Source organism: Hemiscyllium ocellatum, chromosome 15 (assembly GCF_020745735.1).
Source record: "Hemiscyllium ocellatum isolate sHemOce1 chromosome 15, sHemOce1.pat.X.cur, whole genome shotgun sequence".
In the NCBI taxonomy this organism is placed as follows: domain Eukaryota; kingdom Metazoa; phylum Chordata; class Chondrichthyes; order Orectolobiformes; family Hemiscylliidae; genus Hemiscyllium; species Hemiscyllium ocellatum.
Window position 1 is genome coordinate 62,890,369 of NC_083415.1, and position 72,089 is coordinate 62,962,457.

Below are 72,089 nucleotides of genomic sequence, written 5' to 3' on the forward strand. Positions count from 1 at the left end.
GACACATCGACCTGGACCCCACATACAAACTACTACAGCTGAAACTGACACCCGGAAGCGGCAAGAACAAACCACTATAAATACCGGAAGAAACATCAAAGCAGCGCTTCACAGGAGGCTCCAATAGCACTGATGATGTTCCCTAGCCAGGGAACGAAACGTTTGCAGCAAAAACTTCCAGCTCGGCGAACAGAACCACAACGGACACCCGAGATACAAATCTTCAACCAGACTTTTGGACAAAAGTTCCAGAGTTCCACAATAGTATACCTCTGTCTGAAAACTGCTTCCTGATTTCATTCTTAAATTATTTGTTTGCAGATATAGTTTAGCGTTGCCTTGTTGCTGATTCCTGCAACAGAGTAAAGAGTTTCTCCCCACTTACATGGCGAGGTTTGAATTTGAATTTTGCTGAGAAGGGATGAGATGTTGAAAGTTTCTGTCTTGCCAAAGTACAAATTGTGATTATCTAAAATTTGACACTTTTGAATGTCTCTGGACACGTATAAGACAAAAAAAAAATTGACAGCATGTGTCTCTTATTAACATTATTCGGATAACTGAGTTATTTTAAATATTTTTATCAGATCATTACTCAATCTTCGAAACTCAAGTGAAGACATGCCCAGTCTATGCAACCTGACTCTGGAATTTAACCTTTTAAACTCTGATAAGAGACCAATAGGAAATGAGTTTGGCAAGTCTCCTGATGTCACTAATCCAGCCTGGATAGCAATCAGAATTAAAGAGGTAGAAGGGTGATTGTGGTGCTGGCAAAATTTGGAGCAGTGAGGCATACGGTTCGGAGGAATCTAATCTCCCTATCAGCACAAGTTGGCAAATTTATCTACATCTCAAGTTGGTGCCAGAAATGCAAATACAAACCTTCCCACTTCCAGGAAGAAAATCATCTCACTTCGATCAGTGCAAATAAAAAAAATCAATGTAAAGTAAATAAATAACCATGTGAGTACAACAGGAAAGGGGAAACATTGGGCAAGCTGAGTGCTGTATTTACTGAAACCGTACAATGATTCTCATAGACACCGCTGGCAGGTAGGGCCAGTTACAAGCAATAGTTGAACATCATCAAGAGCTCAGGGTGAACGAGAACTGAGGCAACTCCTGTAAATTGAAAAGTCATTATATTTAGTACATTTTACTTTGCATCTAATAGAGTGAAAGCAGCATTTTGTAACTGTGCAGCTGATGGAAATGTAAAAAAACACAGTTTAATACTTTGCCTTTGAGTAATGTTAACACCAACATGGAGATTTTAAGTGCCATGGAGATACTCCCAGAAGTATCTGAAACATCTTATTTCTCAGCCATGCAATGCAGTGCAAGGTTCCAGCGCTCAAACTGGCTCAACTGTGTGGGTTATTTGTATAGTTTCCTATATCTGTGTATTGATGAGTTATTAACAGTAGTGCAAACAACTGTGAGGGAAAGGGATACAACTTTAGGTCACTCTGTGAAGGAATGTGGGAGAGATAGAGGTCTATGTTGGGTGGGGGTGGAGGCAGATGAGGGTTGAGTGAGTGCAGTTGGAATAGTGAGGGTGTAGAGTAAGTTGGGGTGAGGGAGTGGGGTGTAGATTGGTGGGGGCATAACTGAGGGTGGCAAGGGGATGGTGGTGTAGATGCGAGGAAGTGGGGGTGAGGGGGTAGGGGTGAGGTGGTAGAGGGGGTGGGGATGGAGTGAGTGAAAGGATGGGGTAATAGAGTTAGGGTGAAAAGATGAGAGGTGGGGGAGGAGTATGTGGGGGTGCTGAGGTGGGGGTGATGGTATTGGATGGGGGTGAGGTGGTGGGGGGTGGGGAATGGGGTGAGGGACTCACAAGGTGGGGAAGTGATGGTGTGAGGAGATGATGGGCTGGGGATGGGGATGGTGAGGTGACTAATGGGATATGGAGATGATGGGTTGGGGGTGAGGAGATGATTGGTGATGGGGTGGGGGAGAGTGGGTGATTGGGTGGATGTTGATGAGGTGATTGGTGATGGGGTGGGAGAGTGATTGGGTGGATGTTGACGAGGTATGATGGGTGATGGGGTGGGGAGGTGAGGGGTGTGAGGGAGGAAGAGGGTGAGTTGATGGGATTATGGTGGTGGCTGTGTGTGGGGGGAGGCCCAGGGGCAGTGAGCTGGGGCTAGGATGGAGGCTGGTTTGGGGAAGCTGCATTGGTGTTGAATCGTCGCAGGGACTGCAGAGCAAGGACACAGCAGCTGCGCAGCAACACCCCGATATTGTAGACAGGCTGCGAGCTGCCTCGCTGGGTACTGACAATCCAGGCGACAGTGGGGACTGCGGGCACTGTCACCGCCAGCAGATCCACAATATAATACCGGCTCCAGTGTGCTACTCGACTGGGAGCCTCATCCAGAGCCGGCTGGATGGGCACCTGTGGCACTCCTGCTCTGGGGGTCTCAAGCACTGCCCCCAAAGGAACCAAACGGGAGTCGACTGGCCGCAGATCCGGACTCCCACCGAGAGTCTGCAGTGTCTGATCGTCAGGGAGTGGTCTCGAGTTCTCTGCCCCAGCGGTGAGCCCGCCAGGGTCAAAGGTGCTTGACCTCAGGACCTTCTCCGCTATCACTTCCAGGTCAGGATGACAGGGGGAGAAGTCGGTTTGGATGGCCTGCTCTCGGACAGTGCTCAGCTGGATCCTGGCTGATGGCCTATACCCCTCCCGCAGTAAGGACCGGGCTGTGAGGGCAGCAGCCTCCGCAGCGCGATCGATCCCAGAGGCGAGGGAACCACGATGAGGAAGATCAGAGCCATCAAGGACCAGGAGCTCAGGCCCCTGCTCACTCAGCTTGGTATAGGTGGAGCTGCGGGTCAGAGACCGGGCTGGAGAGCCAGCAGCAGACTGAGACGCACCATCCTGCGCCAACTCCATGCTGTGTAACAGAGTCTCCAACTTCTTGTTTTGAATGTTGATGTCAATGAAATACTTCTGAATGCCTTTATCCTTCTCCACCAGGTTATTCTTCACTGTGTCGATCACCTGTTTTAGCTGTTTGATCTCCTTCCTGGCCTCCTTCAGGGAGAGCTGAGCTTCAACACGGTGACACTCCTCCTCAATCCAATCTTCCTGCATCCGGGACAGCTGCAATTTCAAATCCTCCACCTCCCCACCCCTGTGAAAACCACAAGGACACAATGTTAGACCCTCATTGTCAATCATTACTTTTGAGACAGGGAGGAGTACATCCAATCCCCATGCCTGATCCACATTATTGAGTCACGTCATGGCTAATGTATTTTTTATTAATTCATTCAAGGCTGTTGCTAATTGGACCAGCACTTATTGTTAGTTGCCTTTGTAAAGGCAGTGCTGAGCTTCTGGGATTAATCCAGCTTTATTCCATACCCCTCAAATCCCCTCACTGACAAAGCTCCATCATAATCCTGAAGCTGCCCCCCAGCATTCATAATTTTATTCAGCAGAATTCCCACTACCCATTGTGTTAATTCAAAACACACTGAACGACTTCGGTCTGCTTTAGTTCCCCTTTGTTTTGGATTCATACCCAGTGGAAACTGTTTCTCTGTATCTGTTCAATTGAACCTTTTCATCGTTTCAAACACCCCCAACCCCAACCCTCCCTCACAAAAGAGTAGTCCTTTGATCTATTTTATCTTTATATCTGCAGATAGTCACTTCCTGTTATTTTAAACTTGTTGGAAATATAATTTATGCTTATCTCCCAACACAGTTCCCTGGGGCATAAGAGAGAGAGTGAGATAGAGAAAGGGGAAAGAAGTGGGAGGGAGGAGGTGAAGACAGAGAGAGAGAGAGTAAGTGGCCATCCTGAACTGACCAGTGATGGTCATCTTGTACTGACCAGTTAAAGACCACCCTGTCTGACCATTGATGTTCATGCTGTACTGACCAGTAGTGACTATCCTGCACTGATCAGTAGTGGCCATTGTGTACTGACCAGTAGTGGCTAGTTTATACTGACCAGTGATGGACATGATGTACTGACCAGTGATGGCCATGCTTTTCTGCTGTCCCCCTTCCCCTCCCAGTGCTAGTTCACATCTCTAAAGCCTGAGCTCTATGATATTCCTGTCTTCTCACACAATCCTGAATCAGCAATACCTCTCATCCAGCTTCTCCTCCGTCTCCTTTAGCTTTGCCCTCAGATGCCGGATGCAGACTTCTTTTTGCTGCAGTGGGGTCAGATATTGCTCTGGTGTTGGTGGCTTGATCCCATGGTTTTCACTGCACGACGAATATTTACTCGAACGTCTGCACAGCAAATTGACAAACAATTAGTGACAAAGGATCAAATCATACCTGTTGAAATACAAACACGAGAAAGCTATTTATTCAAGAATAATTTGCATTTGTAGGCACCTTTCACGAGTTTGAAATGTTCTAAAGAGCTTTACAGCTAAGTGCTTTCAAACTGTTGTTATGGTTGACAGCTGTGAGTCAAATTGCACACAACATGTGACAGTGACCTGATAATCTGTCTTCAGTAACTTTAGTTGAGAGTTAAGTATTGACCAAGAAACTACTGTTCTATGTATTAGATCCTTGAGGGTCTCTTCCATCCACTTGAGAGGGGAGACATGGCCTCAGGCTTTTACCATCTCATGTCAAAGACACAAGACATGGTGCAGCACTTGCTCAGTCCTGGCTCTGGATTTCTCAGAACTCAGGGCAGGGGAATGAACATACCACATTCTGAATTTACAGAAAAGGGAATTAGCCACAGAGACATGGCTAACATGAGTGTAAACTACACTTGTTTTTTTTTCCAATCCCTCTGATTTACAAAGCTACAGGAACCAGTTATGAAGCCAGTGAAAGCAGCAACAACCCAGCCGTCGTATAAGTGGCCTGACCTTTCTTACATTCACAGGAATAGAATACTCAGTCCCTTGAATACGATCTGCTGTTCAATAAGATCATGGCAAATCAAATTGAAATCTCAATTCCACATTCAGGGGGTGTGGGCGTCGCTGGCTTGGCCAGCATTAATTGCCCACCTTGGTAACTTTTCACTTCCTTGCTTACCAAAACTGCATTTACCTCACCTTAAAAATACTCAAAACTCTGCTTCCCCCAGTAGGTAGAGGAATTTCCCTTTTAAATATGTTACAAAGTTGAATGAGTGTAACTTCACTTTAATTTTCTGAATTTTAGAATGAATGTGACGTGCATGTGACTCAGCTACCCAAACAGAATGGCCGGAGACAGGTTCTTCCAAAATAGATACATGTCACAGTTGGCTGTTAAATGTGTAACTGAATTTTGGTTGCTGTTTTGACAACAATTCAAACTTAACCAATTAATTTTAATTCAAATTAATTAACTTGCAGCGTATGAGATAGAAACGTTGGTTGAATGCATGCCCCAGGTGTGGGGACACCTCCCACCATGTATGTGGCAGGTACTCATGTGATTCGGCAAATGTTGTCTATCTCATACACTGCCCTGAAGCATGGTATACTGGCATGACCAAGCAAAGGCTATGGCAACAGATGAATGGACACCACACAACGATCACCAGTTCCCTCCCAGTCGGAGAGCACTTCAGCAGTCCGGGACATTCGACCGCGGACCTCCGGGATGACCGTCCTCCATGGCGGTCTTCGGGACAGGCCACAACAAAACGTGGCTGAGCAGAGGCTGATAGCCAAGTTCAGTGCCCATGAGGAACGGCCTCAACTGGGACCTTGGGTTCATGTCACATTACAGGTGACCCTTTACACACACACACACACACACACACAGACACACGCAGACCCTCTCTCAAATGCTCACACATACATTCCCACGCTCACACATACATTCCCACGCTCACCCTCTCACAGACTTCTACCCCTTTACATTCACACTCAACACATACACACACTCCCGCACAGACAGTCATAAGCCCCGCCACCCCCCACTAATACACATGTACATGTATAACTTTGTGGGGTGAACTTATACTTGCAGAATTGCATTTTATTTTGCTCACAAACTGCATGAATCCATTCTGTAAATCCGTTTTTTAGATTAGATTCAGTCTGACCATTGGGGCACAGACAGTCTCACACAGGACAGCTCACCCCTTAAATGCATTATCTGGGCCGACATGACATCAGTTGTTCAAGTTCACTTGAGAATGTAACTTTTAAAAAAAATTTGCGATTTACATATGAAACAACTGAGGCAAACATGGTCGTTCTAAAAGATAAGAGACATAACGAACAACCCAGGTCTTTTTCAATACATAATTTCAGTTACATCACACTGTAAACTTTTGTTATAAATTTTGTGTCTTATGATCTTATACTCCACAACCACCTGAAGGAGCAGCACTCCGAAAGCTAGTGGTTCCAAATAAACCTGTTGGACTATAACCTGGTGGTGTATGATTTTTAACTTTGTAAACCCCATTCCAACACCAGCATCTCCAAATGATCATGACTACCTTTGGTGATAGCTTTGCCTGGGACAGAAACACATGCACAAGAAGTAACTGAATTCTGTTAATTAGATTGTTGTATCAAACTACTGTAACTATACAGGAGGAATGTGCATGTCAGTTATCATGCCCACTTAATAAATGATAGTAAGCCACTGTACTTTAGAGATGACCCGATGAACTGTATTTAAAGGGGGCCTCTCAAATTAGAGGGGCTGACATTCTCAAGACAATATTAGCACAAGAAGCAGGAACATTAGGAGCGAGAGGAACCTCAGTTCCCCAGCTGTAACCAGGATAGTATAAACTTCTTTACCAGCTTCAGCTTCCAAAGCAGATCTTAAACCCATGTCAGAACACAATAATATAGGAACAGTAATGTTACTCAGAAAATTAGACAGAAAGACAGTTTTCATAGAATTACATGCATATGCGTTGTGTTTCAATGATAATAAACCAGGTGTCATGGTAAACCACATCTCAATATCACTGTAAAGTGAGTCCCAGGAAGTAAGCAAGCACATCAGACAAACTCGAAAATGACACTTATAACTTCTTTTTGAGGAAAAGAATTCCAAAGACCCATTACCCTCTGAATGAAAAGCTTTTCCTCACTTCTGCCTTAGGTAGAAACTCCTAATTCTTAAATCCTTGTTCTAGATTCTCACACAAAAGGAAACATCCTTTTCACATCCACTCTATCAAGATTCCTCAGGATCTTTTATGTTCCAATCAAGTCACCCTCTACTCTACTGAACTCCAGCAAATGCAAGCCTAACCTGTCCAACCTTGTCTCCAAACACAACAGAGGGTGGTACATGTATGGAATGAAGTGGTGGAGGCTGGTACAATTGCAACATTTAAGAGGCATTTGGATGGGTATATGAATAGGAAAAGTTCAGAGGGATATGGGCTGGGTGCTGGCAGGAGGGACTAGATTGGGTTGGGATATCTGGTCGGTATGGACGGGTTGGACCGAAGGGTCTGTTTCCATGCTGTACATCTCTATGACTATATAACCTTGACTGACCTGCCGCTAGGCATTTACATCCCTCCTTAAATAAGGTCAAGGACTGGAGCTACAGTGAAAAATAAAGAAGGTTACCTAAGAGTACAATGGGATCCTGATCAACTGGGCCGATGGGCTGAGGAATGAAAGATATGGTTTAACTTAGATAATTGTGAGGTGTTGCATTTTGTTAAGACAAATCGGGGCAGGACTTGCACAGTTAATGATAGGTCCTGAGGTGTGTTGTTGAACAGAGAGACATAGGGTTACAGGTACATAATTTCTTGCAAGTGACAAAAAAGATAGACATGGCGACAAAGAAGGCATTTGTATGCTTGCCTTTATCACTAAAAACAATGAGACAGTAGATGGGGGGGGGGGTCACGTTACAGCTGTACAAGACATTGGTGAGGCTTGGAGTACTGTGTATAATTCTGATTGGCCTGCTAAAGGAAGAATGTTATTAAACTGGAAAGGATGAAAAAAACGGTTGGCAAGGATGATACTGAGACTGGAGAGTTTGCGTTGTAAGGAGAGGCTGAACAGGCAGGGGTGCTTTTTTCCCTGGAGTATTGGAGATGAAGGGGTGGTCTTACCGAAGTTTATAAAACCATGAGGGGCATAGTTAGGGTAAGTAGCCAAGGTCTTTTCCCCAGGGTAGAAGAGTCCAAAACTAGAAGGCATAGCTTTAAGGTAAGAGGGGAAAGATTTTAAAGGGACCTGAGGGGAAATCTTTTCACACTGAAAATGGTGCATATATGGAATGAGCTGCCAGAGGATAATGGATTAAGTATTAAATTTTATAGATTATATATTATTATATATTAAATACCCTGCCAGACTCCCAGATCCATCTGCATCTCAAAGATCGGCAGATTTAGTCAACATGCTTCTTTTTAAACTTTTTTACCAAATGAACAATTTCACATTTTCCAACACCATACTCCAATTGCCACATCTTTGCCCATTCAACTAACCCACATATATCTTCCCATGCTTTCCTCACAACTTACTTTTCTATTTGAACAGAAAGTGTTGAATTACATGCAGCAGGTATGGCAGCATCTGGGAAAAATGTTTCAAGTCCAAAGACTCTTCTTTGAAACTGGAACAGATGCTGCCAGATCTGCTGAGATTCTCCAGCATTTTCTGTTTTTATTTCAGATTGCCAGCATCAGCAGTGTTTTGCACTTACTCCTCTAATTATCTTTGTGTCATTAGCAAATTTAGCAACTGTACCTTTGGCACCTTCATTGAAATCATTTATACGAATGACAAAATAGTCCCAACATCAATCCCTGCAACACACCACTTGGAACAACTTACCAATTACAAAATGACCCATTTCTGTCTTCTCTCTATTTTCTGTTCACCAGCCAATCTTCTATCCATGTCAATATGTTACTCTCTAGACCATGATTATTTTTCAGAATGATCTTTGATGTGATACTTTATCAATTTTTTTTCTGGAAATCTAAGTGGGCCAGCCAGTGACACCTATACCCAACAGAAAATTTTAAAAAAACTCACAGCCACAAGTTCCACATTATCCAAAGCACATTTAATTCTGCAAAGGAATTCAGTAAATAGTTAAAACATTATTTCTCTTTCACAAAACCATGCTTATTTGCCTGTTTACCTTTAAGTTTTGCAAATACCCTGCAAAATCTCTTTAATAATAGCTTTTAACATATTACAAAGGCAGATGTTTAGGTAACTGGCCTTTGTCCCCTCTGCCTCCCTTCCTTTGCGAATAAAAATGTTACATTACCTGGGGGTGGGGCTGCTGTCGCTGCCTTTGTAGGATCCCGAGTTGCTGCTGCTGCTAAGGGAGGAAGTTGCACAGCTATCCCGTAACCTAACCGGCGGAGAGGTGCGTCTGGACGGCTGGAGGAGGGGCTGTGTCTCCTGCTGTGCCGAGGCCGAGGATGAGGACGGGGTCAGTGTCGATTTAAACAGGGAGGAGAAGCCACTTCTCCCGTGGACACCACGACTAGAGACAGGGGTAAGTTGACAATCAAAAACCCATCGCCTGTTAACAGCAAGAATACAGACTGCAACAAGTTCGACCCAGACCACTTTGTGCCAAGGACACGTTTCCCACTGCAAAATTTGCAGCGTGTGATTACTTTGCAAAGTGCAAAGTATCTCATCATGAAACAAGGTGATAAGTAATTCTCCAGCCAAACCAGCCACCCCATTCTCTCCTGAGATTATTCCATTGGCATTCTCCATAGCTTCTCATTAAACACGACAGGAATCTCTGGGAATACACTAAATAATTAAAAATGATCTAAATGGAAATTAGACAATATTAGTGGTGAAATAAAAAGGGTAAAGAAATAAGATATTTTAGAAAGATTCATAAAGGTGTTTAAACAGGCAGCCAAATGCAACCCACATACAAGAAGCTGGGCTCTGCACAGGATGACATTTCTTTAAAAAACTGTATTAATTCATTTTACGGGGAACCATGCTGATTGTGTAAAGGGAAACAGACTATTGATCAAGCCTTTTGTCAGTGGGAAATCAGGAGACAGAAAAGGCAGGTAAGAAAGGCACTATTACACTCATCATGGGGGACTTCATTATGCAGGTGGACCAGGAAAACCAGGTTGGTAGCGGATCCCAAGAAAAGGATCCAGAGTTGTTTGGAAGGGGAGCCGAGCAGTGAAGGCAGTACAGCAGCAATGACAGGACTTCCTGGGGTTAATTTAGGAGGCACAGCAGAAATTAATTCCAAAGAAGGACAAACATATTAAGGGGTCCGGGGGAATGAGACTAATAGCAGACAGACAAGCATACTATGTGGCTTTCCTCCAGCGATCCAAAGATGTGCAGCTTTGTTGGATTGGCCGTGCTAAATTGCCCCATAGTATCCAGAGATATGCAGGCTATGTGAATTAGGCATGGAAAATGTAAGGTTACAGGGATGGGGTGGGGGAGGGTGTTGGATGATGTTTGGTGATTCAATGAGCCAAATGCCCACTCCCACATTGTAGGGATTCTATGATTCATACAACGTGGTGAAGGTCAATGAGCACCAGAGGATTGGGAAGCCTTTAAAACACGCAGGGGACAACATGAAGTATGAGGGTAAGCTTGCTAGTATTACGAAAGAAGATTACAATTTTCTAAGGTATGTAAAAGATAAGGGAGATGCAACATTGGTCATTGGACCACTGGAAAACGAGGCTGCAGAAGCAGTCAATAGGAAACCACGAAATGGCAGAGGAACCAAACAGGTACTTTACATCAGCCTTCGCAGCAGATGACACTAGCAACATACCAGAACTTCAACAGAGTCACAGGGTAGAGGTGAATGTGACTGCCATCACCAAGGAGGAGGTGCTGAGGAAGCTGAAAGGTCTGAAGGTGGGTAGATCAGCCAGACCAGATGGACTACACTCCAGAGTTCTGAAGGAAATAGCTGAAGAGATAGTAGTGGCATTGGTGGTGATCTTTTAGAAATCACTGGAGTCAGGGAGGATCCCAGAGGACTTGAAAATGGCTAATGTAACACCTCTGATTAGGAAAGGAGGGAGGCAGAAGACCAAAAACTACAGGCCAGTTACACTGACCTTGGTCATTGATAAGATTTTAGATTTCGTTATTAAGGATGAGATTGTGGAGTTCTTGGAAGTGCATGGAAAGTAGGACTAAGTAAGCACAGGCATGTCAAGGGAGGTCATGCCTGACAAATCTGTTAGAATTCTTTCAGGATGTCATGAGCAAGTTAGATAAAGGAGAGCAGTGGACTTTCAAAAAGCCTTTAGCCAGTTGCCACAGTGAAAACTGCAAAATAAAATAAAAGTCCATGATGTTAGGGGCAAGGTACTGGGCATGGATAGAGGATAGGCTGACTGTTCGAAGGCAGAGCGTAGGATTAAAGGGATCTTTTTCAGGATGGTAGCCAGTGACTAGTGGAGTTCCACATTATCCGTGTGGGATCCACAATGATTCACATTATACATTAATGATCTGGATGAAGGAACCGAGGACATTGCCAAATTTACAGATGACAAAAATAAAAGGTGGAGGGACAGGTAGTGTTAAGAAGGTTTCTTCACCTTGGTAGGAAGGAGAGGCATAGACTACGTTCGAGCTGGGGAAAGGTTTCTGAAATCTGAAGCATAAAGGGACTTAGGAGTCGTAGTTTAAGATTCTTTTAAGGTTTATAGACAGATTCAGTTGGCAGTTAGAAAGACAAATTCAATGTTAGCATTCATTTCAAGAGGGCTAAAATACAATAGCAGAGATGTACTGCTGAGGCTGCACAAGGCTCTGGTCAGACTGCATTTGGAATATTATGAGCAGTTTTGACCCTATATCTAAGGAAGGATGGACTGGCCTGAGAGAGAGTCTGGAGGAGATTTACGATAATGCTCCGAGAATGAAGGGCTTGTCATATGAGGAGAGATTGAGGATTCTGGGTTTGTATTTGACGGAGTTTAGAAGGATGGGAGTGGGCCTGATTGAACCTTACAGAAGACTGAGAGGTCTGGACAGAGTGCACTTGAAGAAGATGTTTCCAGGAGTAAGAGACACTAGGAGTGAAGGACACAGCCTCAGAGTGAAGGGATAACCCTTTAGAACAAGATGAGGAAGAGGATGGTGAACCTGTGGCACTCATTGTCACAGAGGGCTTTCAAGGCCAAGCATTTTGAAGAAGATGGATAGGTTCTTGATAAGTAAAAGGATCAAAGGTTATGGGGAGAAGGCTGGAAAGTCGGATTGAGAAATATATCAGCCATGATCAAATGTCAAAGCAGACTCAATGGGCTGAACATCCTAATTCTGGTGCTATTTCTTATGGTATTACAGTTTCACAGACAAAGCAGTTTTGCTGGTTTGTCACAAATACAGTATTTATCTTCCAGTCATTGCTTGAGGCAAGGAAAATGCTTGCCACAAAGTGAAGCCTATGGCACGAACCTGTGTGTGGAGTCTTTTAACATGTGTGTAGTAGCCTCATCATGAATACACCTCACTTGGCCATCAAATCCCAGGGGGGGGGGGGGGGGGGGGGGGGGTGTCAAACCCAAAGATTCTGGTTCAAAGACAGGGGCATGAACCACTGTGCCACAAGGCCTCTATTAAACAATTATACTGCCACAACATCAAAAACTATGTCTTTCTATAGAAGAATTACAAATACATTAAGGACAAAAGGGTAACTAGGGAGAGAATAGGGCCCCTCAAAGATCCTGAAGAAGGGCTCATGCCCGAAACGTCGATTCTCCTGCTCCTTGAATGCTGCCTGACCTGCTGCACTTTTCCAGCAACACATTTTCACCCCTCAAAGATCAGCAAGGCAGCCTTTGTGTGGAGCTGCAGGAAACGGGGGAGATACTAAATGAGTACTTTGCATCAGTGTTCACTGTGGAAAAGGACATGGAAGATATAGAATGTAGGGACATAGATGGTGACATCTTGAAAAATGTCCATATTACAGAGGAGGAAGTGCTGGATGTCTTGAAATGCATAAAAGTGAATAAATCCCCAGGACCTGATCAGGTGTACCCGAGAACTCTGGGAAGCTAGGGAAGTGATTGCTGGGCCTCTTACTGAGATATTTGTATCATCGATAGTCACAGGTGAGGTGCCAGAAGACTGGAGGTTGGCAAACATGGTAACACTGTTTAAGAAAGCTGGTAAGGACAAGCCAGGGAACTATAGACCTATGAGCCTGACATCAGTGGTGGGCAAGTTGTTAGAGGGAATCCTGAGAGACAGGATCTACATGTATTTGGAAAGGCAAGGACTGATTAGGGATAGTCAACATGGCTTTGTATGTGGGAATTCATGTCTCACAAACTTGTTTGATTTTTATGAAGAAGTAATGAAGAGGATGGATGAAGGTAGAGTGGCAGATCTATATGGACTTAAGTAAGGCGTTTGACAAAGTTCCCCATGGGAGACTGGTTAGCAAGGTTAGATCTCATGGAATACAGGGAGAACTAGCCATTTGAATCCAGAACCGCCTCAAAGGTAGAAAAGAGAAGGTGGTGGTGGACGGTTGTTTTTCAGACTGGAGGCCTGTGACCAGTGGAGTGCCACAAGGATCAGTGCTGGGTCCACTACTTTTCATCATTTATTTGGATGTGAGCATAAGAGGTGTAGTAAGTTTGCAGATGACACCAAAACTGGAGGTGCAGAGGGCAGCGAAGAAGGTTACCTCAGATTACAATGGGATCTTGATTAGATGGGCCAATGGGCTGAGAAGTGGCAGATGGAGTTTAATTTAGATTAATGTGAGATGCTGAAGTTCGGGAAAGCAAATCTTAGCAGGACTTATACACTTAATGATAAGGTGCTAGGGAGTGTTGCTGAACAAGGAGACCTTGGAGTGCAGGTTCATAGCTCCTTGAAAGTGGAGTCGCAGGTAGATAGGATAGTGAAGAAGGCGTTTGGTATGCTTTCCTTTATTGGTCAGAGTATTGAGTATAGGAGTTGGGTGGTCATTTTGTGGTTGTACAGGACATTGGTTAAGCCACTGTTGGAATACTGTGTGTAATTCTGGTCTCCTTCCTATCAGAAAGATGTTGTGAAACTTGAAAGGGTTCAGAAAAGCTATACAAGGATGTTGCCAGGGTTGGAGGATTTGAGCTATAGGGTGAGGTTGAATAGGCTGGGGCAGTTTTCCCTGGAGCATTGGAGGCTGAGGAGTGACCGTACAGAATCATGAGGGGCATGGATATGATAAATAGACAAAGTCTTTTCCCTGGGGTGGGGGAGTCCAGATCTAGAGGGCATAGGTTTAGGGTGAGAGGGGAAAGATATAAAAGAGACCTCAAGGGCAACTTATTCACGCAGAGAGTGGTACGTGTATGGAATGAGCTGCCAGAGGATGTGGTGGAGGCTGGTACAATTGCAACTTTTAAAAGGCATCTGGATGGGTATATGAATAGGAAGGGTTTGGAGGGATGTGGGCCAGGTGCTGGCAGGTGGGACTAGATTGGGTTGGGATATCTGGTCAGCATGGATGAGTTGGGCAGAAGGGTCTGTTTCAGTCCTGTATATCTCTATGACTCTAATGTTTGTTTAAACAATACTTGCAAACCTTCTCGTAACTAATAAATACACCAGCCAACACTCATAGTATATTTGCCAGCATAGATCATTGAAAAGCAATCAGAAGGACTGTATTATTTCCCTCTCAGATTCTACCAATAATCCAAGAAATGTACCATTCCCAAGGTTAGAAAGGACTGTCTAGTTGGGGTGTCTTTACTTTCATAATGAGACCATATGGTAAAACAAGATTTTAGGTCATATGTTCACACTGCTGCTGTTGATACAGTTGCCAGATGGCATCAGTATAAAACTAGAATGCCTCATTATCAAAACCCACAACGAGTGCTAGCTTTGTTTGAATATTATCTTTATTACCTTGTGATAACCTGTTCTTGTATGAAGTCTTCTCAATGCCTGTCTGTTTTTTTTAAACAAGACTAATAGGTATGAGGTGAATTACAGCTTTTGCCATTCATAAAATGATTGGCTGTGGGTGACTGACACTTATAAGAGATTGTAAGACGAGTGGTTTTTCACTGGCAGTTTTCAAAGCTTCGTTGTTTATTGCATCAGTTTCAGGAGCATCTCAAAGACATTCCAGGCTGGTCGATGGCTGAACATCATGGAATTTGGAAGAGTGGGTATAGAGGATGTATGGGGGATATGACTTGGCATGATCTGGCAGAGAGAAGTGAGGGATTGTGTCGAATGAGGATTACAGAGCTTAAGAGTCACGCACACAACTTGACCAATGACGCAGTAACTGGAGGGAAGCCTTCTCATCTCTTGACCTTGCCATTAGTCCACTTTCATTGACACCTTGGGCCTGCTCCAGAGGCAATTGACTCATCTTCAGTTCATCTCCATTTCATTTACTTGAAAGTAGGAGAGACAAGTCCCTATCGCAAAGATGGGATCTCAGGGAGAGGAACATTCCCAACTCCTGATATCCATCTCCTAGATGAAAAAGCAGCCACCATTGCATTGGAGATTGTAGTTTGGTGGTAATGTCACTGGGGAAGTAATCCTGAGAAGTTTTAATTTTAATTATCCCAACATTGACTGGGATTAACTTAGTGTTAGAGGATTGGATGGGGCAGTATTTGTAAGGAGCATCCAGGGGGGTTTTCTAAAACAGCATGTAAATAGTCTAACTCGTGAAGGGGCCATACTAGACCTGGTGCTAGGAAATGAGTCCGGCCAGGTGGGTGAAGTTTCAGTAGGGGATTCCTTTGGGAATAGTGATCACAATAGTGATCACTCATGGACAAAGACGCGAATGGTCCTAAAGGACAAGTGCTAAATTAGGGGAAGGCCAATGATACCAAAAGTCAGCAGGAGCTGGGGAATGTAGATTGGGAGCAGCTGTTTGAAGGGAAATCCACATTTGATATGTGGGAAGCTTTTAAAGAGAGGTTGATTAGTGTTCAGGAGAAGTACACTCCTGTGAAAATGAGGAATAGAAATGGTAAGATTAGGGTGAAATGTGAGACTAGCTAAGAGAAAAAAGGGTGTGTACATAAGGTCTAAGCAACTGAAGTCAGACGAAGCTTTAAAGAATAATGGGAATGTAGGACCATTTGAAATGAGGAATTAAGAGGGCTAACAGAGGTCATGAGATATCCTAAGCGAGCAGTGTTAAGGAAAACCCCAAAGTCTTTTATTTATATATAAGGAGCAAGAAGGTAATGAGGGAAAGGATTGGTCCACTCAAAGACAAAGGAGGAAAGATATGTGTGGAGTCAGAGAAAATGGGTGAGATTCTTAATGCATACTTTGCATTGGTATTCACCGAGGAAAGGGACATGGCAGAAGCTGAGGTTTGGGATAGATCTTTGATTACTCCATATCAAGTCAGCAAATGGAGGGAGGACATGTGTATTCTAAAAGGCATTAAGGTCGACAACTCCCCAGGACTGGTTGGGATCTATCCCAGGTTACTGAGGGAAGTGAGAGAGGAAATAGCTGGGGCTTTAACAGTTTTTTTTGCAGCTTGAAAATGGGGGAGGGGGGGGGGCAGAGGACTGGAGAATTGCTAATGTTGTCCCCTTGTTTAAGGGTAGCAGGAATAATCCAAGTAATCACAGTTTAATTCAGATAAATGCAAAGTGCTGCATTTTGGGAAAGCAAATCTTAGCAGGTCTTATCTACTTAATGGTAAGGTCCTAGGGAGTGTTGCTGAACAAAGAGACCTTAGAAGACAGGTTCATAGCTCCTTGAAAGGGGAGTCACAGGTAGATAGGATAGTGAAGAAGGCGTTTGTGTGCTTTCCTTTATTGGTCAGAGTATTGAGTACAGGAGTTGGGAGGTGATGTTGCAGCTGTACAGGACATTGGTTAAGTCACTGTTGGAATACTGCGTGCAATTCTGCTCTCCTTCTGCTCTGTTGTGAAACCTGAAAGGGTTCAGAAAAGATTTACAAGGATGTTGCCTGGGTTGGAGGATCTGAGCTACAGGGAGAGGCTGAACAGGCTGGGGCTGTTTTCCCTGGAGCATCGGAGGCTGAGGGGTGACTTTATAGAGGTTTACAAAATTATGAGGGGCATGGATAGAGTAAATAGGCAAAGTCTCTTCCCTGGGGTGGGGAGTCCAGAACTAGAGGGCATAAGTTTAGGGTGAGAGGGGAAAGATATAAAAGAGACCTAAGGGGCAACTTTTTCATGCAGAGGGTGGTACGTGTATGGAATGAGCTGCCAGAGGATGTGGTGGAGGCTGGTACAATTGCAACATTTAAGAGGCATTTGGATGGATATATGAATAGGAAGGGTTTGGAGGGATATGGGCCGGGTGCTGGCAGGTGGGACTAGATTGGGTTGGGATATCTGGTCGGCATGGACAGGTTGGACCGAAGGGTCTGTTTCCATGCTATACAGCTCTATGACTCTATGACCTGTGAGCCTGACGTCAGTGGTAGGGAAGCTACTGAGGGATAGGACATATACCCTTTTGGAAGAAAATGGGCTGATCAGTGATAAACAGCATGGTTTTATGTAGGAAAGGTCATGTCTTACAAACCTAATAGAATTCTTTGAAGAGGTGACAAAGTTGATTGATGAGGGAAGGGATGGAGATGTCATATACATGGACTTTAGTAAGGCGTTTGATAAGGTGTGGACTTGTTGGGCCGAATGGCCTGTTTCCACACTGTAGGTAATCTAATCTAATCTAATCGAAATACAATTGTGTTCCCCAAGGAGCTAATGAGATAATGAACAAAGTTCTAGATTATAGTCATTCTTCTGAAGTGCTCAATGAATTTTTTAGTGACTGCCTGATATTTCTGGCTTCCTGTTTTTGAACTCCCTATATGCGTAACAAATTCTTATATAACCTTAAAGACCTTTATCAGGTGAACCCTCTCATGCATTTTGATCTGGGTAAGCTGCTGCTGTTGTACCTCCGTTGTCCTGGGAATCGCCTGCTTCCTGATCCAGACATGAGGGTTGATGCAATGAACCAACAGCGATCCTGAGAAAATAAAAGGTTTATGTTGAGGAGATTGACCTGAAACTCAGCAACTGAGCTCTGCTTGAATACATTCCAAGAATTTTCATCCAGTGACCTCCCTCACTAACTGTCCCATTCTCACATTCTTTGCCCGGGTCACCCAACTTACCAACCAGCCCCCACAGTTCCCATGGGCAACAGGAAAATGAACAGGTTTTTCAGTACCCAATAACGTACTTCTTTACTGCCGTTCTAACAGCCTTTGGCCCCCATCACCGATTCCTTTTGAACTAATGAGCAGAAATGTTTAAAAAAAATCATGATTTGGAGATGCCGGTGTTGGACTAGGGTGTACAAAGTTTAAAAATCACACAACACCAGGTTATAGTCCAACAGGTTTAATTGGAAGCACACTAGCTTTCGGAGTGACACTCCTTCATCAGGTGATTGTGGAGGGCTCGATCACCTGATGAAGGAGCGACACTCCGAAAGCTAGTGTGCTTCCAATCAAACCTGTTGGACTATAACCTGATGTTGTGTGATTTTTAACTAAAAAAAATCAAGTAGCATACAATTCTTTTTCTTGCCCAGATTTTGTTTCATAGGTTTGGTTCCCACAGTATTCTATAGAGTAATCTTCACTTCCTGGAGATTCCAGGGCAATCTCAGAGAGTTGGAAACAGTAATAAGCAGACAGCTCCTACGCTCTGAAAGAAATCTATGATCTGCTATTGTAACCATGGTAATGTGATGCCTCTCACTGCCAACCTTTGTCAACCTGAGACCTGGTCTAAACTTTCCTGGTTACAGGGGTGTTTCTACAGATTTGGAAGAATGGGGGGAGGGAACAGTGGTACAGCTGGATAGGAAGAAGCTTGGGATTCAAGTGTTCATTCTGTTCATGTTTATTAATGCTCTGTGTGTTGCTGGTCCTAATTACCGCAATCCTTCCTCGGTCTCCTCACATTTATCTGGAATAAGGAAATGTGAGGCATGAGAGGTCTTTAGACCTGCCAAACTCACTCCTTCCACAGACCAAGTGAACATTGCAGAATCATCAGTGAACATTCCCACCTTTGGCCTTCTGACGGAGGGAATGTCACACAAGAAGCTGAAGATGGTTGGACCTCAGACACTATCCTGAGTCCTTGATGATGGCTGTAGTGATGTGATTGAAGGGCCTATCTATCTATCTGTGACACAGAAATTGCTGTAGAAACTCAGCAGGTCTGGCAACAGGAGACAATATTAGTAAGCTGATTATTGCTATGCCATTGCTACTGTTGATAACTTTGCTTGAATACATTCCAAGAATTTTCATCCAGTGACCTCCCTCACTAACTGTCCCATTCTCGCATTCTTTGCCCGGGTCACCCAACTTACCAACCAGCCCCCACAGTTCCTATGGGCAATAGGAAAATGAACAGGTTTTTCAGTACTCAATAACATACTTCTTTACTGCCGTTCAAGCATCACTTTGCTGATGATTAAGAGTGCTCTAGTGAGGCAGTAAATGGCCAGACTGAATCTGATCTGCTTTTAGTGGCAAGACATGTCTGGTAGGTGCTAGTGTTGTAATTGTACAGGAACAGCTTGTCTAGGGGCACTGATAGTTTGAGGGCTAAAGCCTTCAATAGTACGGCTGATTTTAAAACATTCATCAAAAATACTTTTTCAACTGTAAAGCACGTTATAGTTGTGAAGTATTCGTTCTTCTCCGAAAGGACTTGCATGTGTGAAGCATCCTTCACAACTATAACATGCTTTACAGTTGAAAAAGTATTTTTGATGAATGTTTTAAAATCAGCCGTACTATTGAAGGCTTTAGCCCTCAAACTATCAGTGCCCCTAGACAAGCTGTTCCTGTACAATTACAACACTAGCATCTACCAGACATGTCTTGCTACTAAAAGCAGATCAGATTCAGTCTGGCATTTGAGTTCTGAGGCCAATTATGTATCCCACACTACAGATGAAAATTTAAGGGAAAACAATCGTGTTTTCACGCACAATCTTGCTGCTCCCACTTCCAATTCCACAGTTAGATATACAACATATTTTGATGATTAAACAGCAAAACTCAAGTTAGCTAACTCACACTCAGAAGTGATGAATAATTTCCCTGTAGTGTGGGCATGTGATTGTTCATGCCCTCTTCCACGACCACTCCATCCCATCCCCACAATTCCCAACTCTCCCCTCACTCCCTCCCCAACACCCTCACCCTCTCTTGGGTCTCTTTGACCAGAGAAGCCAGCATCCCTCTTAGAGGAGCAGAAGATGTGCTCTAGATCTCCATTACAAGCACATTGAGGAAATTGTCCAGTACAGTCATTCATGTGGGATGTATTCCTGGAAATGTAGAGGGCCCTGAAGGAGATAGCTTCATTGTGAATGCAAGGTAGTCTTCTTTGTGTTGGCTCTCCCGGGACATTCCATAGCTGCCAGAAGGCAAGAGAAGGAGGAAATGTTTAGTCACGATGCTGCAACTATCACCACTGCGGGTTCACTTTGATGGATTCACTGGACTTATCATGCTGCCAATTTTGTATGAATTTATTTATTTAAAATATAAAAACAGGAGGGAATCAAAGATGGCAGTGATCCAGGAAAATCGCGTTGCAGAGCTCCACACTGCATTGCAAAAGATATGAAGTCCTAGCCCATCCTACCCGGACCACCGTGATATCCCAGCTGTCTGGAAAGGTCGTGGAGTCCAGGTAACAGAGAGCAACTTACCTGGGTTTTCGCCGTCCAGGCATGCCAAAGAAGGGAGGAGGTACGTCCGAGGCCGGGCTCGTTACCCAGGCTGCAGGATCCTTGGACCCAATTTCTTACCAGGCCCTGGTGAAGGAGCACATGATATCTCGTGAGATGTTGAGCAAGCAGATAGAGGAGAAGCTGGCCCTGATCTCTATTGTGCTGCAGAAGCATGAACTGCAGCTGGGAGACCTGGAGAGAAGGTCGGGTGAGGTAGAACACAGAGTCGCAGTGGTGGAAATCGATACTGGTTCCTCCAAGGATAGGATCCAGGCCCTACAGACGCAGGTCTGTAATTTGCTTGACCCCGTTGATGACATTGAGGTCAGAGGCAGGAGAAAAAATATTCGGATCATCGGTCTGCTGGAGGGTAAGGAAGGTGAGTGGCCAGCAGAATTTATTGAGGACTGTTTGCTGAAATTCCTTAACTTGGAAGCTGGAAGCTGAAAGATTGAGAGGGCTCACTGGGTCACGGCACGGAGGTCAGGTCTGGACCAATGTCCTCGTCCTATCTTGGTGCGGTTTCAGCACTATAAAGATAAGGAGACAATCGTGGAAGCTTCCAGAATCCAGGGGAAGGATCTGAAGATCTAGTTTACAAGGGCTCTAAGGTCATGTTCTTCCAGGACTACTCAGCGGCGGTGATCCAGAGAAGAAAATCCTATGACGGTGTCAAGAGAAGTCTGAGGGAGCTTGGGATCCAGTACTCTCTGAGGTATCCCGCAGTGCTTTGGAACACCTTAAATGGCTCTATACATCTCTTTGACACATCGGAGAGGGCAAGAGACTTTGTGGACAAATTAACTTAATCTGAACAATTTAGTATGTTAGTTGTTTGGATATGTCTCTGTTTTTCTTTAAAGAAAAGCAAGTCTGGTCGGGGCTTTCTTTTCCTACTTTTTTTATTGGTAATAATCTGGTAATAATTGGTAATAATTTTATTGGTAATAATTTGGTCTAAACTATGTTCAGGGGTGGTTGGGATGTGTACTTTCAATTTCTAAGTTAAGTTCTACCAAAAGATTGTTGGGGTACTTACTCTTTTTTTTCAAAATTTCTTTATTCACATTGTTATTTCATGGTGTATTTTCTTTCTTTTCTGCTTGTGTTTGTGATGAGGCTCTAGCTAGGAGGAGGGAAAATGGTTGGGATGGCTAGATGCCTACTTACAGTTTATGCCTGGTTCAGGAATTTAAATGCCCTGGCTCCAGTATTGGCAGGATGGAAAGTTGGGTTCTGGAATGTGTAGATACCCCCTTTGGGCAGGGGGTGAGTTCCCCTGTTCAGCACCACTGGCGCCTTATATGTTGGCTGTTTTTTTGATTTTTGTTGTGTATAGTCTTTGATAGCTTTGTAGGTTTGTTAGCTGTAGCGGGTTTAGGTAATGTAGCTTTTATGTTCGATGGATCTTGTGACACTAAGGCTCAGCGATTTGCAATTCAAGTTCCTCCTCTGGAATTTGAACTTGATTAAATGTTGTACCTGGAACATTAAGGGGAGTCACTCACCATAAAGAGGCAGAAGGTACTTTCAAGTCTTAGAAAGGAAAAGGTGGCTATTGCTTTATTACAGGAGACACAGTTGGATAATAGGGAGCATTCGAAACTACAGCAGAATGGCTTTGATCGGGTTTACTTTTCATCGTTTAATACCAGAAGTAGGGGAGTGGCTACATTGGTTAGGAGGAATCTCCCATTTAAGTTACTAGAGTGTGTTAAAGGCACAGACAGGAAGTTTGTAATCCTCAAAGCCCTGATAAAAGAGGAAGAATATGGTGTTTTAAATGTCTACTACCCTCCAGCCCATCCCCTCAAATTTCTGATAGATGTGTTCTCTAAATTGGTCCCGGCCTATCATTGCAGGGAGAGATTTTAATTGTCTTATGGATCCCATGGTAGACAGGTTGCCCAAAGGTCTCCCGATACTCTCTGTACAAACTAAACAATTAGTGGATCTATGTATGGAGTTAGAGTTGGTGGACGTCTGGAGGCGTCTCCATCCTACAGACAGTGATTTTATGTTTTTTTTTCCAATCCACACAGATGTCACACCAGGATTGATTTTTTTCTGACCCGCGTGGCAACCCTGGATTTGGTGGCATCTTGTACAATTCGGAATATTACCATCTCCGATCACGCTCCAGTCTACCTGTTGGTTAAGGACATTCCACTGGACCCGAGGCACTGGTGAATGGATCCCTTTATCCTTAAGGAAAATAAGTTTGTGGTGTACTTCTCTAAGGAATTTAGGGCATTCCTAGACATTAACTCAGGCTCGGTTGGTAACTGTCTATTCTTTGTGAAACTGCCAAAGCCTATGCCAGGGGTTAGTTATTTCCTACTCTGCCACTAGGAAGTGGCAAAAGGGTGAGCATCATGTCTTCTTGAAGCACGGTTGAAGGTAGGCAGCTGAGAAGGCTTACTTGGACAAGCTACAGAGGATTACGCTGTTGTGGACTGCATTAAATTCCGTGCTCATGCAGACAGCAAAGAAGGAGCTTACTTATGCAAAACGAAGGTTATATGAGCATGATGACAAGCTGAGCAAGTATCTGGCATATCTCGCCAGGCAAAGGAGTGCCCCTCAAGCCATTACGTTGATCAGGGAAGGGTCTCGGAACCCACCATGTGATTCCAAAAAGATTAATGTGGCATTTCAGAGATTTTACTCTGAATTATACCAATCTGAGGGTCATGAGGAGGGGCGGGCCAAGATGGAGTCCTTTTTCAAGGATCTGGAGCTCCCCGATGTGACCCTCAAACATTTTCTCAATGCCCCCTTATCAGAGCAAGAGGTGCAGGAGGCTGTGAGCGGCTTCAGAATGGAAAGGTGCCAGGTCCTGACAGACTTCCCAGCGAATTCTACAAGGAATTTATAAACATTCTGTCAGGCCCGATGCTCAATATGTTCAATGACTCGTAGTCATGATTGCCTCCCGCCATCTCTAAGAGGCCAATATTTTGCTTATTCTTAAAAAAGGGAAGGTCCCCGAGGACTGTGCTTCGTACAGGCCCATTATATCCTAAATGTGGACTTTAAAATTATCTCTAAGACTCTTGCATTAAGGCTGGAGACTGTGTTAAAGAGGATCAGACGGGCTTCATAAAGGGCTGCAGATCTTCCAATAATGTTAGGAGGCTGTTTAATGTAATTTAAGCGTGTCAACAACAGTCAATACAGGGACTGGTGATTTCTCAAGATGCAGAGAAGGCATTTGACCAAGTTGAGTAGCCGTTTCTTTTTTACACTCTGGAGGGGTTTGACTTGGGCGATGCCTTTATAACATGGGTAGAGGTTCTCTGCAGTGACCCTCTCACTGCGGTCATCGCCAATGGGGTACAATCAAACAATTTTAACACTTTTAGGGGCAGCCAGCAGGGCTGTCCCCTTTCGCCATGGCTTTTTACATTGGTGACTGAACCATTGGCGGAGCCCATTCTTGGGATCCTAATATATCGGTTCCAGAAGTGGGGTCAAATTTACATAAGATTTTGTTGTACGCGGATGATGTCCTCACCTTTTCATCAAACCCCAGCAGTTTCGGTGTCTCACCTGATAGAATGCATCACCTCATTTGGCACCTTTTCTGGGTACAAGATTAATTTTGCAAAAACAGAGACTAGCCTATGGGTGGTCTTACAAAGGTGTTCGGTCTTCAGGGCCAGTCTCAATTCCCATTGAAGTGGTCACAAGGGGGTTTTACGTTTTTAGGCAGTTTCATTACTCCTGTTCTTGATCAATTGTTTAAAGCGAATTTTGTTCAATTATTCGACAAAATCAAACAAGACCTTCAAAGATGGGAAGCGCTTCCGGTCTCATGGTTAGGTCAGATAGCGCTTATTAAGATGAATATTCTCCCCCATTTGTTGTACCCTATATGGATGCTCCCCTGATTTTTGATAAGCAAACTTTCAGGAGACTGAACAGCTGTTTAGCCCTTTTATTTGGCATCATAAGCAGCCCCTTTTTAAATTAGTTAAACTGCAATTGCCTCACAGACTGGGGGGAGTGGATCTCCCAGATATTAAACCTATCAACTAAGCTCGCTTTTATCTTACATGAGTGATTGGGCTTATGAAGGGGACCCTCTTTCATTGTGGTTAGATATCGAAACCTCTCAGGCAAGGTGACCCCTTACTAGCTTGCTGGTTTTGGACAAAATGAGGACAGTTAAGGAATAGTGCCATAACCAAATAGTTATCAATACTATTAAAACATGGTGGGCAAGTTGGCAGAGGGAAGGCAATATTGGCAAAACATCTTTTTTTTACACCTACAGTGGGTATGCCAGGTTTTCAACCAGGGATGATGGATTCAGGATTCAAACATTGGGCAGCTCGGGGTGTGTCTTGCCTGGGTGATTTACTTGAGGGAGACACAATGATGTCCCTTGATTAAGCTATCTAACAGAGACCTCTTGTTTTTTTCAAGTTAGGGATTTTATTTTTAAAAAGACTACACTTTTGACTGATCCCTATGAAGTGGAAGATGGCATGGAGCAGTGTAACACTAAGCACATGGATACACAAGATGGTCGCTGAGCCATAAGTTGGCCACTTGACACACAAGGTGGCCACCAGACCATAACATGGAGGGAGACAGCAAAGCAAATACAGCTACTGCCTGGGGCCACCTGAGTGCTAGTACAATGCACTCACAACCTAGTTGATTAGTTTAAGGCGGGTGGGGGAGAGAATACATATAAGTAGTGTATACTGCCCACCAAAGTGTCTGGGTCAGGCCAACACCTTTGATAGAATTGCTCACAGTCTGATACGGACTCAATACAGAGTGCTAATAGCCAGGGCTGCAGTAATCGTCCTTCTCAGGAAGAGCGATTAGCGCCCATTACTACAGCAATGGACCTCCGCTCAGACATTGAAACTGACAATGTCTGCACTGAAACTGACAATGACAACAAAGGCTCCTCTGGAACTGACAATGACTGCATCAAAACTATCAACGATTCTGCAATGTTTACAACAAATAAACTACATTAGAGACAATAACCTTATCACTGATCTATTATATCACAGAATGTATAAAAGTATCTTGACATGTGCTCTGGGTTGAGAGAAGACTCACAGCTGACCATTTGCTGTTGGTGTCTTTCTCTCCCTGGAGCTCTGGTATTTCCTTGTACAATAAACTCTGTCGGTGAACCCGACTCTGACTCCGAGCTTGGTGATTTTCCTCACAACACCTACAAATCTGACACAGAGAGGAACGTGCTAAGAGTACATTTTCTGTCAGCTCTTTATACCATCAATTGGAGGATGGGGCATCCCCTCAGATGAGTTCGATCGACTGTGCAGGGTGTGGGAGAGAGAGCTGGGCGTTGAGGTCTCCTCAGCAGCATAGGAAGATATTTGTGAAAATGCAAGAAAGATATCAATTTGCAATAGGACCCATGCTTTACAGTTGAAGATTCTCTACAGGGACCACTTGGCTCTGGATCATTTGTCAAAATTTAAACCAAGAGTATCTTCAACATGTCCCAAGTGTAAGGGTGGTTAGGACACTCTTGCCCATTGTCTCTGGTCCTGTGGTAGGCTTCAAACATACTGGAGTGCTGTGGCAGGTGCAATGGAGGGGATTTTGGGTGTAAGGGTGGAGAAGGGCCCAATCTCTCTTCTTGGCTTTCCCAGTGTGTTCCCTGCAGACGCGCATAAGAAAACACTTTTCAACATCCTCACTTCCTGCGCAAGAAACAATATCTTGTTCAGTTGGGTATCCGTGAATCCTCCCGGGCCTGTCAGGTTGGCGGAAGATTGTTATGGAGCATATCCCCTTTGATTTTCTCACAAGCATGGTACACCACAAAACTGAGAATTTCTATAAGACATAAGTCATGGCAGCCCTTTTTGGAATACCTGGACACAGATTTGTCTGCCACACTAATAAGAGCTTTTACATAGCCATAATGATTGTGCTTTACAAGTCCAATGTCCAGAGGGGGTGAACTGCAAATGTATGAATAGGTGAAAATTAATACTCTCGATATTCAAGAGTTAGTGTCTTGTTTGGTTGAGCTGTAGAACATAGAACATAGAACAATACAGCACAGAACAGGCCCTTCGGCCCACGATGTTGTGCCAAACATTTGTCCTAGCTTAAGCACCTCCATGTACCTATCCAATTGCCGCTTAAAGGTCACCAATGATTCTGACTCTGCCCCTCCCACAGGCAGCGCATTCCATGCCCCCACAACTCTCTGGATAAAGAACCTACCCCTGACATCCTCCCTATACCTTCCACCCTTCACCTTAAATTTATGTCCCCTTGTAACACTCTGTTGTACCCGGGGAAAAAGTCTGACTGTTTCCTCTATCTATTCCCCTGATCATCTTATAAACCTCTTTCAAGTCACCCCTCATCCTTCACCGTTCCAATGAGAAAAGGTCTAGCACTCTCAACCTATCCTCGTACGACCTATTCTCCATTCCAGGCAACATCCTGGTAAATCTCCTCTGCACCCTCTCCAAAGCTTCCACATCTTTCCTAAAATGAGGTGACCAGAACTGCACACAGAACTGATCCCTGTGGAACTCCACTTGTAACTGGGCTCCAGGCTGAATATTTACCATCTACCACCACTTCGACTGGTTAGCCAGTTCTCTATCCAACTGGCCAAGCAATCCCATGCCTCCTGACTTTCCACATAAGCCTGTCATGGAGAACCTTATCAAATGCCTTACTATTTATTGGGTTTGTTGTTAGTTATTATTTACTTAGTTAAGTAGTTGGGTTTTTTTAATATATACATATTTATACATTAGTACATGAGGGTGGTTTGGGTTTTAAACCATTTTTGTTTGGTGTTGTTTCTTTGTATTGTTTTGAATTGTATTGTTTTGTATTTCTTGAAATATTTTTAAAAAAATTTTCAATAAAAATATATTTAAAAATATATAAGTACAAAAGCAGGCTAGGTGCATCTTTGATTCTGTTTCACCATTCAGTTAGGTCAAGACTGACCTAAGTCCACCCTATTTCCCATCCTGCTCCCATATCTTTGATCCCTTACCCTCACAAAATCTATCAATTTCAATCAATTGTCTTCAGTGCCCAGAACTTTTCAGGCAGACATTCTCGTTGTGTGAAAAATGTGTTTCTAACTTTCTTCCATTGGGCTTTAACTATGCAATGGCCCTGCATTTGGATTCCCCACATAGCAAATAGTTTCTTTTTATCTAACCTGTTAAATCCCTTTTATTATATCAAGCATCTCAATTTGACATGCTCCTGATGAGGTTTAAAAAAAAACATGAGATGTTCCAGCCACAGCTATAACCAAGTCTAACAGTGTGTGTCCATTCCCGGACAACTCATCAACTCTTGAAATCTATCCCTTTGACCAAGCTTTTGGTCACCTGTGCATCTGAGACTTGGTGTTAAAGCTTGTTTTGACAATGCTCCTGTGAAATATTTCTGAACATTTTATCATGTTGAAGTTGCTAAATTAATGCATTTGTTGTAGAGCACCACACGACCTTTAAATATTTCTTGTGAATGAGACCAGAAAGGCATTGGTTAATCAGTGATAGGAACCTGCTATTACAGTAAAGGGTTTGACAGGCTGGCCATAATTTGGACTGAGTAATAATAATGCGCTTAGCTCATATCTTGAGGGCAACATGCACTCGGCAACCAGCTGGTTGTCTATTATTTTGGATATAGTGGTGAAAGGACTAAATTAGGCAGATTTTGAACCAGAGGTGTACCAATATCCTGAGGGCGGGGGGGTGGGTGGAATTCGCTGAGGCTATTGGGGTGGGTTTAAACTAATACAGCATGGGGATGGGAACCAAATTTGTAGTTCAACTATAAAAAAGATTGAGAGTAAGGAGGTCTGAAATCAAGTTTCAGGGATGCAAGATGGCACCGGCAAGCAAGAAGTTGGTTTGAAATGTGTCTACTTCAATGCCAGGAGCATCCGGAATAAGGTGGGTGAACTTGCAGCATGGGTTGGTACCTGGGACTTCGATGTTATGGCCATTTTGGAGACATGGATAGAGCAGGGACAGGAATGGTTGTTGCAGGTTCCAGGATTTAGATGTTTCAGTAAGAACAGAGAAGATGGTAAAAGAGGGGGAGGTGTGGCATTGTTGGTCAAGGACAGTATTACAGTTGCAGAAAGGATGTTTGGGGACTCGTTCTACTGAGGTAGTATGGGCTGAGTTTAGAAACAGGAAAGGAGAGGCCACCCTGTTGGGAGTTTTCTACACGCCTCCGATTTGTCGCAGAGATGTAGAGGAAAGGATAGCAAAGATGATTCTCGATAGGAGTGAGAGAGACAGGGTAGTTGTCATGGGGGACTTCAACTTTCCAAATATTGACTAGGAACACTATAGTATGAGTAATATAGATGGGTCAGTTTTTGTCCAGTGTGTGCAGGGGGGCTTCCTGACACAGTATGTAGACAGGCCAACAAGGGGTGAAGCCACATTTTATTTGGTACTGGGTAATGAGCCCGGCCAGCTGTTAGACTTGGAAGTAGGTGAGCACTTTAGTGATAGCGATCACAATTCTGTTATGTTTACTTTAGTGATAGAAAGGGATAGGTATATACCACTGGGCAAGAGTTACAGCTGGGGGAAAGGCAATTACAACGCGATTAGGCAAGATTTAGGAAGCATAGGATGGGGAAAGAAACTGCAGGGGACGGGCACATTAGAAATGTGGAGCTTATTCAAGGAAAAGTTCCTGAGTGTCCTAGATAAGTCTGTACCTGTCAGGCAGGGAGGAAGTTGTAGAGCGCAGGAGCCATGGTTTATGAAGGAAGTGGGATCTCTGGTCAAGAGGAAGAAGGCGGCTTATGTTAGGATGAGATGTGAAGGCTCAGTTAGGGTGCTTGAGGGTTACAAGGTAGCCAGGAAAGACCTAAAGAGAGAGCTCAGAAGAGCCAGGTGGAAACATGATAAGTTGTTGGCGGATGGGATCAGGGTAAACCCTAAGGCTTTCTATAGGTATTTAAGGAATAAAAGAATGACAAGAGTAAGATTAGGGCCAATCAAGGATAGTAGTTGGAAGTTGTGTGTGGAGTCAGAGGAAATAGGGAAAGTACTAAATTAATATTTTTCGACAGTATTCACTCTAGAAAACAACAATATCGTCGAGGAGAATTCTGAGATACAGGCTACTAGACTAGGTGGGATTGAGGTTCGCAAGAAAGACGTGTTGGAAATCCTGCAAAGTGTGAAAATAGATAAGTCCCCTGGGTCGAATGGGATTTATCCTCAGATCCTCTGGGAAGCCAGGGAGGAGATTGCTGAGCCTTTGGCATTGATCTTTGAATCGTCATTGTCTACAGGATTGTGCCAGAAGACTGGAGGATAGCAAATGTGGTTCCCCTGTTCAAGAAGGGGAGTAGAGACAACTTTAGTAATTATAGAACAGTGAGCTTACTTCAGTTGTTGGTAAAGTGTTGGAAAAGGTTAAGAGATAGGATTTATAATCATTTAGAAAAGAATAATTTGATTAGGGATAGTCAGCACGGTTTTGTGAAGGATAGGTCATGCCTCACAAACCTTATTGAGTTTTTTGAGAAGGTGACCAAACAGGTAGATGAGAGTAAACCAATTGATGTGGTGTATATGGATTTCAGCAAGGCATCGATAAGGTTCCCCACAGTAGGCTTTTGTACAAAATGCAGAGGAATGGGATTGTGGGAGATATAGCAGTAATTGGCTTACTGAAAGACGACAGAGAGGGTGGTGGTTGATGGGAAATGTTACCAGTGGTGTACTGCACGCGTCGGTGTTGGGTCCACTGCTGTTCGTCATTTTTATAAACGTCCTGCTTGAGGGCGTAGAAGGATGGGTTAGTAAATTTGCAGATGACACTAAGTTCGGTGGAGTTGTGGATAGTAACGAAGGATGTTGTAGGTTACAGAGAGACATAGATATGCAGCAGAGCTGGGCTGAGAGGTGGCAAATGGAGTTTAATGCAGATTAGTGTGAGGTGATTCACTTTGGTCAGAGTAACTGGAATGCAAAGTACTGGGCTAATGGTAAGATTCTTGGTAGTGTAGATGAGCAGAGAGATCTCGGTGTCCAGGTACACAGATCCTTGAAAGTTGCCACCCTAGTTGAAAGGGTTGTTAAGAAGGCATACAGTGTTTTAGCTTTTATTAATAGAGGGATCGAGTTCCGGAACCAGGAGGTTATGCTGCAGCTGTACAAAGCTCTGGTGCGGCCACACTTGGAGTATTGTGTACAGTTCTGGTCACCGCATTATAAGGAGGATATGGAAGCTTTGGAAAGGGTGCAGAGGAGATTTACTAGGATGTTGCCTGGTATGGAGGGAAGGTCTTACGAGGAAAGGCTGAGGGACTTGAGGCTGTTTCCGTTGGAGAGAAGAAGGTTGAGAGGTGACTTAATAGAGACATATAAGATAATCAGAGGGTTAGGGTGGACAGGGAGAGCCTTTTTCCAAGTATGGTGACAGCGAGCACGAGGGGGGCATAGCTTTAAATTGAGGGGTGATCGATTTAGGACAGATGTCAGAGGTAGTTTCTTTACTCAGAGTAGTAAGGGTATGGAATGCTTTGCCTGCAACGGTAGTAGATTCGCCAACTTTTAAATACATTTTAAGTCGTTATTGGGCAAACATATGGATGTACATGGAATAGTGTAGGTTAGATGGGCTTTAGATTGGTACGACAGGTCGGCGCAACATCGAGGGCCGAAGGGCCTGTACTGTGCTGTAATGTTCTATGTTCTAGATTCCTCTTGAGGTGTACGCATAACCATCCACTGCAGTAAAGTCCCTCAGAGGAATTAAAGAGTCGGGAGACAGGCAAATGCTGTTAGACGTGGTTCCAACTACTGCAGGAACATCTCACCCTCTGGACCCTTTACTTCAAAAGTGTTGTGTGCACTTTATCAATCTGTATCCCTCATGTCAATATTTCCCAACCCAATGGACCCGAACCCTTCACCTGGGCCATTCCAAATGTTGGAATGTGGACTTTCAGACTATGAAATAAGCAGATTATTAAAACATGAAAACATAACAGGCTTTCTAAACAGCTTTCTTTTCATTAAGCAGCTAAGTGTAGACTGAAGCAAATATTGTGATGTATGTGTTTGTTTCCCCTTTAAGAAGATCAGGTGACCCAGAGGTGGAAGCCAGAAGGATAGTCTAGGACTGACTGTGGAGCTGAGAGCACACACAATGAGGTATTCCCTGTTCAACCTTATCCTTCATCCATCTCATCTTTGATTTATGCTTCTGGTGAGCTATAAACACAGTAAATACATACCTTTATCACAACACACATCAAGGCCAGAAATCTATACATGCACATGTTGTAGATACAAACACTGAATTGCACCCTTTGATTAAATTTAATCTTAACTGATGAAATAAACAAAATTCATTGTCTTAAAAAGACAAAAGTAATAACAGCACTGTGTGTACTTCAGTGGTAGAATCAAACATTCTGTGTCTAATGAAGACTTGATGCAGCCAATGGGAAAGGCAAGCAGGTATCTAAGAGAGATTTTGATGAAGCAGACAGGGACAATCTGTTTCTTCTGGAATGACAGCTGGTAACCAGCAATCACAAATCGCAAATAACTCACAAGGGAACCGAAGGGGAGATGTGGATACATTTATTTTCCGTAGTGAATCATTGTGAATTGAAATGTGTTGCCTGCATGGTGGTGACCGATTTAATAATAAATTTCAGGAGAATAATTAACTAAATATCTGAAAAGGGAAGGATTGCCTAGCTTCGGGAAAAGAATAGTCAGGGAGATGGGGATGTGGATGGCACTTTCAAAGTGCTGGCACAGATCAACGGTCTCCTTCTTTGCTGTATGATTTCATATTGACCTAACTGACCTACTCCACACAGGCAGGAATCATGTCCTGCTAAATCTGTTGACTGTTCATGAAGTAAGAGAACGTTCATACACATTACCTTACCTTACTGAGGCTCGGGTTTCTCTCCTACTTTTATTCCTTCTCAGCGGGCTGTTTCCCGGGAATCCATTCTTCTTAAGCGTTGTATTTTCCCTGGAATTCCATTTGAAAGCTGCAGCAGCAATACCTCCTGTGAAGAGATAGTGTTTTAGTAAACTGGTCGCTGCCAACTAGGGTGAGTCACAGCCACTGGCATGGTTCTTTCTATAAAAACTTGTTAACAGTTAAACATGTCATTACTCTGCAGGCCAGTGGCAACTTGGGGAGGCAAGACCTGGATACAGAGGCTGTTGGTGTAATCTGCTCATGCAACGCAACCTGAGCTAATTAATGCTGACATTCAGTCACACATCACTGAAGCTATTGTCTTTGTCACGAGAATTTTTCTCTTACAGACACAGAGATGACCCCTTTGTTGAGTACAGTGTGGAATCATTGAAGCACTAGACCTGCAGTGAATTCATGAGACTGCGAGCCCACCAGACTGATTATCCTGCGTAATACTACCTCATTGTTAACCTTCAAATAAATGAAGGGCTTGCATTTATACAGCATTTTTCATGACTAGTGGATGCTGAAAACTGCTTTATAGTCAGTGAAATACTTTCAAAATGTACTCACTGCTGTAATGTCAAACAGCAAACTCCCACTAACCAGATCATCTGTTTCTTTTCACTATGTTGATTGCTAGATAAATGTTAGACAGGGCACTGGGAAGAATTGTTCTACTCTTCTTTGAAATAAGGCCCTGGGATTCTTGTACATCCACCAGAGGACAGATGGGCCTTTGGCTTCACATCATCAAAATATGGTCTCCCGATAGTCAGCAGCCCCTCAGTACTGCGCCGGAGTGCCAGTCTAGACTTTACCACCTCATAACCTGGTGTGGAACTTGAATCCAAAACCATGCGGGGGAGCTCCCAGTTGAGCCACAAATCAAGTTGATAAATTCACGATGACATTCTTGATAGCACTCTGAGGGAGTGTTGGGATGGCAGAACTACTGTCTCAGGTCAGACATTAAGCCACCCATCTACCCACTCGGGATATAAAAGATCCCATGGCACTATCTCATAGAAAAGCATCCTAGTCAATATTTAACCCTCTATCACCATCTCAAAAACAGATTGTCTGGTCATTAAGACATTTCTGTCTGTGGGAGCTAACTGTGAGCAAATTGGATGCTGCCATTTCCTCCAGTGACACTTAAAGTACTTGGGTAGCTGGAGAGTGCTTTGAACATTTTGCATTTGTGAAAGATATTATAAAAGTTCAAATCTAGCTTCCTTTGCACACCAAGTTTATTTTAAAAAATATTTCCAAGCGCTTTCTTCTGCTGGCCAGTCTGGTATCTGGCAAAAGTGACAATTCAGAACTTCTACAGATGTGCTTTCTCACATTGTACACTTCCAGCCTCTGAAAGGAGCACAGAAATACAAACATGGAATCCTCCATCTCAAAAAGCAAGGGCTGAGGGATGACTTGCAAAGGACTTAAAAATAAAAAGATTTAATGGAGTAAACAATGAGAAAATGTTTCCACTCGAGTCCAAAATTAGGAGCCACAAATAATGACAACTGTGATTAAACCTAATGGGGAGTTCAGATCACTCCTCTGTACTAAGAGAATGGTAATAGTGTCGAAATCACAGCCAGAGGTAGTGACTGAAGTGAACAAAACCACTACATTTAAGGAGATGCTGGAAAAGAGGGGATAGAATGTTTTTCTAATGAGTTGAGATGAATAGGGTTATGGAAATATCGAAACAATGAGAATAGGAACAGGAGTAGGCCATTTGGGCCTTCAAGCCTGCTTTGTGATTCTAGCGTAGCATCTTACACGAATGGTCTCTAGATAAACTCTATCAAAGTCTTTTTAAAACCCTAGTAAGTGACCATATGGTCTAAGAAACATAGAGAACTGGAGCATGAGTAGGCTATTTGTACCATTCAACCTGGCTACTGGCAAACCTTTACTGCAATGTTATACTCCCAATCTCTCCCTATACCACATAATACTATCTTCCAGAAATGTATTGATTTATTTCTTAAATATACTCACTGACTTGGCCCCCACAGCCTTCTGTGGTAGAGAATTCCACGGATTTATCGCCTTCCGAGAGAAGAAAGTTCTCCTCATCTCAGTCCTAAATGGCTCACCTCATACTCAGAGACACTGCCCCTGTGTTTCAAATCCCACTTTCCCACCAAAAGGCTATGTAGGAAACATCATCTCTGCTTCCACCTCTGATGAAGGTCACCATAGATGCTATCAGGCCTGCAGCGTTTCTCCAGCAATTTCTATTTTTATAAGATTACCTTGCTCCTGTACTCAAAACACTCTTACAATGAAGGCAAATATAGCATTAGCCTCACCTATTACTTTCAGTGACCGGTATACAAAGACGCCCAGATCACTTTTGAAATCAACATTTTGCAAGAGAATAGACACTCACTCTCTCAATCGTTTTCTGATATGGAAATCCAGGCATCTCTAATAACATACTTGTAAATCTTCACAGGAACAGGCCCTTTCGTCTGCCATGTTTCTTCTGATCACGATGCTGGACTAAACTAATCTCATCTACCTGCACATATCGCTGGACAGTACAACCTCGATTATCCAAACATCGATTATCAGAATTTCAGACTAGTTGCACAAGATCTCAAGGTCCCGATGCTTGCATAACCTGTATTATCCAAACATTCAAATATCTGAACAAAATACTCCCCCCATCCGTGTCGCTGGAATAACTGCGATTGCTCTATTCCCTGCCTGTTTGTAAGACTGTTTTAAACATGACTATCGTATCTACTTTAACCATCTCCTGGGGTTAAGATACCTATCACCCTCCGTGTAAAAAATCTTGCCTCCCACATCTTCTTCAAACTTTCCCCCTCTCACCTTAAACCTACAGCCCCTAATATTTGAAACTTCCAACTTGGCAAAAAGACTCCAACTATCCATCCTATCCAAGACTCCCATAATTTTATACACTTCTATCAGATTGCCCCTCAGTCTCTGACACTTGAAAAAGCTCTTAAATTTGCCCGAAACGCGACTCTCCTGCTCCTTGGATGCTGCCCGACTTGCTGTGCTTTTCCAGCACCACACTGTCGACTCTAATCTCCAGCACTGGCAGTCCTCAAGTTTGTCCAATCTCTCCTTATAGCTAATACAGTCCAATCCAGGAGTAAACTTCCTTTGCATCTTCTCCAAGGCCTCCACTATTCCAAATGAGGCTCAAATAAGGTTTGATACAGCTGCAATATGACAACTTTTATACTCAATGCCCCAACTGCTGGAGACAAGCATGCTATATGTCTTCTTTACCACCTTGTCCACTTGTATTGCCACTTCCAGGAAGGTATGGTTGCACTGTGAGATGCCTCACTATATCAATGCTCCTCAGGGTCCTGCCATTTATTGTATATTTTCTTCTTGCATTTGACCTCCAAAAATATCTCACATTACAATCATGTGGATTAAACTCCATCTCCCGTTTCTCTGCCCAGCTTTCCAACCGATCTATATCCTGCTGAATCTTTTGACAACCTTTCCCTCACTACCTGCAACTTCACCAGTTTTTATACCATCTGCAAACTTACTTGTCAGACCACATGCTCCAGAATATCAACATATCCCTCCATAATCTTACTATCGTCCATGTTCTTCTCCTTGGTGAATATTGATTTGAAGTACTCATTAAGGACCTCACTTTCTTCCTCAACATAAATCCTTCCACTGTCCTTGAGTGGATCTACCTTTTCCCTAGCGATCCTCTTGCTCCTAATATGCATATAAAATGAATTGGGATCCTCTTTAATTATTTTGGAGGTAGTGATCTTTATTCAGTTACTTTTGATATAGTTATGGAAAAAGACTAACATAGAACAGGAATTAAAGTTCTGAATTGGAGTAAAACCAACTTTACTAAGCTGAGGATGGAGAAACAGTAGACTTGAAACACCTATGAAAGGTAAATCAGTGTTAGAGCAGTGGGAAGCATTCACTGAGAAGAGTTGTGTGATTCAGAGTAAATTTTTTAGTAATCATTCATGAGATGCGGGTCTCACCAGCTAGGTCAGGATTTATTACTTATTCCTAAGAGTCAACCACATTGCTGAGGGTCTAGAGCCACATGTACACCAGACCAAGCAAGAACAGCTGTTTTCTTCCCTAACCAACAATAGTGAACCGGATGGAGTTTTCCAACAATCGGCAATGATTCTTAATTCCAGATTTTCAAGTTCTATCATTTGCCACAGCAGGATTCAAACCTGGGTCTATGGATTAACAGACCAGCAATTAATGCCACCACACCATTGCTTCATTAATTGTGCACCCAATTAAAAAAGGGTTGGACAACCAAATCTAGAGGCCCTTAGATATCAATAAGCTCACAGGGTAGATTGGTGTAGAAAAGGAAATTATGTCAGATTCTGAGAACTCAATACTGCAGAAACAGAGGTGTTTCAAAAATGACACGACACCATGTTATAGTCCAACAGGCTTATTTGGAAGCACTAGCTTTCGGAGTGGCTGCTCCTTCATCAAGTAGCTATCTGGTGAAGGAGCAGCGCTCTGAAAGCTACTGCTTCCAAATAAACCTTTTGGACTATAGAGTCAGAGATAGAGTCACAGAGATTGTAAAATTGTGGCCAGCCCAGTCCAACACTGGCTCCTCCACATCAAAAATATAGGGTTGAAATCAAAAGAAAATTAGGAAAACAAAGACAGACATGAAAGAATATTTGGAAGGAAAATCAAGGAGAACTCAAAGATCTCTTATCAATCGTTAAGAATAAAGGATAATTAAGGATAGATTAGAATCATTATAAAAACAAAATAGAAGACAGAATACATGAGCATGGTTCCTAATGAATATTTTGTGTTCATCTTCACAGAAGTAAGGGTGATGGAGACTTTGTAGTTAAGGAGAGGGCACGGGAACTATTTGATTTGATAAACATTGAGAGAGAAGGTATTAAGGCAATTAGCATCTTGAAAATGGATAAATAACCAGGGTCAGATAAAATATACCCCAGGCTGCTAAAAGAAGCCATGGAGAAAATAGTGGTTGCGCTGAACATCATTTTTTATCTTTTGCTGGTTACTGGAGGGTTAGAGGAATGTTAATGTTGTACCGTTGTTTAAAGTGGAGTGAGGGACAGATAGGTCAGTCAGTCTGGCCTTAGAAGTAAGACAATGATTGTTAGCAATTCTGAGAGACAGAGTAATTGGTCACTTAGAAAGACATGGATTAATCAGTTATAGTCGGCATTGATTTGTTCAGGAAAGATTGCGCCCAACTAACTTGATCACATTTTTTTAGTAAGATAACAAGAAGAATTAATGACAGTAAGTGTACTTGACAAGGTCTACATTCATCTTAACAAGGTCTTTTACGAGATCCCACATGGCCGACTGGTTTAAAAAAAGTCCATGGCATCCAGGGAAAAGTAGCAAGCTAGATATAAAATCAGCTTAGTGGCAGGTAGCAAATGCTGACTCGTGTTTTTGTGACAGGGAGGCTGTTTCCAGTGGTGTTCCTCAGGACTCAGTACATGACTTTCTGTTTTTTTGTAGTACGTGTTCATAATTTGGACTTAAATATAGGGGACATGATCAAAAAGTGTCCAAGTGACTGAAATTTACCTGTGTAGTTGATAACATAGTTTGGGGGGGAAGCTGTGGACTGGAGGAAGTTATTAATAAACTTGTCAGGTGAGCTGTGAAGTGGCCAATAGAAATCACAATGAACTGTGAGATGATGTTGCTGAGGAACATGGCAAAGGAATACACAACAAGTGGGAGAATACCGAGTCATGTTCAGTAAGTCAGCCGTGATCCGACTGAATGACAGAGCAGGCTTGAGGGACTGAATGGCTTCCTCCTGTTCCCATTTCTTAGTCTTATAGTCTTAGTGAGTAAACTTGGAGTGAATGTGCACAGATCCCTAAAGGTAACAGGTCATACTGAGCAGGTGGTTAAGAAGGTATATGTAATTCTCTTTATTAACCAAGACATCAGATATAAGGTCAGGTAGGTTATGCTGGAACAACATAAAAGGTTAGGCTGCAATTTGAATAACGTGTGCTGTCCTGGTCACCTCATTACAGAAGTATGTAATTGAACCTGAGGGCACACAGAGAGGGAATTTACGAGGATGTTGTCAGCACTAGACGAATGAAGCTATTGGGTAAGATTGGATAGTTTAGATTAGACTACTTACTTACAGTGTGGAAACAGGCCCTTCGGCCCAACAAGTCCACACTGACCCTCCGAAGAGCAACACACCCAGACCCATTCCCCTACACCTAACACTACGGGCAATTTCGCACGGCCAATTCACCTAACCTGCACAGTTTTGGACTGTGGGAGGAAACTGGAGCACCCGGAGGAAACCCACGCAGACGCAGGGAGAATGTGCAAACTCCACACAGACAGTTGCCTGAGGCGGGAATTGAACCCGGGTCTCTGGCGCTGTGAGGCAGCAGTGCTAACTGCTGTGCCACCGTGCTGCCCACCAGGCGGGGTGTTGTTCTTGGAACAGAGGAAGCTGAGGGGAGAGTTGATTGAGGTTTACAAAACTGCGAGGGACCTGGATAGAGTGAATGGGAAGGGCCAATATACCTCAGCAGAGAGGTTTATGCCAAGGGGATATAGATTTTAAAGCAGCTGATGGAAAGATTTGAGGGAAGATGAAAGAGTTTTTCACCCAGTGGGTTGTTAGGGTCTAGAACTCGGTGCTTGAAAGGGGAGTAGAGGCAGGAATACTCAATTCATTTTGAAATTGTCTGGATATACACTCAAAGTCCCATAAAGCCAAGGAATATGGATTCAGTGCTGAAATGATTTTCACATTTTCTAAATATTTCGAGTGGAGGATTGTGTCGGGATTTGGGAAGACAGAGTGAGTGGTCCTTTGAAGGGCTAGCATGGACACTTTGTGTTGAATGGTCACCTTGGACATCTTGTTGGCATTAAAGTGCTACCTGATTGTATTTTCAGGTAGGGTCTTAAACCAGACAGCAGGGCCCTCTTGTGACACAAAAGGACTGGGATACCCAGGTTCAAGTCCTACATGCTCCACCGGTGTGTAGTAACATCTCAGAATGGATTAGTTAGAGAACTAGGTTAAATAAAACAAAACACTGCCAGCAAGGGAGGGGCAGCATTTCCACTTCAAACAGACATTTATATAGGTAGATAGGGATCCAACAGCAGCTATAGGATTAGATTAGATTACAGTGTGGAAACAGGCCCTTCAGCCCAACAAGTCCACACCGACCCGCCGAAGCGCAACCCACCCATACCACTACATTTACCCCTAACACTACGGGCAATTTATCATGGCCAATTTACCTGACCTGCACATCTTTGGACTGTGGGAGGAAACCGGAGCGCCCGGAGGAAACCCACGCAGACACGGGGAGAATGTGCAAACTCCACACAGTCAGTCGCCTGAGGCAGGAATTGAACCTGGGTCTCAGGCGCTGTGAGGCAGCAGTGCTAACCACTGTGCCACCGTGCCGCCCAAACTCTTGATGGCAATTGATTTTGTCTTATTGCAATTAGTTTCAGTCCACAATTAAAAATTAATCCTCTCCCTGTTTTGTCCAGTTCTATTTTTAAAAGTTGTGAGATAGAAACCTTATGGCTTTTCTTTGACTAATTTGATAGTTTCACACTCCTGTGAGTCAGTATTGTATAGAAACAGCTTGTGTAGGTGGGTGTACAAAAGACACTGTCATCAGGACGTCTGAAAGCTCGCAAGTGCCTCATAAACGTAGAGTGCTAATTGTGTGCTGCTATGTAAATCCAGGGTGCATTAACATACTAGGTACGGACCTGTTTCATGTCAGCTATACAGCATTAATAATGATTGAAATGCCTCTAACTTTCTGGAATCAGAACGGAAAATCTTGAAAATACTCAACAGGTCAGGCAGCAACTGCAGAGAGAGAAAAAGGGTTAACATTTCAGGCTGTTGACTTTTCATCTGAACATTTTGATACAGTTTTGTTCTTTTTGCTTTATGGTGAGTGCCAGTGACCGATTCTGGGTACTGGGAATTTAAATCGAATGGATATGCCCCAGTCCCTGCATCCCCCAAGGAAAGGCTCTGATGTAAATGACAGACTTACATGTGTTTTACAAGATGGTTAACCCAGCCTATTAGCAGCCTTGTAAAGCAAAATAGTGCACCCGAAATAAAATCAGAAAGTATTCTGAAAACTCAGCAGGTCAACCAGTATCAGGGACAATGGAGGACGGTAGTTTAAAGTTTTACATTTTTGAACTGTAAGCTCATTGAACAGAACCATCTCTATATTACAGGAGTTACACTCTACATCACAGTTCATATATACTTTATTAAATGTGAAGCCCTTTGTCCTGATATTCAAGAAATCAAGGTAGAAAAAAAAATAGAAATTGGCGGAAAAGTTCAGCCGGCCTAGCAGCATCTGTTGGAGAGGAATCAGTGAACTTGACCCGAAACATTCACTCTGGATTTTCTCGACAGGTGCTGCCAGAGGTGCTCTGCTTTTTCAGCAGTTTACAACATTTACAGTTCTTTCGATTTTTATCAAGATAGAAAAACAGTTTTTCTCCACCTTCCACATTCCATGGACGTTGCCTGGCTGAGTGTTTCCCGCATTCTTTGTTTTTAATACAGCTCTTTGGATGGTCTCAGAACACAAAGCACTTTACAGACTATGAAGTATATTTGAAATATCGTCACAATTGCCATGTAGGGAACATGGCAGCAAATTTTAACACAGCAACCTCTAAGCACAGTTTTTTAACAACCAGGTAATCTGTCTTCAGCAATAGTTATTGGCTAAAGCCAGGAAACCAAGGAGAATTCCCCTACTTTCCTTCAAGTTGACACCATGGGATCTATTGGACCCACCTGAGAGGATAGTTGGAACTTTGGTTTCATGATTCATCTGAAAGATGACACTCCTGACATAGCAGCACTGCCCCCAGCAGGTACTGCACAGAGAGTCAAAGGGATGTGCAACACAGTAACAGACCCTTCAATCCAACTTGTCCATGCCAACCAGATATCCTAAAATAATCTGATCCCATTTGCCAGCACTTTTAGATTACTTACAGTGTGGAAACACTTGACCCATATCTCTCTAAACCCTTCCTATTCAAGTATCCAACCAGATGCCTTTTCAATGTTGTAGTTGTACTAGCCTCTGCCACTTCCTCTAACAGCTCATTCCATTCTCGCACCACCCTGTGTGTGAAAAAGTTGCTCCTTAGGTCCCTTTTATATCTTTTGCCTCTCACTTTAAACCATTGCCCTCTAGTCCTGGACTCCCCCACCCTGGGGAAAAGACCTTGTCTATTTACCCTGCCCATGCTCCTCATGATTTTATCAACTCCTATAAGATCACCCCTTGGCCTGCAACACTCCAGGATAAAACAACCCCAACCTGTTCAGCCTCTCCCTGTAGATGAAACCCTCCAAACCCGGCAACATCCTTGTAAATATTTTCAGTGCTGGAGAGGATTGATCTAAATTTTGGGCACCAGTCTCTGCAGTGAAATGAACCCACAATCTTCTGACAGAAAGGATGGAATGTAACCCACTGAGCCACTGAATCTACAAAACCTTCATCCAGACTATTAACATGTGTTTTACCTTTTCAGACATACTGAAAGATTCCAGCAGTTTCTGTTTATTTGAAAGTAAATTTAATTACTATTCACTGCGACCAGACAGATGAAGAGATTAAATAGAGCTTTTCTGAACTTACCCTGGAGAATGCAGTGGATTTTTTTTCCTTCACTCTATAAAGCCCTGAGAGTAGTAAACAGTCTGAGGCTCCAGTAAGTCTGTCATTCTGTCATGTTGATGAACCAGCAGGCGTGTCAGCAGCTAAAATGGACATCCTTCTGGGCTAGGCAATAAAGGGAAGGTGAATTTAAAGGAAAGGACATTTCTGTTATGTGGGCAGACCACACATTTAACAAAACAAAACATTAAAGCACCCTCACATGCAATGGTGGCTCTTTGTAACATTATTAAATACTCAACAATATATTTTTAATAAAAATTGAGCCAGATCCTGCTGGAGAATGTTAATTGACATGTGCCATTCACCATTATTAATGCGTTAATCATACTGAATGATGAATTTCCTGAACTTGTTGATCAATCTGCACTGCTCTACTTCCTTCATATAAACCACATCCTGCCCTTAAGCTTGCCATCATTTTTGTGGAGTTGTTGAATTTACACTTTAACTACCCTTTAAACTCACTGTTAACTTTCCTTTCTGTCTCTAATTTACTCTCTCCCTTAATCCAATCATTTTTTCTCTCTCTTTATTTCTCTTCCACAATCTGACATAACTCTACTTCACTTCCTTTCCATCCCTATCTTTCCTCTATTGCTTGTCCATTCTTAAGTCTTGTGGTTAAGAAGATGATTCATTGGCTCTGATGTTGATTGAGGTCCCACTAACCCTCACCACACCATTTTCAGCTCATTCTTCCAGTGAGTAACAGTGCTAATGGTATTTGAACTGCAGAGCAAGGTTAATATCTTAATGCAAGGCCCTTCATCCCAGAAAGTTCCTCTTCTTTAAAGAATTGTACTTAATTACACTTTCAGCCATTGTCCCATTACAATTTCATTTTTTTCAATTTCATATGTCAACACTATCTTCAAGAAGAAATTGGATTGGTTCCTGGTAGAACAAAGATCACATTATGTTCAAGGTTTGTGAGAAGATTTGTAGCTCAGGTGCTCGTTGTTGTGGTTCTGTTCACCGAGCCGGGAATTTGTGTTGTAGACATTTCGTCCCCTGTCTAGGTGACATCCTCAGTGCTTGGGAGCCTCCTGTGAAGTGCTGGAGGAAACAACACAGAAGCACTTCACAGGAGGCTCCCAAGCACTGAGGATGTCACCTAGACAGAGGATAAAACGTCTGCAACACAAATTCCCAGCTCGGCGAACAGAACCACAATCACATTATGTAAATAACATTTAGTTCAAGTGATTTCTGGATTAGTTCTAATTATTTGTGCTATAAGAGATATCTCTGGATGCAATCTTGTAAGGAGAATCTTTGCTCAATGTTTGCCTTAACGATTATGGAGATGTGGCTTAGAAAATTGCCATCAATCCCAATTCTTGAACAAGTCTAAGGTTTACTAAGACTAAGGACTAAGTGGAGAATGATAACCATATGGAATGCTTTGTAGAAATCACACATTCTTGATTAATAAAAAAAGTCTTCCTTTGCAGTGAGCGAGAGTACAATTAGATAACCACAGGAACACTAGATAAGAGACATTTTTATCTCTTATGAGATTGTGATTAGGCCTAAGATTACAGACCACAAAGCTTAACTGCAGACTGAAGCAAATTGAAGAAGATTACTTACCCCATCCAGAGGCAGTCACTTAGACACTAGAAAGTGGAGTTATTCAGAAATTTCTGAGTTAACCCTTTCAGGTCAACTTCTCTAAACAATAACCTCAGGGCTTGAGGAGGGTTTTCCCAGAGTACTTCTTCCCCTTAGTGATTCTAAATGTGTCCTTGTTGTTTTTATCCATGATGGTCAAAGTCACACAGTGCAGGGACTCTCAATTCTGAGGTAAAGACAAACTGCCCAACACTCAGTCCACACCTACTCAATGCAAATGCACAAAATGAGAAATTATATTTCTATAAAGCTCTGGTTGGACCTCATCTGAACATCACCTCAACAACAGCTTGTATTAAAAAAGCATTGTTAATATTGTAATTTTTCAAGGTTGCATCCGGAGATATCTCTTATAGCTCTTATATCTAATCCAGGGAATCTCTTAAACTAAGTGTTGTTTACATAATGATGCCAACTGCGTGGATTCAATTCTCATCAGTGGTTTGAGGTTACCATGAAGAACTCTCCTTCTCAACCCCTTCCCTCACCTGAGCTCTGGTGGCCCTCAGGTTAAATCACTAGCAGTCGCTTCTCAACTAATGAGAAAGTAGCTCCGATGGTCTGGTAAGACTATGGTGACACAACAACAATAACAGCATTCACATAATGTGATCTCTACTCCACCAGGAACCAATCCAAACTTTTCTTGAAGATACAGTGTTGACTTTTCAAATTTAAAAACAATGAAGTTGTAATGGCACAGTGGCTACAAAGTGTAATGTCCTTCACACCAACACTACCAAACAAAATCTGACATAGACTCACGTGAGGAGATCTTCAGAAAGGTGACCAAAACGTGGGTGAAAGAGGTCAACTTTGAGGATCACCTTGGTGGGAACACGGCAAGAGATTTTGCATGGTATATTAATCTAGAAGAGGATTTATCATATATCCATCAGAATGATGCTAGGGATTAAAGATGAAATTGTAAGGATATGATGAACAGATGATATTTATATTTTAATATATATAGGAGATTTAAAGGATAATCGAATGTAGTGTTTTCAGGTGATCAAATAACTTGATTGGACAGGCAGTGAGAGATTATTTCCTTTGGTTGGAAGTGTCTATAATCAGTATGAGGAAGTTAGAGGACTATTACAGGAAGCATTTCCTCAAACGATGGATCATGGAAATTTAATACAATACCCACTCCTCAAAAGGCTACTGAGGCTGCAGTCAATAGAAAATTTCAAAACTAACAGCGATTTTTGCTAAACAAAAAAAATCTAAGAACAGCAGATGCCGGAAATCAGAAACAAAAATACAGACTAACGTCATTTACAAGTTCGCTGATGACACTATCATAGTCGGTCGAATCTCAGATAGCGACAAAACAGACTACAGATGGGAGGTGGAAGACCTTGAAAAATGATGCACTGAGAACAACCTAGCTCTCAATGCCAGCAAAACCAAGGAACTCATTATTGACTTTCAGCGGGATGAGTGGAGAGTGTCAAGCTCCTGGGAGTGGTCATCCACAACAAGCTTTCTTGGACTCTTCATTTGGACGCACAGGTTACAACGTCTCCTCTTCCTCAGGTAGCTGAGGAAATGTGGCATGACAGCGAATACCCTTGCCAACTTTTATAGGTGCGCCATCGACAGCATTCTGTTTGGATGTATCACTACCTGCTATGTGGCAACTGTACCATTCAAGATCGGAGACGGTTACAGAGAGTGGTGAGCTTGCCCCGGACAATCACAAAAGCCAACCTTCCATCTATAGAATCCATCTACCAGGCCCGCTATCAAGGAAAGGCCGCCAGCATTCTCAAAGATCCATCCCACCCTGGCAATGTTTTTCTACAACCTCTACCATCGAGGAGAAGGTACAGAAGCCTGAACACTCGCATCAGCTGGTTTAGAAACAGTTTCTATCCTACTGTTGTTAAAATACTGAATGGACTCACAAACTCTTAACATTCACCTGTACCTGTGTATTTTTGTTTTTGCTGCTGTTTACTTATTTTTACTTGGGATGGGACCATTCGCCACAGCAGATTTGCTGCCGATGATTATCCACTGCCCTTTGACCACTGAGCATATCTAAACTATATAAAATTGTTGTTATATTGGTTAAGGTAGTGTTTGTGTTGTTTCAGTAACAACTTGTTTTCGTTACAGGAGAGTTTTTTTAAGGTTGTTTTTTTTCCATTTACCCTCAAGTCTTCAAAATGGAAAAATAAATTATTTGTGAACGTGGGAATAAGAAGTTTTACCACAATGGTATTATATATGTTTTTGATAAACTATCCAAGAGTGATTCAAGTATTAAGTTTTGGTGATGTGAACAAAGGGGCCGATGTAATGGACGGATCCACACCAAGAGTGGCACTGTGATTAAAAACAATAAATGAACACATACATTCCCCTTCCGCAGCAAGTGTCCAAGTTGCAAAAGTGAAAACAAGTTTAAAACATCATGCAGAAGAATCGCAGGAAGTATCAAGTGATCTTATTAATGAATGTGTAGCTGATGTCCCTCAGTCAGTCCTAGCGTCTTTACTGACAACAAGCAGCATGATGAAAATAATTTGATGATAAAGGAATGATATTAGTTTAGCGCCACCAAACCCTACTGATCTTCAGCATTTGGTGATTCCAATTACATACAAAGTATATAAGCCAGATAATGGAGCAGAAGAAAGATTTCTTTTGGAGGATAGTCGTCAAGGAAGTAATCGTATAATCATATTTGGTAGGGAATCTTGAATACATCATTTAGCAGAATCGACATGGTTTGTGGATGGTATGTACACCATAGCCCCTATTTAATTCTCTCAGGTATATTGTATTTTAGCAAAAAGACTTGTTGGGGTTCATCTAATATTGTATATACTTCTAACAAATAAGCAGCGCTGAACGTATGTATGCATGTTTGAAATGGTAAAGTCCTTGGTACCTAATCCCAGACCACAGGATATCCATTGTGACTTTGAGCAGGCAGCTATCAGTGCGTTGAGAGAATGTTTTCCTGAAGTTAGAATTAGGGGCTGTTTCTTTTATTTGGCACAAAGTATGCATAGACATACTGCTGCAGTTGGAGCAACTCGTCAATACAACACCAATCCTGATTATGCTTTAAAAGCAAAAATGATAATTGCTTTGGCTTTTGTGCCATTTACTGACCTTGATAACTACATAGAAGCACTCGCAGATTTTTTGCCTCAAGAACTACAACCAACACTAGACTGGTTTGAATTTAATTATATTGGACTCTACAATAGACGTGGCAGTAGCTGAAGGGTGCCTTTGTTTCTCCATGATGTGTGGTTGGACTATGAGACAACAATAAACGATGAAGATCGCACAAATAATCAGCTGAAGCTGCCCATCAGAGAATTACTTTTGAACTCAGGGCTCACCACCCAACCATTTGGAAATTTATTGGAATGTTAATGAAAATGCAAAAGGGGCCAAAGTGGAACAGCTGATAGCGGGTTACCCACCAAAAATAAAGCTAAAAAAAAAGACGCAGACGATAGAATAAAAAAAATTGTTCTTGAATACGGTGAAAGAGATTGTTTGAAATATCTAAGAGGAATAGCGCATAACTATCAAATCAACTAAAAAGTTTCATTGTTTAATATTGATCTGAGATTTTACTGCCATTATAAAGATTTTTAAAATATATTTCCTTTTTCTGGTTAAAGTTTGTAACTCATTTTTACATATAAACCAATAAAATGATATCTATTTTACCTTTTTTTTAATCAATATGTAGTATGTAGTTGCATAAATAAAGGGGACTGAGAAATATGAAAGAACAGGTGGGAGGAAAAACAATCAGTTCATATGTATATTTCCAGTGGCAAATAGTCTCCAGAGGTCAAACAACCCCAGTGGAGAAACGCTGGTGGAGAACTGGCAGTGGCTAATCATTGGTGGTGAATCTGCCATGGCGAATCGTCACCAACCCATTTTTACTATCTATGCTATTTGTCCAAGAGATCTGCCTGTATTGCTCGCAAGACAAAGCTTTTTACTATGACTCAGTACATGTGACAATAAATTAAAATAAATTCAGTTCAAATTGCTGGATAAACTCAGCAGGTCTGCCAGCATTTATGGACAGAAAGCAGAGTTAGCATTTTGGGTCCAGTGACCCTTCCTCAGATTTTTACTTGTGCTTGAAGTAAGGAAGATCGGCGGAGTCAAGAAACAAATCAGCTAAAATCTAACTGAATAGAGGAACATTATCCAAGAGATGAATAGCCACCTCCTGTTATAATTTTCAGTTTCTGTGCATCAAGGAATACTTGTCTATTGATTTTTGAGAAGATTTGTAGCTCAGGTTGATGTAAAGTTAGTTTGCTGAGCTTGAAGGTATATTTTCAGATGTTTCGTCACTATACTAGGTAATATCATCAGTAAGAGTCTCTGGTGAAGTGCTGGTGGTATGTCCTGCCTCTCTATTTATGGGTCTTGGTTTCTTAAAGTGGGTGATGTCTTTTCTGGTTCTTTTCTTCAAGGGAAGGTAGATAGGATCTCAATCAATGTATTTATTGATGGAGTTCTGGTTAGAATGCCATGCCTCTAAGAATTCTCGTGCGAGTCTTTATTTCACTGGTCTGAGAATGTGTGTGTTGTCCCAGTCAAAGTGGTGTCCTTCCTTGTCCCTATGTATGGAAACTAGTCAGAGTGGGTCATGTCTTTTGGTGGCCAGTTGGTGTTCACGTATCCTGGTGGCAAGTTTTCTGCTTGTTTGTCTGAAGTATTGTTTTTTACAGTTCTTGCATGGTATCTTGCAAAATGACGTTAGTTTTGCTGGTGGTATCTAATGGATCCTTTAGGTTCATCAGTCACCGTTTAAGTATGTTGATAGGTTTGTAGGCTACCATGATGCCAAGGGGTCTGAGTAATCTGGAAGTCATTTCTGATATGTCTTTGATATAAGGTAATGTGGCTGTAGGTTTTGGTTATGTTGTGTCTGTTTGTTTGGGTTTGTTTTTGAGGAATCACAGATTGTGCTTATTGGGTACCCATTTTTCTTGAAAACATTGTATAGATATTTTTCTTCTGCTTTTTGTAGTTTTTGGATGCTGCAGTGTGATGTAGCTCATTGAAATGATGTCTTATTTCTTGTCTATTGCTTCTCTCCCCTGTATCCAATTTAATTAATCTCTTCCATTGTTAAGGAAGAACCCAATGTTTATACACTCATTGGACAACAAGAGTACTGAAATGAGGAGCTCATGAAGCAGACATGTGTGAATCCGTGTTGTATTTCTCTGTAATGTAGTATTGTAATAGATTGACAGGCTACCATCCCAAATATTTCTGCTTTACAATATTCAATAGAGAATCTATAATGCGAGAGACCTGAATATTACCACAGGAGTCCCTCAAGATACTGTCCTGGACCCAACCATCTTTAGTCGCTTCATCAATGACCTGCCTTCTGTGATATAAGGTGATGGTCCTACTGGTGTCACACACTGTCTATGGTTAGAGACCAGGAGTTATACTCTGGCTTTCAGAGTGAGCATATATATCTGGACCAGTTCCCTAATGTGCTAGGATTGATGCTTAACCAAATGTAGTTGGACTTATTGTCATCACAAAATAAACCTCATCATCCAAGAACAGTGCTACCTCTGTAGATACTCTATGCTGGTGTATCCTCCACCACTAATCACCAGACAGGCCCAAACAAAGATAAAGAAAGATTGGTGGCAGTGAACTACCTCAGACAACCCTTACCCAATAACACACACTGGTAGAGGTGGCAAATATCACCAGGTAGCCATTAGGAAAATACTATGTATCCATAAGGTGATAAGTAGGGAGGTTTGCCGATGATTGTACTAGATTTAGCCCCATTAACTACTCCTCACATATTAAAACAACCAGCCTGTGACCATCTGAAGCAAGACCTGGACAACGTTCAGTCTTGGAATGTCCGTGGCAAATAGCATTCAGGCCACACAAGTTCCAAGCAATAACTACCTCCAGCAAGACAGGATACTTACCCCTTGACATTCAATGGCACCATCATCATCATCACTGAATGCCCCACTATCAACATCTGGGGTTACCTTTGATCAGAAACTGAACTTGACAAGCCCTATTTCTTGTTATGTTCATTCACAGGATGTGGGTGCCGCTGGATCAGAGGGCAGTTAGGAGTCAGCCACATTGCTGTGCGTCTGGAGTTACATGTAGGCTAGATCAGGAAAGGGTGGCAGACCCCCTAAAGGGCATTCCAAACAATCAACAGGCATGATCAGATTCTTAATTCCAGATTTTAAAAAAACTGAGTTCACATTCCACCACAGCACCCACGTCCCCAGACCTTCAGCTAGATCTCTGTGTAAATAACCTAACAATAATACCACTAGGCCATTGTCTCCCCTCCCAAACATGTAAACAGCATGGTGACAAGAGTAGGTCAGAGGCTGGGAATTCTGCAGCGAATAATTCACCTCCTGACTCCCCAAAGCTTTTCCAGCATCTACAAGGCAAAAGTCAGGAGTATGATGGAGTATTCCCCATTTGCCTGGATGGGTACAGCTCCAACAACACTCAAGAAACTTGACACTATCCAGAACAATATAATGCACTCAAATCGGTACCACGTCCACAAACATTCACTCCATCCACCATTTGAAATGCTCACTCCTAACACAACTGACCTATTCAGGCAGCAGCGTGCACCATTTATAAGGTGCATAAACTCCTTCAATAACACCCTCTAAACCCATAACCTCTACCATGTAGATAAACAAGGACAGCAGATGAATGGAGACTGTCACCTGCAATGTACCCTCCAACACACACACACTACCTGATTTGAAACTAAATCAACTTTCCTTCAGCGTCACTGGGTCAAAAACCTGGGTCTCCATTCCCAACAGCACTATAGTGGTCCCTACAGCACACGAGCTGTTGTGGTTCAAGATGGCAGCTCACCACCATCTTCTCAAGGACAATTAGGGAGAACCAAGAAAGTCAGGCCCAAATCTGGCAATGATACACATCTCAGGAATAAAAAGCAAATGTTTCCCTTGAAACTATTAAATAGAGCTGCTTATTTTCTGTGATTGTTCATTAAATTATCTCCTAACAAAGCTAATTAGTAGCACCCAACACTCAATGAGGCATTACTTCTTGCCAATAAATGGAAGAGCTGGTATAAAGTAATTGAAAAAAGCACTGCAGAAAATATCTGTTGCAAAATGTGCTAATACATCAAATACTAATGTTTCCCTGTGCTAAAAATAAGATTGCAGATATAAATAGACCACATTTGATCCCTGTGCACTGTTTCTTCCGGCAGAGACAAGTTTTTCATTATATTTCTATTATTGACTATTTATTCAGAGCCAGACCATGCAAAGATTTCTCTTCACATTTCCACACCACTACATCCAGTGTTCCCCAAGGATCCATTCTTGGCCCTGTCCTAATTTTCATCTAGACTCTAATGATCAATGGTATTATCCATAAACACAGCATCAGTTTCCACATGTATACCAATGAAACCCAATTCAACCTGCCCCCTACCTGCTGTGACCCCTTCATTGCCATCACATCCACAAACATCCATTCTTTCCACGGCCAACACTCGGTAGTGGCAGTGTGTACCAACTTCATGATGCACTATAGAATTTCACCAAAGATCCTTCCATACCTACGACCACTACCATCTAGAAGCACAAGGGCAGAAAGTGCATAGGGTCATCATCACCTTCATGTTCCCCTTCAAGCCACTCACCATCCTGATTTGAAACTATATCACCACTCCTTCACTGTTGCTGGATCAAAATCCTGGAATTTCCTCCCTAACAGCATTGTGGGTCGACTGACAGCACATGGGCTGTAGCAGTTTTAAAAGACAGCTCATCACCACCTTCTCAAGGGCAATTAGGGACAGGCAATAAATAAAAACAATGCATCCAGAATTGCTGGGAAAAGCAATGCTACTGTCTTCATCACTAGGTCTAGTCTAGCTCTATTCCCTAGCTGTCCACTCCTTTATCTCTCATGGGCCCTGTCTCACACTGAAATTGATTTGGAAACCTTGGCTCTAGATTTTCAGGAAATATCATGACTTGCTGCACCAGACTTGGGAGAAACTGCCTTGGATGATCTGTGTGCCAGCATGTGGATTGGAGTTGGTTTACCACAACAGACTTAGGTCAAGGATTAACTCAGGGACTGCAACTAACTCAGGCAGGCTGTTTACAAGGTTTAATTAGTCCTCTGGGACTTTATTGTCTGCTCATATTTGAGTCCCTCTAGCCCCTGCCCCTCACTCCCACTAGCCCCCACCTACTACCCTGCCCAGACCAGAATCACAGACTGTTATAGTGTATAAGCAGCCAATCAGCCCATCATTCCTGCATCACATCTATAACCTAGTGCCGATCTCCACTTCTCCTCATATCCCTTTACAACATTCTATCCAAATAACCATCTAATGCCCCTCCTGAATGCCTCAGTTGAACCTGCCTTCGCCACATTTCCAGGCAGCACTATTCCAGACCCTAATTACTAATTGTGTGAAAAGTTTATTACTCACATCATCCTTACTTAATTTATCTATCACTGTAAATCTATGTCCTTTATTTATTTGATATGTGGGAATAGATTCTCCCCACCTACTCTGTCCACTCCATTTAGGATTTTGAAAACCTTTATCAAATCTCCTCATAGTCTTCTTCTTCCCAAGGAGAACAGGCCCAACTTCTTCAATCTATCCTCATAACCAACATTTTCATCCCTGGAACCATTCCTGTAAATTGCTCTGCACTCTCTCCAATGCATTCACATATTTGCCAACTGTGCCAAAACTCATCCCCGTGGTCCCCCAATGCTGACTCACTCTACATCCACTATCAACAGAACTCAGGGCCCATGCTCAGATTAAATAAAATAATATTCTAAATATCTGTTACAAAATTCACTATAATAAAAGAAACCCTCTTATTCATGAAAACCTATTTAGCTTTTTAAAATTCCCTTAAATACTTCATTCTTTATAAAAACTTAATTAGATTCATAACTTCATATCAAAGACAGCTAATCCTTTAATAATCTCTTTAAGCTGTCAATTAAACTGTGATCTTAGAAACCCCTGTTTGGATAATTGTAGTTTGCTGAAAGAAGCTTATAATTATAATATATACTGCAATAAATATAATTAATTATAATTAGACAATGAGAGACCTTGGATTATGTCATCAAAGTACTATTGCTACTGTGACACCAAATCTTTTCTTAACTTCTCACTAACATAAGTAAGCCATGATTTTTACAAATTCTCTAGGGCAGGGAATTAAATAACTTCTCAGTTTCAAAGATCTATAACCTTTTTCAACCTTCAAAATCATTCATATCTTCTCGAAAAATTCCTAATTCACACACTGCAGGTTGAGGACTTGATATTATGAAAATAGCTTCTATTTTAACTTGGTTTTAAGTTCATATTGCCATGCTAAGTTTAGTTTCCTGCTTTTTGACTCACACCATATCCCATTCTTGTTTAGAACACAGAACATAGAACAGTACATCAAAGTACAGGCCCTTCGGCCCACAATGCTGTGCTGAGCATTTATCTTAATCTAAGATGAACTAACCTACACACCTCTCAATTTACTACCGTCCATGTGCTTGTCCAGCAGTCACTTAAATGTCCCGAATGTCTCTGACTGTACTACCACTGCTGGTAGTACATTCCACACATCCACCACACTCTGTGTAAAGAACCTACCTCTAACATCTCACCTAAACCTTTCTCCAATCACCTTAAAATTATGACCCCTGGTAACAGCCATTTCTATCCTGGAGAAACGTCTCTGGCTATCTACTCTCTCTATGCCTCTCATTACCCTATGCACCTCTATTAAGTTACCTCTCTTCCTTCTTCTCTCTAGTGTGAAAAGCCCTAGCTCACTCAACCTCTCTTCATAAGATAAGCCCTCCAATCCAGGCAGCACGCCGGTAAATCTTCTCTGCACCCTCCTACATCCTTCCTACATGAGGTGATCAGAACTGGACACAATATTTCAAGTGTGGTCTAACCAGGGTTTTATAGAGCTGCAGCAAAACCTCATGGCTCTTAAACTCAATCCCCTTGTTAACGAAAGCCAAAACATCATATGCTTTCTTAACAACCCTATCAACTTGGGAGGCAACTTTGAGGGATCTTTATATATGGACCCCAAGATCCCACTGTTCCTCCACAATGCCAAAAATCCTGTCTTTAACCTGTATTCAGCACTCAAATTCGACCTTCCAAAATGAATCACTTTGCATTTATCCAGGTTGAACGCCATCTGCCACTTCTCAGCCCAGCTCTGCATCCTGTCAATGTCTTGTTGTAGCCTGCAACAGCCCTCGACACGATCCACAACACCACTGACCTTTGTGTCATCAGCAAACTTACTAACCCACCCTTCCACTTCTTCATTCAAGTCATTATAAAAACTACAGAGAGCAGAAGCCAAAGAACCTCCAGGCGGAATACTTTCCATCCACTACCACTCGCTGTCTTCTTTCAGCCAGCCAATTCTGTATCCAGACAGCCAAATTTCCCTGTATCCCATACCTCCTAATTTTCTGAATAAGCCTATCATGGGGAACCTTACCAAATGCCTTACTGAAATTCATATGCATCACATCCACCGCTTGACCTTCGTCAACTTGTCTCGTCACATCTTCAAAGAACTCAATAAGGCTTGTGAGGCATGACCTGCTCCTCACAATGCCAGGCTGGCTATCTTTAATCAAACTATGTTTTTCCAAATAGTGATAAATTCTCTCTCTCTCAGAATCCTTTCCAGTATTTTTCCTACCACAGACTTAACAATAACTCATCTGTAATTCCCAGGGATTTCCCTATTCCCTTTCTTCAACAGGGGAACAACATTCGCCTCCCTCTAATCATCCAGTATACTCCTGTGGAGAGTGAGGATGCCAAGATCATCACCAGAGGCGCAGTAATCTCATTCCTCACTTCCCGTAGTAACCTTGGATATATCTGGGATGGCCTTGAGGACCTATTTTGATGATTCCCAGAATTTCCAGCACATTCACTTTCTTAATATTAATCTGTTCAAGCCTATTAACCTGGTCTACAGTGTTCTCACTATTAACACTCTCTTTAGTGAATTCTGAAGCAAAAAATTCATGTAGGGCCTCCCCTATCTCTTCAGGCTCCAGGCGCAGGTTCCCTCCACTATCCCTGATCGGCCCTCCCCGCTCTCTGATCATTGTCTTATTCCTCACATAATTATAGAATGCCTTTGGTTTTCCCTAATCCTTCTCGCCAAGGTTTTTCATGTAATTCTCTAAAGCTGTGCCAGATCCTTGCTTTCTCAACCCTGAGTAAGTTTCCTTCTTCCTCTTGATGAGAAGCTCCTCTTCTCTCATCATCCAAGGCTCCTTCACCTTACCATTCCTTGCCTGTTTCAATGTGGCAAAGTTATCCTACACTCGCAGCAAGTGCTCCTTAAACAGCTTCCATATTTCTGTTGTGCATTTCCCATAGAACAATTGTTCCCAATTTATACTTCACAGCTCCGGTCTAACAGCAGTATAATTGCCCCTCCCCCAATGAAATACTTTTACAAACCGTCTACTCCTATCTCTTTCCATGGCGATGGTAAAGGTGAGGCAATTGTGTCACTGTCACTGAAATGCTCTCCCACAGAAAGATGTGACACCTGGCCTGGCTTGTTGCCTAGCACCAAATCCAATATTGCCTCCTCCCAGTCGGCCTTTCTACATTATGTGTCAGGAATCCTCTGGACACATCTGACAAAATCGGCTCTATCTAGATCATCTGCACTGAGGTGGTTCCAATCAATATTGCGGAAGTTGAAGTCACCCATAATAATAACTCTGTTACATCTGCAACTTTCCAAGATCTGCTATCCAGTCTGTTCTTCCATCTCTCTGCTGCTATTTGGGGGGTCTATAGAAAACACCCAATAAAATGACCGCTCCTTTGCTGTTACTGACTTCCATCCATCCTGACTCAGTAGACAAACCCTCCTCAACAACCTCCTTTTCTGCAGCTGTGATGCACTCTCTAATTAACAATGCTACTCTGCTTCCTCTTTTATCTCCCTCCTCGTACTTTTTAAGACATCTAAACCCAGGAATATCCAGCAACCATTCCTGCCCCGGTCTCCATTATGGCCACAACATCATAGTTCCAAGTACTCATCCATGCTCTGAGTTCATCACTCTTATTCCTGACACTCCTTGCACTGAAACTGACACACCCTATCCACTGTGTATCCTTCCTGACAGACTCTCTGCATTCTATTTCTGTCCCTTCAACAACTATCCTCTCCTCTCATCTGTGGCTCTGGTTCCCATCCTCCTGCCGAACTAGTTTATTCGGATTCTTTTCTTTTCTCCTGTTTCTCCTCCACTCACCCCACACATACAAGAAACAATCAAAACCTTGTTTTGAAGAAATTGTCTCCTTGTTCAGAACCCATTGTTTCTGTTCTGCCTGCTCCTGCTCTTACTATTCGAAGAGAAATAACCTTTTAAACAACACACAATGTGCTGCAGTAAACATGATTTTACAAACTCTTTACATAGTCTCCTCGGTTTAAAGCACCAATTCCTTCTTTCGTCCATGACCCAAGAAGAAAGGATATAGAAAGATGTGGTATTTACATGTCTCCACCCTCAGGAGAGATGAAACATCATTTCAAAAATGTATTTCATCACCAGGTCTGTGACACACAGACAACAATAATAAGACCTGCAACCATTTATCCTTACTCTCCCCTTATACAAGCTTTTCAAGTCTTTTCTCAACTCTTAAATCCTTAACTTATTTCATCATTTTACATTGGGACAAGGCATCTGAAATCACTTTGTCTTTATGACCAACGTGAACAATCTTTACATTGAATAGTTGAATTAATAGATTCCATCTGAATTGTCTTGCTTTCTGAGTTTTAAACTTTTCAATGAAAACTAGCAGATTATGTTCAAAGTAGATTAATATTTGATAGCAACCATGTTGGAGTTTGACTTCAAAGTGTAGAAGAGCTAGCAATTTTCCCAAAGTTTCCTTTTCCATGACAGAATACTTTCTCTGGTATTAGTTTAATATCATGAAAAAGTTCCCCACCTGCTTCTCTATTTTCAACTCATTCTTTTGTAATAAAGCTAAACCTAAATGGTTGACAAATATAGAACAGCCAACAGAGGTTAGTTTATTAGGATTGTCTTCTATTTATTTGCTGAGCACTCTGTCAACCACACCACTTCAGCTTGTTTTCATAACCAATTTATTCAAAGTGCAGCCAAAATGCTGATGCAGGGAGGAGAAAGTGAGCACTGCAGATGCTGGAGATCAGAGTCGAGAGTGTGATACTGAAAAAGCACAGCAGTTCAGGCAGCATCCGAGGAGCAGGAGAATCTTCACGGAGGATCCAGAAAGAGAGCCATTTCTCGGGGTTTTGGATTTGTTGTACACACAGGTTGTCCTGTTCAGGTCCAAGTTGTGTTTGTCTGAATGTAGTCCAGAGTCCATGTGGGATGAGTCGGTTCCATAGGCAGGCACTGAGGAAGGAGATGTGGCTGTGGTAGCGAGTCTGCTTCAGGATATGGCTGAAGAGCTTCAGGGCAGAGAAGGTGACCTGGGGGTTGCAGTGAGAGACAGACTCGCTGAGATCCTTGTAGAAAGAGGTTTAGCGGAGGATCCGGAAGAAGAATCTCCTGCTCCTCAGATGCTGCCTGACCTGCTGTGCTTTTCCAGCGCCACACTCTCGACTGCTGATGCAAGGAACACATTTCAATAATATCCACATGTTCCTAAAAATAGCATGATTCTTCTTCATCTCTGTCATAAATGGACTTCTCCTTACTCTGAGATTATACCCTCTGGTCCTTTACTCTCCCACAACGTTTCACAAGCCCCTTAAGAATCTTCTCCTTTTCAATAAAATCTCCTCTCATTCTTTTAAACTCCAATGTGTACAGGTCAAACCTGCAAATCACTCCTCATAATAAAATCTCTCCATACGTATAACTTAGTGAACTATCCCTGGACTATATCTTTAATAGGAACATATGGACAAGGAATAGAAAAATTTTAACTTCATCTCTACATTCCTGCATACCCCTGAGAATCTGTCAGACCCTTGGTCATCAAGAATGTACCTATGTCTGATTAAAAAAGTATTTAAAGATTTTGCAAGCACTGCCTTTTGAGGAAGAGAGTTCCAAAGTCTCACAACACTCCGAAAGAGAAAAAAAATGTTTTCCCATCTCTCTCTTAAACAGCCAGCCCCTTAATTGTAAACAGTGAATCGTAGTTCTAGATTCGCCTAGAAGGAGAAACATCCTTTTGACATCCACCCAATCAGGTCCTCTCAGGATCTAACACATTTCAATTAAGTCACCTCTGACTCTCTGAAACTCCAGAGGATGCAGCCCCAGCTTCTCAAGCCTTTCTGTATTAGGTGATCCATACATTCCAGGTATTACTTTAACAAACCTTCTTTGAACCATATTTTTAAAATTTATTCACAGAACGAGGGTGTCACTGGCTGGGCCAGAATTCATTGCCCATCCCTAGTTGCCCAGAGGGCAGTTAAGAAGCAGCCACATTGCTGTGGGCCAGGAGTCACTTACAGGCCAGACCAGGTAAGGACGGCTGTTTCCTTCCCTATAGGACATAAGTGAATCAATGGGTTTTTCCAACAATGGTCATTATTAGCCTCATAATTCCAGATTCTGATTGGACTCCAATCCATCATCTGCTGTGTCAGGATGTGAATGCAGGTCCCCACAACATTACCTGGGTTTCTGGATTAACAGTCCATAATACCACAAGGTTGCCACTTTTCCACTTCCAATATATTAACATCCTTCTGTAATTGTGATGTACACAGAACTGTTGATGTGGTCACAGATGAACATTGTAAATAGAAAACAGGAGTGGGGTAGGCCATGCAGTCCTTTCATCCTGCTACACCATTCAGTATGCTCATGGCTGATCATCCAACTTAATTGCCTGTTCTCACTTGTCCCCCTCATTCTGCTCGTCATACATCAGTCCTTTTAGCCCCCAGTGCTGCAACCAACCCCTTGAAATCATGCATTGTTTTAGATTCAACTGCTTTCTTTGGTAGTCATGATTTGGAGATGCTGGTGTTTGATGGGGTGTACAAAGTTAAAAACCACACAATACCAGGTTATAGTCCAACAGGTTTATTTGGAAACACTCTCATTGCCTGATATGATGGGATGTCCTGGTGTGTTGGCTTTGTGTATCTTTGGAAGGCAGCAGAAGTCACCTATGCAGGCAATATGTGGAATGAGAGCGCATAGGGAACTCTGAAGGACTGGATCCAAAGTCCTGATTAATGTGTTTAATTCACGGGTGTGGTCTTTGGTCGGATCAGCCAGTAGCTGCCTGCAGTGTTCCTGGTTGTTCAGTTGTGGGTACATTTCCTTGCAGTAATCTGTTCTATTCTGAATAACAATGGCTCCTCCTTTATCTGCTGGTTTGATGACAATGTTGTGATTGGTTTTGAGAGCCTGGATGGCATTGCGTTGTGATTGGGTGATGTTTTGCTCTACCTTGTGGGTACGGCTGATGAATCTGGCATTTATATATTTCCTGACGGTTTGAGTATACATGTCAAGCCCAGTCGTCATAGTTATCACAGGGATCTGTAGAGGAGCAACCAATACTGCCTTCGTAGGTAACATTTTTTTTAGATTAGATTACTTACAGTGTGGAAACAGGCCCTTCGGCCCAACAAGTCCACACCGACCCACTACCCACCCAAACCCATTTCCCTACATTCACCCCTTCACCTAACACGACGGGCAATTTAGCATGGCCAGTTCACCTGACCTGCACATTTTTGGACTGTGGGAGGAAACCAGAGCACCCAGAGGAAACCTACACAGACACGGGGAGAATGTGCAAACTCCACACAGTCAGTTGCCTGAGGCGGGAATTGAACCCGGGTCTCTGGCGCTGTGAGGCAGCAGTGATAACCACTGTGCCACCGTGCCGCCCACCACTTCTACTGCCTTCCGAAGATACACAAAGCCAACATACCAGGATGTTCCAACATATCAGGGAATGGAACCCTGGATGATAGTGTTTCCAATTAAACCTGTTGGACTATAACCTGGTGTTGTGTGGTTTTTAATTCTGTGGTAGTGAATGCCACAAGGTCGCCATTCTCTGAGTGAAGAAATTTCCTATCTCTGCTCTAAATGGTTAACCCTAAATCCATAGACTGTGACCCCTGGTTCTAGACTTCCCCACATTCAGGAACATCCTCCCTGCATCCACCATGTCTAGTCCTGTTAGAATTTTATATGTTTCTATAAGATATCCTGCTACATCAGCCCTGCCATGCCAGGAATCAGTCTGGTAGACTTTCTCTGCACTCCCTCTATAGCAAGAACTTCCTTTCTCAAATAAGGAGACCAAAACTACACATTATATTTCAGATGTGGTCTCACCAATGCACTGTACAGTTGCAGCAAGACATCCCTGCCCCTGTACCCGAATCCTCTCACTATGAAGGCCAACATACCATTTATCCTCTTCACTGCTTGCTGCACTTGTGTGCCTATCTTCAGTGAGAGGTGTACTTCAACATTTCATTGCACATACCTCTCTCTCAATTTACAGCCACTTAGATAATAATCTGCCTTCCTATGTTAGCTATCGAAGCTACTTCATATTTATCCATATTATACTGCACCCGACATGTTTTCCCTCACACATTCACTCTAAATCACACTGAAGTATCTCTGCATCCTCTTCAAAGCTCATCCCCATTGCCACAAACCAGCTTTATGTCATCGCTACATCTGGAGGGATTTAATTTCGTTCCGTCACCCAAATCATTAATATGTATTGTGAATCCCATTAGTGCTCCACTAGTGACTGCCACCATTCAGAAAAAGATTCATTTATTGCTACTCTTTACTTCTCGTCTGCCAATCAGTTTTCTCCCCATCTCAAAACACAACCCCACATCCCACTACTATAATTTTACAAATTCATCTCTTCTATGGGAATCTATCAAAAGCCTCCTGAAAGTTGTTCCCTTTCATCAACTCTACAATTACATCCTCAAAGAATTTCAATAGATTTCTCAAGCATACTTCCCTTTCATAAATCTGTGTTGACTCTGTCCAATTCTGTCACTGTTTTCCAATTGTTCTGCTATAAAATCCTTGATAATGAACTCCAGCATCTTCCCCACTACCAATGTCAGACTCATGGCTTTACAATTCCTAGTTTTTCTCTACCTAATTTGTTAACTAGAGGGGTTACATTAGCTCCTCCAATCTGTGGGAACTATTTCAGAGTCCATAGAAACTTGGAAGATGACCACCCACTATTTCTAGGCTTACCTCAATAAGTGCTCTGGGATATAGATGATCCGACACTGGCGATTTGCCAGCCTTCAATCCCATCAATTTTCCCATCATCATTTCCCTATTAATGCTGATTTCTTTCAGTTGTTCCTTCTCACTAAACTCTGTTTCTCAACATTTGTACAATGTTAGTTGTGTCTACTTTTGTGAACATAAAACTGGAGAATGTATTTAATATTAGCCATTTCTTTGTTCATCATTATAAACTCCCCTGTTTCTAACTGTAAGGGACCTACATTTGTCTCACATTTTTCTCTTCACATGTCTCTAGAAACTTATCAAGTCAGCTTTATGTTCCCTGTAAGCTTATTCTTCTACTCGATTATCCCATTCTTAATCAATCCCTTTATCCTTTACAGTATTTCTGAATTCTAAACTGTTCCCACTTCTCAAGTCTACTATTTTTTCTAGCCAATTTCTATGCCAATTCCCTGAATCTAACACCATCTCTAATTTCCTTCATAAGTCATGCTTTGGCCACCTTTCCCATTTGGGCCACACAGGAATGAGCAATCATTGCAGTTTACCAGTGTGCTATTTGAACATTTATCATTGTCTTTCCAACATCATCCCTAAAGTAACTTTCCCGAATCTATCATAACCAACTTGCACCTCATACCACTGTAGTTTAATCTATCTAGATTCAGGGCCCTAGTTACAGAATCAAGTACATCACTCTTCATCTTGATCAAAAATTCGATCACATCATGGTCACTCACCCCTAACGGGGTCCTCATAACTAGATTACCAAGTGTTCCATTCTCATTACACAATAGCCAGTTTAGGATGGTCTGATCTCTACTTGGTTCCTCAATGTATTAGTCCAGAAAACCATCCTGTATACACTCCAGGAATTCCTCCTCTACAGTATTCTTATAAATTTGATTTGCGCAAACTACATGCAGATTAACATTTCCCAAAATTACAGATGTTTCTTAATTCCACACATCTCTAATTTCCTTTTTACTGCCATTTCCAATATTACCTCTACAGTTTTGATTAGATTCTCTATAGCATCGAAATAGGCCATTTGGCCCAACAAATCCACATCAACCCTGTGAGAAGTAGCCGACCCAGACCCATTCCTCTACCCTATATTTACCCCTGACTAATGCACCTAACGCTACAGACAATTTAGCATGGCCAATTCACCTGACCTGCACATCTTTGGACTATGGGAGGAAACCAGAAAACCCAGAAGAAATCCATGCAGACACGGGGAGAATGTGCAAACTCCACACAGACAGTCGCCTGAGGCAGGGATTGAACCTGGATCCCTGGTGCTGTGAGGCAGCAGCACTAACCACTGAGCCACCATACCGCCCCTTGGCAGTCTACATAGAACCTGCCCTAATATTTGTGTCCCTTCGTGTTTCTTAGTTATAACCATACAGGTTGCATATTGTCAGAGATAATATCCTTCCTCACTACCGCATTCATTTCCTCTTCAACCAGTAATGCAAGTGTAACACCTTTTCCTTTTTATCTGTCCTTCCTAAGTACAGAATACCCTAGAATATTCAATTCCCATTCATGGTCAAACTGCAGCCATGCCTCTGTAATCTTGACTATAACTTACCTGTTTTCATCAATTTGCACAATTAATTCATCCACATTGGTCTCACAAATGCCCTGTATAACTGAAGCTACTGAGGAAGGGTCACTGAACTCACAACATTAACTCTGTTTTGCCTGCACAGATGCTGCAAGACCTGCTGAGTTTTTACAGCAATTTTTGTTCTTGATTGCAACTAAAGCTTTCATCAGATAAGGGAATCAAAATATTCACAGTAGTCCAGTAGTGGTCTGGTTAGCATCTTGTATAGTTTTTGTAAGACCTTCCTATGTTTATACTCCATTCCCTTTGAAATTAAGGCCAAAATTCCATTTACCTTCCCTACTACCCGCTGAATTTAGATGTCAGCTTTTAATGATTCATGCACATCAATGATAAGCAAAGAAATTGTGGACCAGTAGGTTCTCTTTCAGCACTCGGCAAGCTGCCAGAGTAATATGAGACTGTATGTACTCTTGTGAAGAAACATGAGCTGTTCATTGTTGGTCTACAGGGAAGTCTGAAAGCTAGTCTCCAAACAAGAAGCCTAATAGATTCCTCCTGAATAAATAAAGCATGCTTGATTAAGGAAAGACAGTGGATATGTATCTATACCTGCAGACATAATTCAATAAAAATATCACATGAGAGATTTATGAGGAAGGAAATGATCTGTGGTTATAGTACTGTGGTGTTTACTTTACTGACCTAGAAATTCAGACTCCTGAACTAATATTAATAATAAAATTGGTCTCTAGCAATAATCCAACCAGCCATTCGACTGCATATAGCACTAATGATCAATCAACAGTGAGAGCTCTATCCTGAGAATGAATCAATTACAGGAAACGTGGCCATGTCTTAAACAATATTTATCACTGAATCAACATCCCTCTGACAAATCATTGCTACATTGCTGTTAGTGAGAACCTGCTGCACACAAGTTGGCTGCATGCTTCCTGCATCATGGCAACGACTGCACTTCATCAGTATTTAATTCGCTGTTGGTGATCGTAAAATCATAAAAAGCTCTATACCAAAAAGAATCTTCTCATTTCTCTTGGTGTGAATAAAGAGATGATTGGATAATTTAAGCGTAAGTTAAGTGGATTTCTACAGAGACCCCTGTGGAACATCTCACCTTCCATCTGAGGAACTTCCTTTTATCCTTATCCCTGCAAACATTTCTGTAGAAGCCCACCTTGCTTAATTTACACTTAAATTATCCAAACTTACAATTGAGGGAAGGCTTTTAAACTTGTGTTTGGTATCAACTGGAGACATGGTAATTTATAAAAAAGATTGTGAACTGTACAAGTGTAGGCAGCAGGATGGGCAAACAGATATTAAGCAGAGCTTAGCAATAGTGAAAAGTAACTGTTAATGTTTGAAATGGAGTAACAGAGTCATAGAGATGTACAGCATGGAAACAGACCCTTCCGTCCAACCCGTCCATGCCGACCAGATGTCCCAACCCAATCTAGTCCCATCTGCCAGCACCTGGCCCATATCCCTCCAAACCCTTCCTATTCTGGTACAGAGGGCTCTGTTTGATAGATACACGGGTTGTTAGAGGTTCCACTGTTGATGGATAATGTCCATTTATAATGTAAATATACAAATGGAATCTTCACAAAATGGTTTACTGCAGGTAGTGAAAGAACTAGCCCAAGGCAAAAACTAACGTGACCTCATCCTCACAAATCTAAACTCCCTTCTTAAGAGCACTCTGGGTGCACCTCTACCATGTGTGCTCTGATGATTGGTGTCTTCTCAAAGACAGTAATCACAGAATCACCAAAATGTTAAGCACAGAAGGAGGCCATTCAGCCCACTGTGTCTGTACCTGCTCTCCAAATGAGCACTATGTCCTAGTGACTTCCTCCTGTCTTTTCCCCATATCCTTGCACATTGGAATAGAATCAATGTCCTCTTGAATACTTTGAGCCTGGCTCTACCACACTTCCAAGCAATGCATTCCACATCCATGCTACATTTGTGAAAGTTTTCTCTCACAGCTGCTTCTTCTGCAAATCATTTTAATTCTATGCCCTCTCACTCTTAACACTTTTTACAAGTGGGAACAGTTACTCTGTTCAACCCCTCAGAATTTTTCAGGATCATATCAGATCTCCTCTAGGTCTCTCCTCTCCATGGAGAGCAATCCCAGCTTCTCCAATCTAGCATTATAACCCACGTTTCCCATCCCTGGAACCATTCTTGTAAAACGTCTTCTGCACTCTCTTGATTCATTCATGTCTTTCCTATAATATAGCACCCAGAACTGTATATAATACTTCAGCTGAGATCTTCGAGTAAAAAGTGAGGTCTGCAGATGCTGGAGATCAGAGCTGAAAATGTGTTGCTGGTTAAAGCACAGCAGGTTAGGCAGCATCCAAGGAACAGGAAATTCGACGTTTCGGGCCAGAGCCCTTCATCAGGATTCCTGATGAAGGGCTCTGGCCCGAAACATCGAATTTCCTGTTCCTTGGATGCTGCCTAACCTGCTGTGCTTTAACCAGCAACACATTTTCAGCTCCAGCTGAGATCTAACAAGCATCTTATACATCACCTAGTACTCTATGACCTGATCAATACAATGAATGTTAAACTTCCACAAGATCTGCAGCTGAACTACTGTGGGCACCCAAAACTGTAAGAGAACAAGAGATAGCATAAATTCACTGGGAAAGTAGTGAGAGATTAGGGGCACGTTACGACAAAATTATTGTTATTGCATGTTCTCCCTGTCATGCCATATTCAATGATACGTGCACATCTACAGCCCTCCACTCCTGTGCCCACATTAAAAATCTGCACCATATTTTCTACTGTCAGACAACATTCTTCCTAACAAAATGCATCACCACACACTTCTTTTCATTGAACGTCACCTGCTATCTACCCACCCATTTGACCAACTTATCAATGTTCTTTTGAAGTTCTAAATATAGCCCTGCTTGCATTTTCCACATCACCTGAATGAGAAAAATTCAAAACAGGGAGGTAAATGTTAAACTTTCACAGGACCTCAGTCAGGCTGCAGCTGAACTATAACAGAACAAGACATAGCATCAATTCACTGGAATAGTAGCGAGAGATGAGGGGAATGTTATGACAAAATTATTGAGCATTTGGAAATTGTTAAATACCAGTTGAGAAGGTTGCCAGAGATATGTGGGACAGAGTTCTTGAGTATATTTAAGGCTCAGGTACATTCTTCATTGGTCAAGGAATCAAGGGTTAGAGGTAGGAAAGTGGATGTGTGGAATGTCGGATCAGCCATGATCCTATGAATGGCAGAGCAGGCTTGGAGGGGGACGAATGGCCTACTCCTGTTCCTATTTAGAGTCATAGAGTCATAGAGATGTATGACCCTACGGTCCAACCCGTCCCTGCTGACCAGATATCCCAACCCAATCTAGTCCCACCTGCCAGCACCCGGACCATATCCCTCCAAACCCTTCCTATTCATATACCCATTTAAATGCTTCTTAAATGTTGCAATTGTACCAGCCTCCACCACATCTTCTGGCAGCTCATTCCATACATGTACCACCCTTTGCGTGAAAAAGTTGCCCCTTAGGTCTCTTTTATATCTTTCCCCTCTCACTCTAAACCTATGCCCTCTAGTTCTGGACTCCCTGACCCCAGGGAAAAGACTTTGCCTAATTTCTGTTCTCAACTGTTCCAGTCTCAGATTGATCTCTTTCCTCACTACTTCCCTGGGTCCCACCTCCCACCTCTCCCCCTTCCCACATCCTCCCGAGCAGTTTCTACAAAATTTCCCTGATAGTATATTAGTCCCTTTCCAATTTAGGTGCAATCCATCCTTCCTGTACAGGTCACTTCTACCCCAAAGAGATTCCAATGATCCAAAAATGTGAATCCTTCTTCCATACACCAGCTCCTCAGCCATGCATTCATCTGCTCTATCCTCCTATTCCTATTCATAGCACCGGGAGTAATCCAGGTATTACTACCATGAGGACCTCCTTTTTAAATTTCTGCCTAACTCTCTGTCATCTCCCTTCAGAATCTCAACCTTTTCCATTCCTATATCGTTGGTTCCAATGTGGACAATAGCCTCTTGCTGTCCCCTCTCCCCCGAGAGAACATTCTGCACCCTCTCTGAGACATCCTTGATCCTGGCACCAGGGAAGCAACACACCATTTTGCTTTTTCACTGCTGGCCACAGAAAAGTCTGTCTATACCTCAGACTACAGAATCCCCTAACACGATTGATCTCTTGGAAGCCGACGTTGCATTAGAGCCAGTCTCAATACCATGGTCTTAAGGGTGGCCTGGTAGATATTTTCACTATAAAGGGATATGGTAAGTTAAATAGTGACAGACTGTTTCTTTTCGTTAGTGAGGTAGAAGAGAACTTATTTCAGGAAGTGGTAAGAAGAATTAATGAATTTCTTTGCACAGTGAATGAACTGAATGGGGAATATCCTGCATCATAAATTGTTTGAATTAGAACCCATCAATTGTTCTAAAAGGAAATGGGTGCACTGTTTAATGAAGAGGAATATTGTAAGTTATGTGAAATTACCAAGAAACTAGAATTTGTTTTAACAAAGGGAAGTGGAAATGAGATTGTATAGCACCAATAGAAGGAGATAGAAGCAAAGCACACATGAGACACAGACTGCACAGCTTCCTTACTTTGCTATAAATGTCTATTCCTTACTTTCATGGCACAGTTTAGGACTGATGAATGAAACCAATCACACAAGGCAACCTGCAGTGCCTGAGTGATGGGGAACTGGTTTCTCAATTTGCAAATCCAATTGAAACACAGTAGCACTTCCAACCAAGAAAACTGTTCTGGGACCCTCTGAGTAATAGTGAGGTGCAGGAATTACTCACAACAACTCAGTTATCAAGGTGCATAAGCTAGGATTGGTTAGTGCCATAAAATATGACAACTTTTAAACTGTAGCGGGACTTAAATACCAAAAACAAGTCAGGCTATGAGCGAAAGAGCAAGGGTGCATCTAATTGGACAAGTCTTTTTAGACATGATGGGTCAAATAGCCTCCTTCTTAGTTGTACAATTTTATGTTTTTCATGCTGGCTTGTTCAACAGATTAATATTTATTTTGGAATTTTTAAAATGCAGTTTCCTGTTCTTTGACCCCAATGCACTCTAAACCTCATACCAACCATCATACCCATTGTTGTTAAAATGTTACATCCATCAAATGCCACAACTAACATGTATATGTATTATCTCTGGCTCAGTAGTTCTCTGCGTTCAGAGTTAGAATATCAATAAAGACCTGGGTCTAAACATCTCAGCCCTGAGTGGTACTGAAGGAGCGTACACTGCTGGAGGAGCTTTCTTCTTTTGATTAGACATTAAACTGAGCTTAGTTTGCCCTGTTAAGTGGATGTAAAATATCTCTGCGACCATTTCATGGGAAAGCTTGGGAGTGATGTCCAAGCTAACAGCTACCCGTCAATCAACATCACCATAACAGATAATCTAGTATTCCACATTGCTGTTTGCGGGAACTTGCTATGTACAAATTGACTGCGGCGTTTCCCACCCGTTGCTATACATCAGAAGGACCATATCCCACCAAAGCAGACAGTAGAATTTAAATTCAATAAAAATCTGGAATTAAAAGTCTACTGATGATCATGAAAGTACCGTTGATGGTTGGAAAAAGAAACCATCTAGTTCACTAATGTCCTTTAGGGAAGAAAACTGCTGTCCTTACCTGGCAAGTTTGGAACGTGATAGCAGTAAAGTCTTAGCCAAGCTCTTTTTGTCTGAGGGTGGAGGGGTAAATGTTTACAGGTCACATCAGATCCTACACATTAATGAATGGAGGCAGACTGGCGGCAGGAAGTTGACTTCAGGGTTCTTTTTCAAAACCCTTCAAGACCATCTCTAATTTGTCTGAAGGATCTACATCAGAGTTTCACTGAATATTGCTGCTATTCTTTTAAATAACTACTTACTCCCTATTACTTTATCCACATTGGTGACAATTCCTCCAATCATTCCACATTTGGAAAGCTTCTACAAAGTCACCCTTCCCTTGCCTCGCCAACTCCTTTATTGTTTTCACAAATATGTTAAAGAATTCAAACCTTTGGCTTGTTCTATTTTGTCCTAATCCTAATCCCATTTCTTCCTGCTCCTTTTTCTGTGACCCTGCTTTCTTCACCACCTAAGCTCTCCAGTATGTTTCCTTTGCATAGAAAATGCTATAAAAAACTGTACAATTTATTGTTGTCACAACCCCAAGATATTCCAAAGTGCTTTAAAGGTAATTTATTTTAATTATTCATACACAGGATGTGGACATTACTGGTGAGGCCAGCATTTATCTCCCATCAACAACCACAACGAACATCCTTCATGTTAGGTATAATTTAAACCAGTCGAGCTTCTGAGGGCATCGATCTTGAGAACACTCAAACCTCTCCACCGCAGCAAGGTGGTTATCCATGGAAAAGCAAAACACTGATACTGCATTTCCAGTAAGCATTCTAGACTTGTCCTGAGCCTCCAGCATGTATCATTCACTTTGTTCTTAACAGAATCCAACCCACCTCATACTTTCTACTTACTATTTATGTCTACAGAAGACTTTTGGTTTCCTTTCACGTCATTCCATTCTCACACGCGCTCATACAGGTGCAGCTTCAATAACGCTCAAGAAGCTTGTCACCATCCAGGACAAAGCTTGATTGGCACCACATCCACAATATCCACTCCCTCCATCATCAACATTCAGTAGCATACTATCCGCAAGATATACCGCAGAAATTCACCAAAGGTGCTTAGACAACTCTTCCAAACACATGAACACTTCCATCCATGACAAGTGCAGCAGATACATAGGAGAATCCACCACCCACAAGTTTCCCTCCAAACCACTCACCATTCTGAATTGGAGATATATTACCATTCCTTCAGTGTCACTGGGTCAAAATCCTGGAAATTCCTACCTAAGGGCATTGTGGGTCTACATACATCATATGGGCTGCAGCAGTTCAAGAAGGCAGCTCACCCCCCACCTTCTCAAGTCCAACTAGGGCTGTGCAATAAAAAGCCTTATTGATTTATTTGAGGATGTGACAAAACAAATTGATGAAGGTACTGCAGTGGATGTGGTGTTCATGGATTTTAGCGAGCATTTGATAAAGTTCCCCATGGTAGGCTTATTCGGAAAGTAAGGAGGCATGGGATATAGGAAATCTTTTGCCTGAAACGTCGATTTTCCTGCTCCTCGGATGTTGCCTGACCTGCTGTGCTTTTCCAGCACCACTCTAATCTTGACTCTAATCTCCAGCATCTGCAGTGCCCACTTTCACCTGGTCCATAGAAGACAGAGGGTGGATGTAGATGGAAAGCATTCAGCCTACAGCTTGGTGAGCAGTGCTGTTCCGCAGGGACAATGTGGAGGGCTGTTGTCGGTTGCAAAGGGACATTGACAGAATTCAGAGCTAGGCTAAGAAATGGCAGATGGAGTTCAACCTGGATAAGTGTAAGTGATTCATTTTGGAAGGTCAAATTTGAATGCAGATTACAGGATTAAAGGCAGGATTCTTGGTAGTATGGAGGAACAGAGGGATCATGGGGTGCATATCCATAGATCCCTCAAACCTACCACCCAAGTTGGTAGGGTTGTTAAGAAGGCGTAAGGTATGATGACTTTCACTAGCAGGGGGATTGAGTTTAAAAGCCGTGAGATTGTGTTGCAGCTCTACAAAGCCCTGGTTAGACCACACTTGGAATATTGTGTTCAGGTTCTGGTTGCCTCATTATAGGAAGGATGTGGAAGCTTTAGAGAGGGTGCAGAGGGGATTTACCAGGATGCTGCCTGGACTGGAGGGCATATTTTATGAAGAAAGGTTGAGGGAGCTAGGGCTTTCCTCATTGAAGTGAAGAAGGATAGGAGGTGATTTTGATAGAGGTATACAAGATGCTGAGAAGCATAGATAGAGTGGAAAGCCAGAGACTTTTTCCCATGGTGGAAATAGCTATCATGAGAAGGCATAATTTTAAGGTGATTGGAAGAAGGTTTAGGGGAGATATCAGAGGTCAGTTCTATACACAGACAGTGGTGGGAGCATGGAATGGTAGTAGAGTCAGAAACATTACAGCCATTTCAGCAACACTTGGATAGGTACATGGATGATAGTAAAATGTAGGGAATGGAGGTTAGTTTGACCTTAGAGTAGGATAAAAGGTCAGTACAACATCAAGGACCAAAGGGCCTGTACTGTGCTGTACTGTTCTATGTTCTGCGTTAAAGTCAGCAACACTTGTCTTACAAGTGAATGTATGTTAAAAAATTTCCCGCTTTCCCCTCTTTACTTGTTTAGTTTTTGGTTGAAGAATTCATCTGACCTTCATTACATTTGTTTCAGCAACAACTTAGCATCCCACATGTCCCCGTGTCAAAATCCCACATGTCCCTGTGTCAAAATCCCACATGTCCCCACGTCAAAAATCCCACATGTCCCCGTGTCAAAATCCCACATGTCCCCATGTCAAAAATCCCACATGTCCCCATGTCAAAAATCCCACATGACCCCGTGTAAAAAATGCACAAGCTTGCAAATCAAACAATTTCTCATTTAGACGAAACAAATTACCCTCTAGCTCTAGATTAGTATAACTGAAATTATACTTTTGTTACACTTTGACCTTGTAGTGGCATACTTGCCTAATAGAGTCAGAGAGTCATAGGGCATATAAATACGCCCTTCAGCTCAACGTGTCCATGTCAACCAAGTTTCCTAAACTTAATAAGTCTCATTTCAGCCCATATCCCTCTCATCCTTTCTTTTCCACGTACCTGTTCAAGTGTCTCTTAAAATGTTGTCATTGTACCCAGCTCTATTACTCAACTTATCTATGCCCCTCATGATTTTATAAACCTCTGTAAGGTCACCCCTCAGTCTCCTATGGTCCAGAAAAAAATATCCCTGCCTATCTAGCCTCTCCTGATAACTCATCCCCTCCAGTGTTAATATTTGATGCTGGTTCAGTAGGAGGAGATTTTTGGTGGAATACAGACCAGTTAGTGCTGAATGGCCTGTCTACATCCTTCTATGT

General features: G+C 42.4%; 1 protein-coding gene across 1 annotated transcript; it reads right to left on the reverse strand.

Annotated features, from left to right (window-relative positions):
- Nucleotides 1-2,149: 2,149 nt before the first annotated feature.
- On the reverse strand, nucleotides 2,150-20,666 carry LOC132822852 (syntaphilin-like). Its single transcript, XM_060836226.1, has 4 exons — nucleotides 20,644-20,666; nucleotides 9,212-9,433; nucleotides 4,109-4,258; nucleotides 2,150-3,140 (listed from the first exon to the last, which is right to left on the reverse strand). The coding sequence occupies exons 1-4, from the start codon at nucleotides 20,664-20,666 to the stop codon at nucleotides 2,150-2,152; spliced, it is 1,386 nt and encodes a 461-aa protein (XP_060692209.1).
- Between the last annotated feature and the right edge of the window lie 51,423 nt (nucleotides 20,667-72,089).

Excerpts from the sequence above, each read along its gene's own strand:
- LOC132822852 (XM_060836226.1), bottom strand. The coding sequence starts at position 20,666 with ATGCCTGGACGGCGAAAACCCAG. Across the intron at positions 9,434-20,643 it reads CCTGGACGGCGAAAACCCAG|TCGTGGTGTCCACGGGAGAA; the intron begins GTAAGTTGCTCT and ends CCCTGTCTCTAG. Across the intron at positions 4,259-9,211 it reads GACAGCAGCCCCACCCCCAG|ACGTTCGAGTAAATATTCGT; the intron begins GTAATGTAACAT and ends TTTGCTGTGCAG.